The 72,089-nt window shown below is 32.0% G+C and overlaps 3 protein-coding genes and 1 long non-coding RNA gene across 7 annotated transcripts; 3 read left to right on the top strand and 1 right to left on the bottom strand.

Annotated features, from left to right (window-relative positions):
* The first annotated feature begins 26,040 nt into the window (after window positions 1-26,040).
* On the top strand, window positions 26,041-27,788 carry LOC112534690. Its single transcript, XR_003078967.2, has 2 exons — window positions 26,041-26,502; window positions 27,408-27,788. It is a non-coding gene; the product is annotated as an uncharacterized LOC112534690 (long non-coding RNA).
* A 4,810-nt stretch (window positions 27,789-32,598) lies between these two features.
* Window positions 32,599-38,328, top strand: LOC8258038 (probable 6-phosphogluconolactonase 4, chloroplastic). 4 transcript variants are annotated; one of them, XM_025157179.2, is made up of 4 exons: window positions 32,599-33,090; window positions 33,185-33,320; window positions 37,645-37,801; window positions 37,979-38,328. In XM_025157179.2, exons 1-4 carry the CDS (start codon window positions 32,714-32,716, stop codon window positions 38,104-38,106), a joined length of 798 nt encoding a protein of 265 aa, XP_025012947.1. In that variant the 5' UTR covers window positions 32,599-32,713; the 3' UTR covers window positions 38,107-38,328. The 4 variants fall into 4 exon arrangements, with proteins under 4 accessions (XP_025012947.1, XP_015574133.2, XP_015574132.2 ...); XM_015718647.3 differs by having other exon boundaries at window positions 32,600-33,090; window positions 37,645-38,125; window positions 38,187-38,328; XM_015718646.3 differs by having other exon boundaries at window positions 32,601-33,090; window positions 37,645-38,125; window positions 38,246-38,328.
* Window positions 38,329-38,817: 489 nt separating this feature from the next.
* LOC8258036 (probable 6-phosphogluconolactonase 4, chloroplastic) lies at window positions 38,818-48,594 on the top strand. Its single transcript, XM_015718645.3, is given in 4 exon segments — window positions 38,818-40,194; window positions 44,683-44,875; window positions 44,978-45,113; window positions 47,924-48,594. Coding segments are annotated over 3 exon segments (759 nt in total). The 5' UTR covers window positions 38,818-40,194; window positions 44,683-44,714; the 3' UTR covers window positions 48,386-48,594.
* A 5,510-nt stretch (window positions 48,595-54,104) lies between these two features.
* On the bottom strand, window positions 54,105-54,530 carry LOC107261184 (uncharacterized mitochondrial protein AtMg00810-like). Its single transcript, XM_015718641.2, has one exon. It carries the CDS (start codon window positions 54,528-54,530, stop codon window positions 54,105-54,107), a length of 426 nt encoding a protein of 141 aa, XP_015574127.2.
* Window positions 54,531-72,089: the final 17,559 nt, after the last annotated feature.

Genomic DNA, 72,089 nt, shown 5'->3' with positions numbered 1-72,089 from the left:
AGGAAAATAAACCACTAAGGAACAATACTTAAACCGGATAAACAAGCTAGAGAGTTCTCGCATATATCCTTAACAAGCACAAGTCAAACAAAAAGAAACGAAGCAATCAATTCAAGTATCACAACCAAGATGCCAATAATTCACAAAATACTGTCTCAAGGAAATTTTTCAGAACCATCTCCTCACCAGATTCACTCTAAATCACTCAAAGTGTTTAAAGGGTAGTGTTTAATCGCTCAATGCATCAACTACTGCCTTACTTACTATATGCTTGCTCTTAAATCCTACTCCTACCACTTATGGAGAGTCAACAACCATGTCAAGAGGTCTTTATAAGGGTTGTATTGGGGATTAGGTAGGGGTAGGTAAATTTGGTAAGAGTTGAACCTATGGTGTTCTGCAATGAAATACATGACATGCACACAAGTCACAATGATCACAAGGGGTAAACAATGGATAGTAGTCCAAGGTGGGAAATAGGAATCAAGTCAAAATGTTTAGCTCACTTACTTTCTTTCTTTCATCACCTTTCCCTCTTATTCTTTTTTTTTCTTTCTTTTTTTCATAAGAGAAGAACATTCACATAATAGAGTGAATTTCTTTTAGATCAAGTAAGTCGCTACAAGATTCTAAAGCTATTCCCAAGATAAAAGTTCCCAATAAAAACAACTCATGTGCAAAATCATAACCCAAAGCGAATAAACCAAGTGGTAATAGAATATGATAAAAAAATGGTGAAAAAAGGGTTATCTACGGAATCAATAAACGAATGAAGGCTATTTGGCTAGAATGAAAACCTAAGTGCCTCTATCATACCAAAGTGTTAAACTCTCCTCAGGCCCTCATAAGCATTACCGAGCAAGTTCTAAAAGTAAAAACAGTAATTGGCACTCTCAACAAGAAATAAATAAAAGCATATAACGTGTATGCTTACAATTTAGGCTCAATTTCTCACAAGTGTGCTTTTTGAGTAGGTTCCAAATAAAAATCATCAAAACATAATTAAATAGACCAAAGCAACTTAGTGCAAAACTCAAACTAATTATCTTACATTCTTCCGCAAGACTCAACACTATCGGTTTTACCCGATCACATGGACATAAACAGGATTTCAAAATCAAGTCGACAGTAAGAGCATCGAAACAAAGTGAAAAAATTTCAAAATTTTACAAAAAATTGCACAAAGAATAAACAAATAACTAAGATGGGATAAATATCACCCACCCCACACTTGAAGGACACACTGTCCTCAGTGTACAAAATATATGAAATAAAAAAGGAAAAAGAAACTAATACTGAGCTGATTATGGCTCCGGAGTGAAAAGAGGTGCATCAACAGTATACTGTGTATACCGGCTAGTCCAGGTGGAGGAGTGGCCGCCTGAGGATCTAAAGGTCATGCAAGAGTCAGGATCGCAGGAGGCTGGCCAGGGAGGCCCGCAGTCAGGTTGAAAGGTGCTCACGGAGAGGAGGGCTACCAGATCATCCGCTAGAGGGATGTCAAAATGGCTCGCTCGGAACCCGTACTGCGGGATGCGTACAAAGTCTGTGAGCAAAAATATCATCGAACATGTCATTGGCCATAGAGGCCTCTAACCTACCTCCCTGCTTCAATCGGGGCTTGAAGCATAGCCCTCGCCTCTCAAACCGAGCCATCATCCGGCTCTCAAACTCACCGACTGTAAAAAGGTCCCGTTGAAAAGCCTCTTATCGAATGAAATGTCACCGCTCTCCCGCCAACCTCTGCACTCTAAGTTGCAGCTCTCTAAACTCAATTGGGGAGACTCCTAAAACAGCTGAAGAAGACCCAAAAGGAGCTGAAGTAGACGGTATGGAGGAAGACTCTGGAATATCAGAAGAAGGTGGGACATCCTGTGTACCATGGGCTCACAAGGTGTCGCCTCTCCGAAAGTCGCCAAGAGAGCATTCCTGCCTATACTCTGGTCCTAGCGGACCCTGCCTATGAGTCATCATCCCCATACTAACCATCTGGGGAAGTCCCAACGTTTCCATCACCCCCAGCTCTATCAAATGTGGTATCGCTTCCTCCAAAACTCCTAAGCTCCTAGCCAGTCGAGTAATGTAAGTCCCAAAACAGAAAAATACCTTCTTTAAGTTATTTAAGGCACCGATCCGTCGCCAATAAGTACCCCATGTCGATGCAGTCGTGAGTGCATGCTATAAAGTATAAACAGTCACGGGTAACTACACCACCACTATCTCCCCGCTGCTGATGGTCCTAGCCGAATGCATGCAAGTACCGCACCTCGTGCAAGTTAGACGCCTTGACCGGCCGGTAATCAGAATCCCCGGTCACAAATCTCGACCACATCATGGATACATGACCACACAAAGCGGTGTATACAGCTATAAACCTCTCCAACCGCATCCTCCTCACAAGCCTAAGTGTACCCTAAATCATTGTGACACTCATCGTGAAAGTCTACCTTGCTAGTCCAAACTGATCGCATCCGGTTGTTGAAGTCCCGCAGAATCAAGCTGCAGAAAGAAAGTCGGCAAACTCCACAGTCAACTCCCTATATGTTGGTTCAACAATGTCAAAGAAATGTTAAAATGGGGTGTCTCAAGATATCGGCCGAACCATGTACCGCAGTCCGACGGTCTCCAGGTCTGCCGCCGCCTATCCTACGCCCTTTCCCAAATCTTTGTGCCTCATCCATTGATATCTCCGCTCAAAGGTGGGTTGCCCTTGGAAAAGTAGGAATCGATGGCGCTGCGGTGGTCTAATTTGGCTCGAACTAGTCGGGTGCGGTGCACGACGATCGAGAGGAAGAGGAACCATCGGTCCGCCTCCTCTTGTAAACTCCCTCGATCCTCGTGTGATGGTACCTGAAAGGAAACTTTAGTACTAAGGATCAACAAAATTCGGCGTATAACGGCATAAAATGAACAAACCAAACAATTTAACTCGATAAAATTAAACTGCTCAATGTCCTGCAAAGAAAATTTAATCCACAACACTGCCAACTAATGCTAACCAATTAAATTTGCAATTCATTCATATGGAGTTTACTTCGCCATAATCCATCACAAGGCAAACCAACATGCTAATATAAAATAGATACAAACAGAGTCGACTATCTATGACAGAGCCTATTGTTTAGCAACCGACAATAATGATAAAGAGAAAAATAAGGAATTAATCACAATCATAAATAATGGTAGAAAAGAAAAATGAAAAATATGAGCAAGTTAAGTATATAAACTATATTAAAGAAAATAAAAGAAAATTAAGCACAAACACGAATGTAAATGCATGCACCAAATAATAAAATAAGGGAATAAACAAAAAATAAATAAATAAAAAATAAATAAAATAAATAAATAAATAAATAAAAAATAAAAAAAATTGAAACACAAAGAAAATATAAATTCGAACTAATATCAAAATAAAATAATGAAAAATGAAGTTGGAGGGTACTTACTTGACAAACGCAATATCCAAAGCCTTCGAAATGAGAAATAAGATGTGAGAGAGTAAGAGATGGGGGAGAGCAAAATTTTTTTGGAATGAAGTGGTATATATAGGTAAGTGTGCGGAACACGCCTGTTCGACACGGGCCGTGTTCATGAACACGGTATGGATATCGGGCCGTGTTAAGCTGAATAAAATGTACGACTTACCACTTCCGTAACACGCCTGTGCCACATTACACGGCCTTGACACGGAACGTGTTGTGGACACGGCAGGGCATAAATTCTCGTGTTAGCTTCCCGTGAACGTGTTCATCTTAGTTTGATTTTCTTCAATCGGAACACGGGCCGTGTTAATGAACACGGTCTTGAACACGCCCCGTGTTTATCTCCGGATAATGCAAAAGTTACGATTCTCGTGACTTTCTCACTCTTTCTCACCCGCAAAACCAATAAATCCTCAACTCATACACTCAACATAAATAAAACTTAACAAAAACCAATTATAAAACCTAATCAACTAAGTTCACAATGCAAGGGTAAAGTATTCAAATTGAAAATAGAATTTGGGGTGCCTCCCAAAAGCGCTTCTTTTGATGTGATGAGTCTTCTTACCGGACTCATGGTGAAAAGCAAATGGGATTGGCGACCATCCATCCTTCTTCAAGCAAATGGCTTCAAATATCCGCTTAGAGGGATAATCGTCAACTTCCTCTTCCCGCATACCAAGCAAGTCGCCAGATGATGGGCAAAACTCACTCCTCATATATTTGCACGTAGTCATGATGTTTCAGGGCTCTTCCAATTTGAAAGCTAGAGTTTCAACAATTGGAAGGATCGACGGTTGGGCAATTTCTTCAGGAGTGTTGATGGTTTTCTTCAGTCCTTGGCTTGGTTCACTTACTAGGAGAAACTCGAGCTCCTCCAAGACTTCTTCATTGGACAACTCGTGCTCATCTTCCATCATCGAAGGGACTTGTGGAAAATCCACCAAAAATTCCTCTAACTGCAACTCAGCATCATCAACTGTGTATTCTTGTTGGTAGTCTTTCAAAGGGATCATGTTTGCCTCTTCCTTTTCTGGTTCTATTTCCATGTTCAAAGAGTCGTCCTGCACATAAGCATCATCGTCAAACATAATAGATAAACCAGAAAATTCTCACCGAACGCAAAGTGACGGCTACCAAATGTTCCTCGGATTGATGGCGTTTGATAGAGTTCTCAATTGCTCTTGACTAGTAACTTGAAGATTAAGCCTACTTGATGCTCTATGTTATTAATCGAGGCTTGTTGATCTTCAAGTATCCTCCCGTTTGTTGGAATCTATCATCAAGACTTGTAATGAACCTCATCATCACCTCCGACACTAACTCTTCATCTTAAGTTGAAGGTGCAAGAGTAGGTCTTGATGTGGTTGCCGAGACTCGTGGTTCGGGCCATCTAAGCTCCATCCATAGGGTGAATGAGTACTCCACTCTTGATTATAGGTGCTTCCATACGAGTCACTTGGCCAATTGCCCGTATAATTCAATTCGCTCACGGTTGTAAGAATAAGGAGTAAAATCAACGCACAATGGACAATCATTACTCAAATGTAAACCACAACAAAATTCATAAAAACTTGAGATGAAAGGATAGGAGTGGAGAGTTGATCGGTAGCCCTCATAAACGATTCCACTCGAGCTTCTAAAGATGCACAGGTATCCCAATTTTTAGCACTCTCTTGGTTCCTAATCCCATTTTCCAATGCGTCACACAAAGAGTTTGAGTTTATCATTGAACCTCCTTATCATTCACTATCTGAATCATAAACTTAAACTAAATAAATATGTATAAATAAAATAAAATAAATAAACAAAAAAATCATTAAATAATAAGAAAAAAAAGAAAAAAATGGCTAAATTAACAAATAGCAAATTTCACTCTAGTTTTCATATAATTCCCGGGCAACGGCGCCAAAAACTTGATGGGTGCTACTCGTGTTAGCTACAATCTAAGGCAGTGTACCTATCGATGTAGTCTAGCACTAATGGCGAGTATCAAGGTCATATTCCTCGGGAAAGCGAAAGCCTAGAGTTACTCCTTTGTTCTTTGTTATATTAACCTAAAATGGATGATGAATAAATTCTAAACTAACTATTAACTACGAGCTAAGTTCTAAGGGAGATGCAGGAGTAATTGATAAGTGAAATAATCAAGACAAGAAGACAAACCCAAAGGGAATCTAAACTAGTTGGCAACCAAACAAAAGATAAAGGATCAGTGAGTCTAATTATGCTACCCGTGGATGAATTCTTAACCGAATTCAGTTTCTCTCTCGAGATAACCGAATTCCTAAACCTAATAACCTAAAGTTGGAATCTCTTCCTAACGATTGATTCTTAAATTAGCATTAAGCTTTAATCCGCCTCTATTAAGCTTTGTTAATTCTTAATCCGGCTAGTTAATTATCCTTATCTCTAAGCGATTATTAACCAGTTCTTGCTATTCAAAATTCCAATTGCCAAACAGATTTCTCAATCTCATAAAGCAATCTAAACATCACAATTCACAACGTCTCATGAATAATGCATAATCTTATTTATACTGAAAATAAGAAGAATACAAAACCAACTCAAACAATCCAACAATATAATATCAAGCCAACATAGTAAAGAAATCCCAATAGATTTAATCAATCTAGCTAATCATGTTCATTCTCAAAATATACAAGAATTCAATTACAACAATAAGCAAAGGTAGAGAAAACCTGATTACACCCTTGGATGAGAGTAAACAGCCCCAAATCCTTTTGCTCCAATTGAATCGATTCTTGTTCCTCTTGCTCAATTTGAAAATCAATCAACGAACCTTGCCCAATCTTCGATCCTTCAAGGAAATATGATTGAAACCTTGATCCAAGTCTCCTTTTCCCTTGGTCTCAGCTCAGAAAACCCTTAGGGAGAGAAAAATTAGGGTTTTGGGACGTTCTAACCCTAGCCTCCTCTTTTTCTCTTCTTTTCGTTCTTTTAATTAATACCCCCTGTCGCCTCCAACACGGCCGTGTTCCTTGCCGTGTTCTCAACACGGGATTGTGTTCCTGGCCGTGTTACTCTCTGTGGCTGTGCTCCCTAAAATCTACTTCTTCTTTGATGTCTAACACGGCCGTGTTTGTCCCCGTGTTGGTAACACGGCCCATGTTTGTGACCGTGTTGAGAACACGGCCAGTGTTGAGATCAACACGGCCATGTTCAGCTTCCTCATGCTCGTTCTTAGCTCGTTTCGGCAGCTTTGACGTCCAATTATGCTCCAATTCTTTCCTTTTTCATCCTTTGACCTCTTTTGGACCTAATGCACACAAATATATGTATAAGGTGAGTGTTGAGACCAATTCACATCCAAATGTCCACAAAATCAATCTTAAAAACCCCATTTAGATGTGTGTATTTTACGCACATTAGGGCATAAACTGTAAGGGATTGCTAACTGCAGTTTTATGAGGTGAGTTGTTAATTGCTTGAGGACAAGCAATAGCTTAAGTGTGGGGTAATTTGATGTGCATAGTTTTACACATATTTGCTTGCATATTATTGCGTATGTTCTTAGCAATTATTGTGTTTTTATTCCCAGATCACCCGTGTTTTGTCTTCTTTTGCATTTCAGGAGCATTTATAGGACTGTCATCGGTGTTTAAGCAATTATAGATCAATACGTGTGGAAATGGATGAGAATTCATCAAGATCAGACAAGAGCTCGCGTTGCACACATTGAGCACGGCCTAAGTCAAGGTCGTGCTGACCATCACGGCATGGACTCTGGCTGTGACCAACCATCGAAACTTGGTCTTCAAAATAATGGTTTGGGCACGATTTCTGAGGCCACCACGGCCTCCACCACGGGCCGTGGTGGCCAGCACTGGCGGGGGCACGGCCATGGTGAAAACCTACTTGGTGAGATCCACGGTTCGGCCTAGATTCGGTAGTCTTGACCAAAGACCTAGATTCCAGCCGTCTTGACCAAGACCTGACTTTAACTACTATTGTCTGAAATAAAATATATAAGGAAAATGAATTTTTTAGGGTTGGAAAGAGGGGGAAGGAGTGACATAGAGCCCTGGCAGCTGGTTCGGTTTCTGCATAGTATTGAGTGCGAGAGAGAAAAGGGTGTACATGTTTCATTTTCATTATTCTTTCATTATACTTGATTTCCTATATTGTTTTAATATGAACATGTTTAGCTAGACTGATTAAATCCATTGGGATTTCTTTACTATGTTGGCTTAATATTATATTGTTAAATTGTTTGAGTTGGTTTTGTATTCTTCTTGCTTTCAGTATTAATAAGATAGCATTATTCATGAGACGTTATGAATTGTGGTGTTTAGATTGCTTTGTGTGATTGAGAAGTCCATTTGGCAATTGGAATTTTGAATAGCAAGAACTGGTTAATGATCACTTAGAGATAAGGATAATTAACTAGCCGGATTAAGAATTAACAAAGCTTAATAGAGGCGGAGGCTAATTTAAGAATCAATCGTTAGGAAGAGATTCCAACTTTAGGTTATTAGGTTTAGGAATTCGATTATCTCGAGAGAGAAATCGAATTCAGTTAAGAATTCGTCCACGAGTAGCATAATTGGATTCATCAATCCTTTATCTTTTGTTTGATTACCAACTAGTTTAGGTCCCCTTTGGGTTTGCTTTCTTGTCTTGGTTATTTCATTTATCCATTCATTCCTGCATCTCCCTTAGAACTTAGCTTGTAGCTATTAGTTAGTTTAGAAATTATTCATCATTCATTTTAGGTTAATATAACAAAGAAAAAAGAAGTAACTCTAGGCTTTCACTTTCCCGAGGAATACGACCTTAATACTCGCCATTAGTGCTAGACTGCATCGATAGGTACACTGTCTTAGATTGTAGCTAACACAAGTAGCACACATCAAGCACGGCCTGGACTCTGGCCGTGTTGAACCATTGTCATTTGACCCTCAAAAGTGACCTTTTCGGCACGGTTTCTGAGGCCACCATGGCCTCCATCACGGCCTGTGGTAGCTCAGCACCGGCGAGGGCACGGTCAGGGAGAAAAGGCTGATTTTTCGGGACTCGGAAGCCCAAAGACAAGCTTGAGCACTACCGTGCTAACCAAAGACAGCTTAAACACTCGTCTTGGACCAAACAAGCTTAGCATCCATGCTGACCAACACAGGCTTGGGCACAGCCGTATTGAAACATTTATATAGGCAAAATTGGGTTCTTTTGTAGCGGGTTCGATTTTCTAACTTGATTTCACATATACATGCATAAGCCATCTTTTCCTAGACTTCAATACTCGACTTTAGGAGACCATTTCATCTATTGAAGGAAGGATTACATTGGTTTTAACATCCAATTGAAGATCAAGAGGAGAATTGGAGGCATTCAAGAGGCAATTTAGGGTTCATCAATCAGATTTGGGGATTTTGAGTTGTTTATCCAATTCGAAGGAAAAGGGTGTATCTATTTCATTTCTTTATTCTTTCATTGTTATTGAATTCCTAATTGTTTTAGACATGAACATGTGTAGCTAGATCGATTAAACCTATTGGGATTTCCTTACTATGTTGGCTTAGTACTAAATTGTCGGATTGTTTGAGTTCCTTTTTGTATTCTTCTTGCTTTCAATATTAATAAGATATCGCATTATTCATAAGAAGTTGTGAATTGTGTTCCTTAGATTGCTTTATGTAATTGAGAAATTCATTAAGTAATTAGAATTTTGAATAGCAAGAACTGGTTAATGATCACTTAGAGATAAGGGTAATTGGCTAGCCGGATTAAGAATTAACAAAGCTTAATAGAGGCGGATTAGAGCTTAATGCTAACTTAATAATCGATCGTTAGGAAGAGATTCCAACTTTAGGTTCTTAGGTTTAGGAATCCGGTTATCTCGAGGGGGAGATCGAATCAGTTAAGAATTCTTCCACGGGTAGCATAATTGGATTCATCAATCTGTTATCTTTTGTTTGATTGCCAACTAGTTTAGGTTCCCTTTGGGTTTGCATTTCTTGGCTTGATTGTTTCATTCATTTATTCATTCTTGCATCTCATTTAGAACTCAGTTTCTAATTATTAGCAAATTTAGAATTCATCCATCATATATTTTAGGTTAGATAACAAAGAACAAAGTAGTAACTCTGGGTTTTCACTTTCCTGAGAATACGACCTTGATACTTGCCATTAGTGCTAGACTACATTGATAGGTTCACTGCCTTAGATTGTAGCCACATAAATAGCCTATCACCATCGTTTCAGGCCGCTACACCCGATTCTTAGGAGTAGAGCAAGGAGGTCATGAAAACTGTGAGTTAAAGTCATATCTGCTATACATGTACCATGCTAAAACTTTATATAGCAATTTTGATTAATAATTACTACGTGTATTATTATCATCGTATACTTTGTTATGGTAGATTTTGCTGAAATTTTTTATTAGTTCTTATTCTATATTTAATTAATTAAATTGTTTATTATTTATTATTTATCTAAGTTCCTTGCTATTTATATATCATTTTCCACATCATCTATATTATGATTGTATATTGACTCGGGATGAGACGATAGTAGAACATGCCACCTGATGGGTTGCATCAGGACCGCATGCGCACCGGTATAAATCTGAGACAGGTAATAAAAGAGTATTTTAAGACTTGACCTCGTCAAGTTCAACTCTCTAGGCTGTGAAAATTTTTGATTGTCGGACCAAAGGTCCCTGGTCGAGCGTTGCTCTCTAGGCGGCGGCTCTATTGGAGTGAGAGAGCTAAAAGGCTATTAGTGTTGGGGTTAGGGTTCTATTGAGATACTCGTTCCATAACGTTTAAATTATATTTTACTGAATCATGGCATGACACGAGTTTTAATGTGATATAATAATTTATTCTGATTAAAAAAATATTTTATTGAGATGGTTGTATATATTTTTGAATTATATGATTTTAACTTACTCTCGAAACTGACAGTCTCAAATTTAATTATTTTTCAGGTGTTTGTTTGTTTTCCCGCAGTTCTTCTCCTTTCGCAGCCCGACTTTCTTTATCTTCAGGTTTAATGTAACTAATTTTATTTGTATGTTTGATTTTTTAGAATTCTAGATTCTCCGCAATAGTGATTTCAAAACTTATTATTTTGTTTTGGCATGTTAAACCAAGTATTGCTAATTGTGCTAACAGACTGATTTTAATATGTAATATGTGGGGGGTTGAAAGTTAGTTATGAAATAGTGTTATAATAGATAGAGTTATACTTTGATTGAGTTAGTGAATGGTCAGACTTGCTACGGGTTTCGATGGCCTTATGCCTACCCATTCCCTAGCTCCAGTCACGGGCCCACAGTTCGGGTCGTGAGAAAGTTGGTATCAGAGCCTAAGTTTACATTTGCATCGACCTAGGTTAGCATTTTTAGTACTGTGGAGCTAGGATCAAGTCTGTCTTTTTTTGTTTGTATTAACTCTAGTTTCAGCGTTTACTGTTAGAAAGTCTATTATTTCTTTTTTCTTGTGAGCTTATCTTTGATATTGTATTGAGGATAAGTGCAGTTGCGATAGCAATGTCAGATATTTATGGTGAGTTCTCTACTCAATGGTGGTGCACTTTCTTTTGCGAGATGTTAGAAGGCACGATAGACTCATTGCCGTTTCTATAAGTGATTAGCACAGACCAACCTTAGATGTTTCGACTATTGTTTCGGCGGTGGGCAATACAATTTAGGGATTGGTGTAGAGTGTAGTTGCGATCATGCCATAAATTGTCTCGTCATTACATCAGGTATCGTCTTAATGAGTAAAGCCGACCTCAATACTTAGAATGTCGAGCAGAGGTCAGAGCATTTAAGGTTGAGCTTTGTGGTTGTAAGAAGAATAAGAATAATGGTTGGTATGTATCTTTCGGGTGCTCTGAATCTAGAGAAGCTTAAAATAACACTACTTATTTTTATAAGTAGAACAAAAGTGTTTTAAAATACAATATTGCGCCCAGTCCCACAAAAAAACTCATTATGGCATTTCATTATTAGGCAAGTCTAGTATATTGTAAGCACCATAACTTATTTTCAAGATCTGCATCATATATTATACATTTTGTGTTAGCGCATTTTGCCTCAGATCATGCATTGCAACCCTTTGGTGATAAGGGATATCATCATCCTAGTGTGCAATATTGTGAAATTTTATAAAAAGAAAATAACTAGAGATTTTACGATTTTATAAAGGTGTTTTTTAAGACTTTTTATTAATAATGATTATAAGTGAATAAATAAGTAATTCTTTCAAAGTAAATTGTGTGAGCTTGAGGTTGTTTGGATGACAAGCTTAGTTGCTATGAGAATGGATCGGATATGTGGCTCAACATGCTCCATTTTGGACTGTAGAGAAACAGAAGAGACTTTCTGGATTCTAGTCGAGGTGGAGTTCTGTTTCGGGATGACATGATTTCAATACCCATGATCTTGTATCAGTCATTGCAGCCAAATGGATGATATGATGTGGAAGCTAGGGATATTCAATACATGTGAAAGACAAGTCATTAGGGAAGAAATTAGCAAACGGAAGTTAGTAGGACCAGAGTTAGTTCAGATCATTTCAGAAAAGATTCCTATTATCTGCGAGCGGCTGAAGACAGCTTTTAGTAGGCAGAAGAATTATGCGAACCCGAAGCGGAAGCACGTGGAGGTTAGTATTAGAAAGTATGTATTCCTAAAGGTGTCTCCTATGCAAGGTGTGATGCGGTTTGATAAGTTAGCCTCTTGTTATGTGGGACCCTTAAGATTATCGACAAAAGGTGGCATACAAGTTGGGTTTGCTGCCGAATTTCTCACATGTCCATCCGGTATTTCATATATTCGTGTTAAGAAAGTATATTTTTGATCCTTCGCATGTGTTGCAACCTCAGCATGTGGATCTGAACAAAGACTTGACTTATGAGGAGCAGCCAGTCATGATCATAGATACTCAAGTTTTCCAAGTTTGCTCTAGGGTTATACCGATGGTTAAGCTGTTGTGCTGAACTATTTTATTGAGGAATGTACTTGGAAAGACGAGCAAGAGATGAGAGATTCCTACCCACGTTTGTTTTAGTCTTAATGTAAGCTTTATTCTTTTAAAATTCGAGGATGAATTTTCTTAAGGGAGGAAGAATGTAATACCCGAAATTTTTCTTTTTCTTTTTTAAAATAAAATTTTAATGATTTACCAAGGGCGTTTTAGTAAATAATACGCTGATGTTGAGCCTTTTATAAAATATTTTCAATAAATAAATATTTATCTAAATGGTACTGGATTTAATTAAAAATAGTTAATAAATTGATTAATTGAATTAATTAAGTGCTAGGATTAAGTTAATATTTATTTATAAAAAGGTGGCAAAAATCAAAATTTGATTTAAAATGGGTTTAAGTGGAAAAATATCATTCTTGGTATGTTTATAATTAACTATGTTAGTAGGGGTATTATAGTAATTCTACCATTAAAGATAAGGCTAAATAAATAATTATATATCTTGATAATTCTAACTTGGCCCAAAACAAGTAAAAATTAGGGGCTTAAATTAGATAGTAACTATAGGCTTGAGGGTTTAGTGAAAATTTTCTAGGGGTAAAGGTTATCAAAACTAAAAAGGAGGGACTAAGAGTGGATAAGAGAAAATAAGAAGAAAAAAAAAAGAAAGAAGAAGGAGAAAAGAACGAGAAAAAAAAAGTGAAAGAAGGGAGAGAAGAAGGAGACCAAAGAGAGGGAAGAGGAGCTTGGAAGCAGCCTTCAATAGCAGTTGAGGAAGGAGTCTCGTCTGAGGTGCGATGGTTGTGGTCGGTGATAGAGCAGATGCCGGCGAGTGTAGCAGAAGTGATGGCAGCAGCTCCAGCGGCATCAGGTGGTAGAGAACAACGAGTGCAGCAGTAGCGACGGCAACAGCTTCTCGCTGCCGTGCAGGGCGATTCCGACTTAAATTTTTGTGCTTATGGTCTCAAAATGACCAACAGCTCGTGCGCTTTCATTTTTCAGTCATCGTCATGGCTTAAGGCTGTCGGAGTATTGAAATCTGGTGAGATAAGCTCATGGGGACAATTTGGGTTTTTCTTGATTTTCGGCAACTTCAGGCAAGGTCTACCCATTCCCTAGTGCCGGTCACGGGCCTATAGATTGGGTCGTGACACCGGTAAAAGAGGAAGCCAAAATGTGCCTCCCATGCTTCCTATATGAAGAAGCATGCCCCTATAGCTAAATAGGAAGCTAAAGTGGTGTTTCCCTTGTTTCCTCTTCAAGTACTAGGCTCTCCTCCTTGTGCACACATATTCAGCCCATACTTGGTTTCTTTAAGCCCATCATTTTGAATTAAATTAATAAGGCTAGGAGCGTTAATTAAATCTGACTCTCCATGGGTTAATATATCCTTGACCCAGATCTCTTGAATGAGTCCATTAAGAGCTTCCTTTATGCGTTTGGCCTTAGATCTTGTAATTGGCCTACATTGAATGTGTAAAAGATCCCTTAAGCTTGGTGTACGCTTCTGCCCTATGCTTGTGCTTTGATCGTGAGTTGGGTCTTGAAGCTTGGTGCTTTATTATTAATATGGCATCTAGTATGAAAAATATTATCATATTATACCTTATTTACTTTGGCATGTGCACTCAAGGCTCTTCGTGCCACCAATATCTCTCCATTTATGGGCATCTCAATATCACTTCAATCCTCAAGTGGCAGCATGTCATCCTCTTCCTTAGTCTCAGTCTGCACTCCACCATCATTCATAAAAATCAAAGCTCTTTTATTAGGACATTGAAAAGCAATATATCCTATCCCTAAGCACCGAAAACATTTGATATCCCTTGTTCTTGTGTTAGGTGTTTCGATCTTAGTTGGAGCTTTACCATTGGACTCCCTTGAGTCTTTTGGCTTCTCATACCTCGTACCTCTCCTCGACTTCTTCCTTCTTTCAATTCGGTTTCCATGTGGATGTAGAAATGAATTGAATATGCTCGAGTTGCTTTGATTCTTGAGTTGCCTCTCCACTTTAGTGGCCATGTGTACCATATCCTCAAGTTCACCATAATGGTGCAATTCAATCACATCAGCAATATGTCGGTTTAAGCCATGACAAAACTGAGCCATAGTAGCATCTCTATCCTCTTTCACATTAGCCCTTATCATGGCTATTTCTATCTCTTTGTAGTAGTCCTCCATACTCTTAGATCCCTGCACAGACTTTGTAATTTTTATACAATTCTCTATAATAGTGAGAAGGAATAAACCTATTTTTCGTGACTGCCTTCATCTCCTCCCATGTCAAAATTGGCCCTTACCATTCCTTCGCCTTGAAAGCACAAGTTGGTCCCACCAAACCATGGCATAATCAGTGAACTCAACCGTAGCTAGCTTCACCTTCTTCTGTTCAAAATAATCATGGCAATCAAATAGTAGCTCAAACTTCTTCTTCTATTCAAAATAAAGCTCTGGGTTGTTCCTGCCTTGAAACAAAGGGATTTTCATTTCAATATTCCCCAAGTTTCCATCTTGCCTTTTATGTCCTCTTTCATCTCGTCCTCCATAATCTCTCCCAAATCTATCCCAAACCAAGTTAGAACCTCGCTCCTCTTCTTCGTAGTCATCCTCATAGTAATCATCATGATCCATATGCCTTGGCTTCCTTTGATTGTTTGTTGAAGCACCTAGGCTACTGATAGGCTAAATCGTGTTAGCTACAATCTAAGGCAGTGTACCTATCGATGCAGTCTAGCACTAATGGCGAGTATCAAGGTCGTATTCCTCGGGAAAGTGAAAGCTCGGAGTTACTCCTTTGTTCTTTGTTATATTAACCTAAAATTAGCGATAAATAATTTCTAAACTAACTAATAGCTACAAGCTAAGTCCTAAGGGAGATGCAATAGTGATTGATAAACGAAATAACTAAGGCTAGAAGACAAACCCAAAGGGAATCTAAACTAGTTGGCAATCAAACAAAAGATAAAGGATTGGTGAGTCTAATTATGCTACCCGTGGATGAATTCTTAATCGTGTTCGGTTTCTCTCTCGAGATAACCGAATTCCTAAATCTAATAACCTAAAGTTGGAATCTCTTCCTAACGATTGATTCTTAAATTAGCATTAAGCTTTAATCTGCCTCTATTAAGCTTTGTTAATTCTTAATCCTCTAAGCGATTATTAACCAGTTTTTGCTATTCAAAATTCCAATTGCCAAATGGATTTCTCAATCTCATAAAGCAATCTAAACATCACAATTCACAACGTCTCATGAATAATGCATTATCTTATTAATACTGAAAACAAGAAGAATACAAAACCAACTCAAACAATCCAACAATATAATATCAAGCCAACATAGTAAAGAAATCCCAATGGATTTAATCAATCTAGCTAATCATGTTCATTCTCAAAATACACAAGAATTCAATTACAACAATAGGCAAAGGTAGAGAAAACCCGATTACACCCTTAGATAAGAGTAAACAACTTCAAATCCTTTTGCTCCAATTGAATCGATTCTTGTTCCTCTTGCTCGATTTGAAAATTAATTAATGAACCTTGCCCAATCTTCGATCCTTCAAGGAAATCTGATTGAAACCTTGATCCAAGTCTCCTTTTCCCTTGGTTTCAGCTCAGAAAACCCTTAGGGAGAGAAAAATTAGGGTTTGGGACATTCTAACCCTAGCCTCCTCTTTTCTTTCCTCTCTTCGTTCTTTTAATTAATTCCCCATGTCGCCTCCAACACGGCCGTGTTCTTGGCCGTGTTGGGGACACGGGCTTGTGTTCCTGGCCGTGTTCCTCTCTGTGGTCGTGCTCCCTAAGAACTTCTTTTTCGTTGATGTGTGGTGTACCCAACACGGCCCGTGTTTGTTACCGTGTTGGGAACACGGTCTGTGTTGGTTCCCGTGTTGAGAACACGGCCAGTGTTGAAACCAACGTGGCCATGTTCAGCTTCCTCATGCTCGTACTTAGCTCGTTTCGGCAGCTTTGACGTCCAATTATGCTCCAATTCTTCCCTTTTTCATTCTTTGACTTCTTTTGGACCTAATGCACACAAACATACGCATAGGGTGAGTGTTGGTACCAATTCACATCCAAATATCCATAAAATCGATTTTAAAAAACCCTATTTAGATGTGTGTATTTTACGCACATCAGCTACCCTCTTTGAAAATTGGACTCCACTCGCTTAAGTCTTTCATCCATGTTGTTAAACCTTAGATTTAGGAATTTTAAGGTCGCTTGAATGGGTTTCATATAGATTTTGAGATCGAACTCTCGCAGCTCATCATTTGAGATCCATTTGTCCTTACTTTGAGACATGATTCAAATCTGCAAAATATAGATCAAAACAAAATCTCACCCATTCCCTTGTGAGTACACACTCAAAAATTGTTTAAAAACTCGTATTTCATAAAATTTGGCTCTTTTCCTCTTTTGTGCTCACCTCTTAATGTAAACCTTCTTTGGAAGAGAAGATTACACACCAAGATCAATACTTATAAGGTTTGCAAAAAGTTATTTGCGGAACTATCACCCTTATTTATAAAAAAATAAGATCAATAGTTATAATGAGATGAACTTAATTAATCCTAGAAACTAACAAGTTAATAGAATTAAATTAAAGTAGAAGTGAAATCAAAACCTAAACAATAAGCTTTAATCTCAAGAACACTTAAAGAAAATCTTTAAGCAAAAACAAGGTTTTCTATTCAATCAAAGATATATGCTTTTGCTGAATTACATAGCTCTATTTATAGAGTTTAAAACAAAATAATCCTAATCCTAGAATGACTAGGATATGCGACCAAGACTCTTAAATAAACAAAACTCGAAGTAAAAGAAAAGAAAACTCCTATTTTGACTTGGACTTGTTAAAAGAAAACTCCTATTTTAACTTGGACTTTGACTTTGAATTTTCAGCCTTGGACTTGGGCTTTACGTTTGGGCTTGAATTCAACATAAATCAAATCTGATCTTCATGCCTTCACATTGGGCTTTAATCCATCAATGAAGTTTAATTAATCACAGTTGAATCTCGGTAGGACTCCTAATTGGATTAGGATTCCTAGTGGAAATAGGATTCCTTTTGCCGCTTGAACTCTTGATGTCATTAGGACTCCTTGCTGGATTAGGATCTTTAGTGGAATTAGGATTCTTTGTTGAAGTAGGATTCATTGTGCTACATGGGTTCTCATCATTCCCCCTTTCTTTGAAAAGATTCATCCTCGAATCTTGCTCGAATATTATGAAAGAAGCAAACATATAATCTCAAAGAACAATACTAACTCATTATCAATATGCAGATCTTTCACAAAAGTTGTTAAAGGAACTTTAGAATAAATAATACTTTCAATCCCAATAAAATCAACATGTTCAATTGGCTCAACAGCATCAAGTAAAACATTTTCATCCTTCACCAGCTCAGCTTTTGCTTCATCTTCAATAATGATCTTTTCACCTTGGATTTCGCTCAATAGTTGCAAATTATTATCTTTTTCACCATCTTCATTCACTATGCTTTTCGATGGTTTTCTCTAGTCCTTGGCTTGGTTCACTTGCTAGAAGAAACTCGAGCTCCTCCAAGACTTCTCCATTGGATAACTCGTGCTCATCTTCCATCATCGAAGGGACTTGTGGAAAATCCACCAAAAATTCCTCTAACTACAACTCAGCATCATCAACTGTACGTTCTTGATGATAGTCTTTCAAAGGAATCATGTTCACCTCTTCCTTTTCTGGTTCCATCTCCATGTTCAAGAAATCGTCCTGCACAGAAGCATCATCGTCAAACATAGTAGATAAACCAGAAAAATTCTCACCTGAACGCAAAGTGACGGTGCTCAAGTGTTCCTCAGATTCAGTAGCGTTTGATGGAGTTCCCAATTGCTCTTTAGCTAGTAACTTGAAGATCAAGCCTACTTGATGCTCTATGTTCTTAATGGAGGCTTGTTGACTTTCAAGTACCCTCTCTGTTTGTTAGAATCTATCATCAAGACTTGTAATGAACCTCATCATCAGCTCCTCCAATACTAACTCTTCATCTTGAGTTGAAGGTGCAAGATTAGGGTGCTAATGTGGTTATTGAGATTCTGGTGGTTCTGGGCCATCTAAGCTCTATCCAAAGGGTGAATGAGTGCTCCACTCTTGATTATAGGTGCTTCTATATGAGTCATTTGGCCTACTTCCCGTATAATTCACATGTTCATAGTTATAAGAACAATGAGCAACATCACTATACAATGGACAATGATTACTCAAATGTAAACCACAACAAAATTCACAAAAAACTTGAGATGAAAGGATAGGAGTAGAGAGTTGATCGGTAGCCCTGCAAAACGATTCCACTCGAGCTTCTAAAGATGCATGGGTATCCCAATTTTTAGCACTCTTTTGGTTCCTAATCCCATTTTCCAACGCATCATACAAAGAGTTTGAGTTTAACATTGAACCTCTTTATCATTCACTACCTGAATCATAAACTTAACTAAATAAATATATACAAACAAAACAGAAATAAAAAAATGGCTAAATTAACAAATAGCAAATTTCACTCTAGTTTTCAAACATTCCCCGGCAAAGGTGCCAAAAACTTGATGTGTGCTACTTGTGTTAGCTACAATCTAAGGCAGTGTACCTATCGATGCAGTCTAGCACTAATGGCGAGTATCAAGGTCGTATTCCTCGGGAAAGTGAAAGCCAAGAGTTACTTCTTTGTTCTTTGTTATATTAACCTAAGATGAATGATGAATAATTTCTAAACTAACTAATAGCTACAAGCTAAGTTCTAAGGGAGATGCAGGAATGAATGGATAAATGAAATAACCAAGACAAGAAAGCAAACCCAAGGGAACCTAAACTAGTTGGTGATCAAACAAAAGATAAAGGATTGATGAATCCAATTATGCTACCCGTGGATGAATTCTTAACTGAATTCAATTTCTCTCTTGAGATAACTGAATTGCTAAACCTAATAACCTAAAGTTGGAATCTCTTCCTAACGATTGATTCTTAAATTAGCATTAAGCTTTAATCCGCCTCTATTAAGCTTTGTTAATTCTTAATCCGGCTAGTTAATTATCCTTATCTCTAAGTGATTATTAACTAGTTCTTGCTATTCAAAATTCCAATTGCCAAATGGACTTCTCAATCACACAAAGCAATCTAAACACCACAATTCACAACGTCTCATGAATAATGCTATCTTATTAATACTGAAAGCAAGAAGAATACAAAACCAACTCAAACAATCCAATAATATAATATTAAGCCAACATAGTAAAGAAATCCTAATGGATTTAATCAGTCTAGCTAAACATGTTCATGTTTAAAACAATCTAGGAAATCAATTACAATGAAAGAATAATGAAAATAAAACATGTACACCCTTTTCTCTCGAATTGGATGAACAGCTCCAAATCTGGATCTACACTTCGATTAATCTCCCAAATTACCTCTTGAATTGCTCCACTACTGTTTTGCACTCGGAACCCTGCGATTCCAGGATTCTTCCTCCCTGCAACTCTCTCTCGCACTCAATACTGTGCATAAACCCGAACTAGCCGCCGGGGCTCTATATCACTCCTTCCCCCTCTTTCTTTTCTTCCTAAAAAAAATACATTTTCCTTATATATTTAATTCATCATGGTCAAGACTACGAGTCTAGGCCGGCCGAGATCAACAAACCGTGAATCTCACATAACTAGGGGTTCACCATGGCCATGCCTCCACGGCCGGCCACCACTACCACGGTGGAGGCCATAGTGGCCTCAGAAACCGTGCCCAAACCATTATTTTGAAGACCAAGTTTCGATGGTTGGTCACGGCCAGAGTCCAGGCCGTGATGGTCAACACGGCCTTGACTCAGGCCGTGCTCAATGTGTGCAACGCGAGCTCTTATCCGATCTTGATGAATTCTCATCCATTTCCACACGTATTGATCCATAATTGCTTAAACACCGATGACAATCCTATAAATGCTCCTGAAATGCAAAAGAAGACAAAACACGGGTGATCTGGGAATAAAAGCACAATAATTGCTAAGAACATACACAATAATATGCAAACAAATGTGTGTAAAACTATGCACATCACTTCACATTGGGCTTTAATCCATGAATGAAATATAATTAATCAAAGTTAAATCTCGGTAGGACTCCTAATTGGATTAGGATTCCTAGTGGAAATAGGATTCCTTTTGTCGCTTGAACTCTTGATATCATCAGGACTCCTTGCTGGATTAGGATCTTTAGTGGAATTAGGATTCTTTGTTGAAGTAGGATTCTTTGTGCTACATGGGTTCTCATCATTCCCCCTTTCTTTGAAAAGATTCGTCCTTGAATCTTGCTCGAATATTATGAAAGAAGCAAACATATAATCTCAAAGAACAATACTAACTCATTATCAATATGTAGATCTTTCACAAAAGTTGTTAGAGGAACTTTAGAACAAATAATACTTTCAATCCCAATAAAATCAACATGTTCAATTGGCTCAATGGCATCAAGTAAAACATTTTCATCCTTCACCAGCTCAACTTTTGCTTCATCTTCAATAATGATCTCTTCACCTTGGATTTCGCTCAATAGTTGCAAATTATTATCTTTTTCACCATCTTCATTCATTATGCTTTTCGTATCTTCATTGACTTCAGTAGAGCAATTTACCTTTTCTATATCATCAATATTAGTTTTCAAAGATGGCTTAGACTCAGCTTTATCTTCAAGATGCTCCAATCCCTTTAAATCTTTAAAACTATTTTTAAGGCTACTCCTTAAAGATTTTATATCCTTTGAAAGTTCATCAATAAAATCTTGACGTGATTGTCTTTCTATCTTCTTTGGCTTAGGTTTAGGATTATAAAAATTTTGCAAACACTTTTCATAATAATCATCATTCTTTCGTCCCCACAATCTATCATAAGATTGATAAAGAAGATCTCGACGTCCTCTAGCAAACTCCTTCTGAAAAAACATATCTTACACACAATTGCACGTGTTTAACACTCAAAGTAAAGACATTTTCTCTCGTGTTTCACTTAATTAAGCTTTTACCCTCTAATGAGCTCACCATTTGCCTTGTACCACTCAATCTCTACTCTTTGGCACTTATAGAGGCTAAAATAATCAAATACCTAACAACCAAAGTTGTAACGACTTAATAACCAACGAATCAAATTTAGAACATACAAGAACACAAACTAGGTAAATGAAACTAGACTTAATGACCAAGATTAACTCTAAACACAATAAAACACACAAGAATAAGATGAATTAATGACGAACTAATTTTGATAAACAAATTAAATGAAAAGGACAGATTTGATTTACGTAGAATAAAAAGTGTATTTAACACTTAAGAAGCAAAAGGAACGAATGAATTGGACTCTAAGAATAACAAAGAAGATGAATTGAATAAAACAAAATACTCTAGACAAGAAAACGAATCACAAAGAAGAAGAAACTAATGGATTGATTTTTTTTATAACAAAACAAGAACAAAAAACATAGAGTTTTAATTTGATTGAAATGTTGATTACACGCCAAGATCAATACTTATAAGGTTTGCCAAAAGTTATTTGCGAAACTATCACCCTTATTTATAAAGAAATAAGATCAATAGCTATAATGAGATGAACTTAATTAATCCTAGAAACTAACAAGTTAATAGAATTAAATTAAGGTAGAAGTGAAATCAAAACCTAAACAATAAGCTTTAATCTCAAGAACACTTAAAGAAACTCTTTAAGCAAAAATAAAGTTTTCTATTCAATCAAAGATATATGCTTTTGCTGAATTACATAGCTCTATTTATAGAGTTTAAAAGAAAATAATCCTAATCCTAGAATGACTAGGATATGCGGCCAAGACTCCTAAATAAACAAAACTTGAAGTAAAAGAAAAGAAAACTCATATTTTGACTTGGACTTGTTAATAGAAAACTCCTATTTTGACTTGGACTTTGACTTTGAATTTTCAGCCTTGGACTTGGGCTTTACGTTTGGGCTTGAATTCAACATAAATCAAATCTGATCTTCATGTCTTCACGTTGGGCTTTAATCCATGAATGAAATATAATTAATCAAAGTTGAAACTCGGTAGGACTCCTAATTGGATTAGGATTCCTAGTGGAAATAGGATTCCTTTTGTCGCTTAAACTCTTGATGTCATCAGGACTCCTTGCTGGATTAGGATCTTTAGTGGAATTAGAATTCTTTGTTGAAGTAGGATTCCTTGTGCTACATGGGTTCTCATCACCTCTCTTGCCTTTTACCACTCTTAATCCTCACTTTTAGTTCTTTAGTTAAACTCGTAAACTCAAATCGCACAAGTCGTGTAGTATCCAAAAGGACAAATCCACTCTTATAGCAATTCTAAAGTATGGTGTTTGGATTATCACAGTAAATACGGTAGTAAGATCATATCATGGAGTAGTAGATGGTGTCAAACTACATGCAGATTTGATTATTATTAATCTTAGAGAGTTTGATGTTATTTTGGGGATGGATTGGTTGTCAAGAAATCATGCTATTGTTGATTGTAAAACGAAAGAAGTGGCTATGAAAATACAAGGAGAAATGAAAATAGTAATTGTGGATGAAAGGAAGACAATTCCTAATTGTTTGATTTTAGTAGTGACTGCATGTCAGTTAGTTAAAGATGGATGTGAAGCATATCGAAAACGACCCCGTAAAAGTGGTATATTTATCAATATAAGAAAATAACCCCGTAAAATCCGTATTTTTATGAATTTGAGAAATTATCCCGCAAAAGTAGTGTAATTGCGAGTATGAGAAAACAACCTCATAGAAAGGGTAAATTTTTAATATGAGAAAACAACCCCGTAATACGGGGATATTTAGCAATCGGAAAAAATAATCCCGTAAGTTTGGTATATTTGGGGGTATGAGAAAAAAATCCCGTAAAAGTAGAGTTAGTTTCAGAGGAGTTAATGATGAGGTTCTTTACAAGTCTTGAGGATAGATTCCAACAAACAGAGAGGGTACTTGAAAGTCAACAAGCCGTGATTGAGAACATAAAGCATCAAGTAGGTTTGATTTTCGAGTTACTAGCTGCAGAATAATTTGGAACTCCATCAAACACTACTGATCCGTGGAACATTTGAGTGCCTTCAATTTGCGTTCAGGTGAGAATTTTTCTGGTTTATCTACTATGTTTGACGATGATACTTATGTGCAGGAGGACTCCTTGAACATGGAGATAGAACCAAAAAAGGGAGAGTCAAACATGATACCTCTGAAAATCGACGGTTGAAACTGTTTGTGATGTATCAGAATTATTGGGAACTCGATCGGAGAATCAGATGCTAGAATTATCGCTCACGTTGTCTCGAGTCCCAGCGCTCAGTCATCGATCGGACTCTAGCTGATTTATCAAGTGTCTCGGTAAATCTTTAGCCTGTTGATTTTAGAAATTGTTAATAAAAAAATTATATTGGTTGTTTATCGGAGAAAAACAATTTAAGATATATATTTAAGTATCTTTGAAAATTAAAAAGATGTGCTATCGAAATTGAGCAAAAATTGAGCAATATGATAATTTTATATAATACCTTTTATTTAGTTGCGTTAGAACTATTAATAATATGAAGCTAAATAATTAGAATAAATAAATTAGTGGACCTTAAATCGATAGCTATAAGTTCTAGTAATTTATTTAGATATTTGCAATTAAGATTTTGACTAAGTGATTAGCTTATAATTAAAATTAATTTTGTTATTAATGAATATTAGAAGGGTTTCTGGCAGGTTTTTGACCGGTTACCCGAGGGGTAAATGTCTGTATTTTAGGGAAGGTTCTGCTGAATTTTCAAGTCGAAATTTTTAGACAGTCAATTATAGGAGCCTAGCCCTAGGGTTATTTATTAAGTGGCTTATCTTTATTAATTGAATTGTTTCCGTGAATAGATAATCCATCGTTTCAGCCTGCTATACCCAAGGCTTAGGAGCAGAGCAAGGAGGTCATGAGAACTGTGAGTTAAAGTCATATATCTGCTATACATGTCTCATGCCAAAATTTTATATAGCAATATCGATTAATAATTACTACGTGTATTATTATCATCGTATATTTTGTTATGGTAGATTTTGATCAAAAATTTTATTAATTCTTATTCTATATTTAATTAATTGATTTATAGATTTAAATTGTTTATTATTTATTATTTATCTAAGTTTCTTGCTATTTATATATCATTTTTCACATCATCGATATTATGATTATATATTGACTCGGGATGAGACAGCAGTAGAACACCTGCTGAGTTGCATCAGGACTGCATGCACACCGGTATAAATCTGAAATATGTAGTAAAAGAATATTTCAAGACTTGCCCTGGTCGAGTTCAACTCTCTGGGCTGTGAAGATTTTTGATTGTCGGACCAAAGGTCCCTGGTCGAGCTCCGCTCTCTAGGCGCTAGTCCTATTGGAGTGAGAGAGCCGAAAGGCTGTTAGTGTTGGGGTTAGGGTTCTGCTGAGATACTCGTCCCATAACGTTTAAATTGTATTTTACTGAATTATGGAATGACACGCGTTTTAATGTGATATAATAATTTATTAATGATTAAATAAATATTTTATTAAGATGGTTGTATATATTTTTAAATTATATGATTTTAACTCACTCTCGAGACTAACAATCTCAAATTTAATTATTTTTCAATTGTTTGTTAGGTTTTCCGCAGTTTTTCTCCTCTCGTAGCCCGACTTCCTTCATGTTCGGGTTTAATGTAACAAATTTTATTTATATATTTAATTTTTTAGAATTCTAGATTCTCCGCAGTAGTGATTTCAAAATTATTATTTTATTTTGACATGTTAACCCAGGTATTGCATAATTGTGCTGATAGACTGATTTTAATATGTAATATGTGGGGGGTTGAAAGTTAGTTATAAAATAGTGTTATAATGGATAGAATTATACTTTGATTGAGTTAGTGAATGGTCAGGCTTGCTACGGGTTTCGATGGCCTTACGCCTACCCATTCTCTAGCACCGGTCACAAGCCCACAGCTCGGATCGTGACAATTTATTTGTATTTGATTCTTTAATTTTCTCTTTTTCTGATACAAATGTTTAATTTTTCTTTTTTTTTTTTCTTCTCACTTTTCTTTGATAATGCTAAAGAAAGAGAAATTTAGGAAGAAAAAAATGAGGTGTCAATATAAATGTAATACCCCGTAATTTTTGAATTTTAATTTTATTATTTTTCAAAGGTATTTTGGTAAATAAATAATCTCGGTATCAATTTCAAGTATTAAATAATTTTAATTAATTAATCAAATACCGAAATACATCACTTGAGTTTTTTTATTATTTAATTTTATAAATAAAAATATTTTCTTGATTTGGGACATTTTAAAATTTACTTTACTTAAAAGCTTATTTTTTTCAATTAAGCTTGGATTTAATTTACACTATTATTATTTATTTATTGTATAGAATTATTATTATTATTATTATTATAAGTCTAAAGTTAGTTAAATTATTGAAGTAATAATATATATATATATATATATATATATATATATATATAATTATAAAAAGGAAAAATTGAGCAAATAATTAGTTTGGGGGGCTTTTTCTATAGCTAGACCTTTTTGAGAGATCAAAGTGCATTTTTTTCTAAGAAAATAAACCAAATCAGCAGCCCCCTCTCTTTTCTTCTTCTTCTTCCCGCAAATGAGCCTCCCCACCCCCATTTCTCACCCATTTTCTTCCATAACCGTCGCCCCTTTCTACCATCCAGCCACTTGTTGACCTTATTTTGCGAATCTGACATCGGAAATGGACTCCCCACCACCGAAAACATTTATAGCAGCCCTCTCCTCTATTTTTCCGTCGCTGTAAGCTGTGTCCAAGTCTCACCGGAGCTGAAGCTTTCTGGCCTCGGTCCGGTGGCTTCCGGTGAGATTCCGGCAAAGATATTTGCATATCTGGACTCCACGGATCTCAAGCTTCGCATAAATGCCCCCGGATCCAAATTCTGACACCATTTACTGTACCAATTTTTGAACTCCAGTGTTTTTCTGACGCCGAGAATTTTAAATTTTTAGCTCGGTAAGAATTTATTTGAACTCAATAAATTAATTAAAATTTTTAAGAAATATTATCACTATTAGTTATATAATTATAATTAATTATTTGATTTAATTTAATTAATTGCTAGATTAATTATAAATGTTATGGATTAATTAATGGAATAAAAAAAATATTTGTTTTTGCAATAATTGTGGCTATGAATAATTAAATTAAATTCCGAGAAATTACTTGTGAGTTGGATTGTGAAATAAACATTAATGCTATACTGTTATTTATTAGTTATGAATTATGTTATGTTGCGGAATCGGGTAAATGATACAGATATAGGTGACTCGACTCCTGCTAAATATTTGATGAATATTAGAAGCGTTTTTAGCAAGTTTTGGACATGTTATACGGGAGATAAACATTCGTATTTTATGAGAGGTTTTGTCAAATTTTCAATAGAATTTTCAAGTCGAAATTCTTAGACAATCAAATTCTAGAAATCTAGACCTAGGGTTATTTATAAAATATAATTTTTATTGATTGAATTATTTCTGTAAATAGATAACTGACGGTTCAGCCAGCTCCGTCAGAGGCATAGGAGCAGCTAAAGGAAATTCAGTAAAACTGTGAATTAAAGTCATATAATCAATGGTGCATGTTTCATATTACTATTTAATGTAATGTTATTTAATTTTTATTATCACTATTTTCTTTTATTATTATCATCATCATTATATTAATATTATTATTATCTTAATTGCCACTATTTTTATCACTATTATTATATATACTATGAATATTGCGTATAATTATAATTTCATTTAAATCAATACTATTCAACTTTAGCATTTAATATTAAATTGAGTAATTTTATAATTTTCTATGATTTATGTTATTTTAATATTACTGATGCTAAGATTGTACTGTAACTCCAGATGAGACGGCAGTAGAACATGTCATTTCATGGATTGCATTAGGACCACATGTGTACCGATATAAATCAGAGACACGTAACAAGGGAATATTTATGTGATGCCCTGGTCGAGCATAGCTCTCTGGGCTTACGAAAATTATGATTTGCCGGAGGAAAAGACCCTAGTCGAGCATCACTCTGTAAGCGCCAGCTATATTAGTAATTAAATGGCCAGACTGGAATTAAGGACCCTGATCGAGTTTTACTCTATTGCGCCAGTCTTATTAGAAATAAGAGAGTCGATTGGCTAATAGAATTGGAGTATAGGATTCTGCTAATGTTCTCGTCCTGTATTTATTAAATTGAACTTTCTGAAAATATGACATGATATGCATTTTAATTATTTCATGATAGTTTATATTTATTTCAATAATTATTTTATAATGATGGTTGTATTTGTTTTGGATTATATGATATTAACTTATTTTCGAGACTGATAATCTCGAATTAAATTTTTCAGATGACAATTAGATTTTCTGCAGTTCTTCTTATCTCGGCAGCCCGACTCTTTCCTTCCTAGGGCTTAACGTAACTATTTTTCTTGTATTTCTAATTGCTTAAATTTCTAGATACTCCGCGGTATTTGCATTCAGATTTATTATTTCTATTCGATTTGATGAAAAACCTATTGATGTATTAATTTTATTATTGTTAATGAAACAGTATAAATTATATTATAATTGTATGGATGAATATTAGTAAATGAAATATTGGTATATTGAATAAAATTATATTTTAATTAAATTTTGATTAGTCAGACTTGCTACGGATTTCAATGACCTTACGTTTATTTATTCTCTAGCACCGGTTACGAGCCCATAGATCAAATCGTGAAAATAAAAAACTTTATTTTTTACCATATCAATTAAATTAAATGAATATAATACTCTATTTGTTTTCCAACTATAATAAAGGCATATATATTAGCTTTTAAATAACTTTTTAATAAATTTTGTGTTTAATTATATCTAAAAATAATTTAGTCATATTTAATATGAGGGGTAAAACATTTTTCCTAAAAATTAAAAAGGCTAAAGGATCAATTTTGCTAGTATCATTTTTCACATGATAATTTATCTCAAATTTAATTTTTGGATAAATTAAATCAAAAATTTGACAAAAGAATGGTTAATTTCTTTTGCCAGATGTGTGTCTAAAACATGAATGCTCTGCATTATAAGAAATAACTATTGTTATAATTTTGATTATAAAATTAAGTTTATAAGTAAAATTTAATAAAAAATTTACATTTAATATTATTTATAATATTTTAAAAAATAATAGCAAATTACATATTTTTAAATTTTTTCTTAGTTTTTCTAATATTTTAATATTTTATTAATATAATAATATAAAATTATTTTAGAAATATTTATTAGTTAATTTTAGTATTATATAAATGAATATTATCAATATAATTGACATTATTATTTTTAAGATTAAAAATTTATTATATAATTAAAAATTAAATTTATTAGTGAATATAATATTAAAAATATAATTTAAAATGTTCTTTAGGAAACTAATTTTTACTTAATATAATAGTAAATATAATTATTATGCTATTTTTTAGGATTAGAATCGGTATCTAATTAGGAATGCAACTGATTAATCAATATATTAATAGAAAAAACTATAAAATTATAGATGAGTTTAAATCATATGTGTCAAGAATTAGTATATATTTTTATGTGTCAAAAATTAATTACACGTGTCAAAAAATTAGACCTTAAAAATTACTATATATATATATATATATATATATATATATATATATATATATATATATATATATATATATATCAATAGAAAAAATATTAAATTACACATAACCTTAAATCACGTGTGACAAAAATAAGTATACATGTCAAAATAAAAATTTTATATGTTAAAAATTAGAACAAATATTAAAAAAATTTAAATCTTAGAAATATATATATAAAATTTTATAAAAATTAAAAATTAAAATAGAAAACCTCCCTAAGTCCTCTTATCCCCTAAGCTTCTTCATAAACCTAAACTACAAATCTCATTCTCTCACCATCTTCTTTCCACCGTAAGATTTCTTCAGCATACTCTCACACATCAAAGAGCAAAGAGTTGGAGTAATTAACGTGAGCAGTTGAGGTGGTGCCACCTTGTCTTTGTTCAAGGTGGGGATAATTATATCAATAGTCTCTTAATTATGTGGTTAATTTCAATTTAGTCACTTATTTTTAATTTATTTTGTGAAAATCACTTAACTTTAATTTGGATTATATAGTAATCATTTAATTTCAATTTATTTCATGAAAGTCGTTTAACTTTAATTTGGATTGCATAATAGTCATTTTAGTTTGAGTTTCAATTTGTTTTATATCTTCATCAACATCAAATTTAGAGTATCTGATTTTTTTTCTTCCTACTCACATAATTTTTTTCATCTTTATTATATTCATCACTTTACTCAGCACCCTCATTTAAAATTAATTTTTCTTTACTATTATTACCTATAATATCTCTCTCAACTCAAAAAATAAATTACCCTTATTTGACACATCGTGGTCACTATCAATTAGTTCCTTATGGGAGTGATTTACTTTCTAAGAAGTCTATTGACATGGGTATTGAGAGAGATATTCTAGATAGCAGCAATAAAAACAAAACAGTTTTAAATAGGGATGCTAAGTAAAGTGAGAAACATAATAAAAATGAAGAAAATGGTATGAGTAGAAAAGTAAAGATCAAATGCCTTGAATTTGATGCTGATGGGGACATAAAACAAATTGAAATACAAACTACAATGGCCATTATGTAATTTAAATTAAAACTAAATGAATTTCATAAAATAAATTAAAATTTAAGTGATTACTATGTAAATCATATTAAAATTAAGTAAATTTTATAAAACAAATTAAGATTTAGTAACCAAATTGAAACTAAATATATAGTTAGATGACCATTAGTATAATTATGATATAATAATAGAGGTTGTTTGTTTGGTTAGATTTGGAGAAAGAAAGTATTGGGTTTTGATGGTTATGGGTTTTGTTGCCAAATGATGAAATAATAGCTTTAAATTTGATGTTGGCGTTTCTTGGTGCTACTTTAACTTCTGAGATTGCATCAAATATGATGTTAATCTAAAATTCAATAGGAATAATTGTGAAAAAAGATTATTGAGTTGTTGAGGGAGTGGTTGGACTTTGCCGTAGACAGCAGGAACAACTTCTCCAGCGCCAAGGAGAAATTCAGCAAGTCCATGACCAATCGATCGAAAATTCGAAGTTGATATTGGGTGCTCAGGCTTGTGCTTCCATTGAGTCGTTACATTTTGAGTAAGCCTTTTCTAATAAATGCAAATTACGTTACATGGATTTCTTTTCCCTTTTTTCTTTTGGCATTTTACAGGAAGCTTTTGAAATAAAGCAAGCAGGTTTTGGAATCTAAACTATGGTTTGTTTACAGCTCTTTGTACAACATTCTACGTTTTGATTTTCCATATGAAATCCACTCGTTATACAAATCTCATTCTGTAATTAGTCACATAATTTTGTGTCTTTAAGTTGTTTTAAAATGCAATCATATACATTTTTTTTGAAGAAATATAATGATTGTGACTGTAAAGTATAATACAAAATTGTATACGAAATATCAAATTTCTGTTATTAATATCGTCTATAAGTATCATCTCCTTCATTGCATATAATATTACTGTTGAATTTTAAGTTTTTCCCTCTTATATATTAATAAAAATTAGTCTTGATTATTAGGAATAAAGATTTTATTAGTATGTTAATAAATACAGTAAATTTTTTCTAGAATGATACTTTATATATAAATAATTTTTCTATAGTGATAAAATATTACGATGTCAATTTAGATCAGTTATAAATAGAGTTGTTCATGGGCCTAGGTACCCGCCCAGACCCGTATTCCTCGAGCCAGACTTGGGATTTATATAGAAATCCAAGCCTGGCCCGGCCCGATTTCTAATTTAGTTAGACAAAAAATATGTTATACTCAGCTAAAAGAAAGAAGCCTAAAGAGTGTGAGGAATGTATGACAACCAGATAGACCCAGGCCCGTACTCCTCCAACCGGGCTTGGGATTTATATAGAAACCCAAGCCTGGCCCTGCCCGATGTCTAATTTAGTTAGACAAAAAATATGTTATACTCAGCACTTGAACTTGTAACCTTATGCTATCTTCTGCTTATAATTAAATGTCTTATACCATTTAGGTAGTTATTATTTATGTTTATAATTTTATTGTTATTAGTAATATATTGATTTTTAGATAAGTTTATTATTTATATATTAATTTAGCTTACTAGTTATTTTTATTTATATAAAATACTTATTAATTTAAATATTTTTTGTTTTGTAGGAAATGTAAATTTCCCTTGAATGAGTTTTCATCTATATTGTTGTTCTTTTATTTCAGTTGTTGGAGTTTTATTTAGATGGTTAAAAATATTAATTGATATTTGTATCTTTATTATCATGATTATTATGTTTAAATTTTGAATATTTGTGTTGAATTATCGGCCCGGCCTGAGCCCGCCCAGACTCAGCCAATGAACAGAGGTTTAATAGTTGGCCGGGCCGAGCCGGGCTTTTTAAAAAATTTCAGGCTCGAGCTTGGGTAGAGAGATATTGAAAAATTTTCGGCCTTCGGCGGGCTCAGGCTTTTTCAAAAAAAAAAAGTCAGGCCCGGGCCCATGAACAAGTCTAGTTATAAATAGAAATAAATTCTCTATTGTAATAAGTTATAATTCTTTTAATTACTGTACTAAAAAAAAATTATTTTATATAGTAATATTTTTATTTATAATCTTAAAAAATATATATTATGTTATATTTTATCTTATTATAATATTATTTTACCTCAATAATTTTATTTGTATAATATGAGAAGATATTTATCTATTTTGTCTCTGATTTTTATTATTTTACTAATAAAGTTAAATATTAAGTTGAAAAAATAAAAAAAATCAAATAGAGATTTTAATTATTTTTTAATACATCTCACTTGCCAAAAAAAAAAAAACTAATTGTGGAGTAAATTGTCCTGCAAAAAATGCAAGGGGCAAACTGACCCTTTAGCCGTTAAAAAATTTGACCATTTTTGTTTTTGTTTTCAGAAACGTGTCTGTTATTTGCTGTCTCTGCATCGTCGATCACGCCAGCTCATCCGATCAAAGAAAACCCAAACCCGCATCATCATCACCTACTCTCTCTTCTCTATATAAAAAATCACCGCTTTTAATCAAAGGGGTATTTGTATATGGCATCTTCTTCCCTCTCTTTCTCCACTTCGCTGCGAACTCTTTCGTCTTCTGCGCAAAGATTGTGTAGGCCTTACTCACAATTGGTCAAAACCCAGGTAGCATTTGACCTCAATCACTCCATTGGTAGATTGAAACGGGAGTCCCAAATCATTCAACCACTGATATACAAGAGGAGATTTGATTGCACAGCCAAAGCCGGGATGACGACCGCGGGGACCACTGAGAAAAAGAAGGTAGTTGAGGTATTTGACACAGAGGAAGATCTTGCTGTTTCTCTGGCCAAGTATACAGCTGATTTATCTGAAAAATTTGCTAAAGAAAGAGGCTCTTTTGCTGTTGTTTTATCTGGTGGGTCTCTCATCAAGTCTCTCAGGTAATATCCTATACTTCAAAAGTTATCTCTCTTTTTTATATGCTAAGAAGTTGTAGTTATTAAATTGGCATTTTGTTTAATGTTGGAGTTGCAGGAAACTAGTGGAACCTCCTTATGTTGATACTATAGAGTGGTCGAAATGGCATGTTTTATGGGTCGATGAGAGAGTGGTCCCTAAAGATCATGTTGACAGTAATTACAAACTGGCATATGATGGTTTTCTCTCTCGGGTACATTTCTTTCTTTCTTTCATTTTTTTCCTTTTCAGTCTGAACTTGATGCATTATCATATGATTATGACTCTTGCTGCGATTGAGATGTCAAGCAATATATACAATTATTTGTGGGTTTCGAGTATTTTACATGCTCTGTAACCATTGAGTTTTGTTAGTTGGTCCATGAGTATGATACTTGTCTTTATAAATCTGTCTAGTTCTTACACTCTAATTTATCATAATGGAGTTTGCTGCCACTCTCTTAATTACTTTTTTCTCTATCCTCGAAAATGGACTAGGAAGCTATGGATATATACTTCTTCGCATGATGAAAACACATGAGGGTTATTAAAAAGAAAATATAAGTTTTTTCTTTTTTGGTGACCTGTGATTTACCTTTCATGCTTGATTTTATAATTTATATGATTGTTTTAGATTTAGTCCAACTTTATTTGTTAAAATTGCTACAGAAGCTTGAAGTCATTGGATCAAGTAATTGATGATAATCTTGATGCTTGATAATAATTAAAAAAAATTGTTGCTTTGTTGCATATAGGCATAGCATTTTATATTTATGCTCAATGCTTGTTAGATTGGTTCTTTGTGAATTAATAACATGATACTTCAGATATGGAATCTATTCATGATAAGGTCTTAATTGTGGATGTTCTAGCAGCTTGAATAGAAACTCATGCATCCAATTATCTTTGGTATTTTCTTGTGGTCCTCTTGATTTCTAAGCTGGAACTTGGTAGGCATAGTGTGCTAGATTATGGCACTTATATAGTTTAACTTATCTATCTTCCACATGCACAAACATGGGTTATGGTTTTGCTGCTTATTTCCTATTTAAAGTAACTTCTATGGAAGTCCATTGTATTCCTTTTCCGTCCTGTAACACACTTAGAGACATTTATATGGTGGTCAAGTTGTCTAACTTTTGAACTCCTAAGTTGTTGCTTCTAGCCTCTTTGATGCTCCTTTTTTCATTAACTATTACATTTTTCATGTTGAGTTGCTTTTTTGTTCCTCTTGACTTCTTTGCAAAGATTGGCCACATTTGGCCTATGGGAAATACGGACCTATTGGTCTTGCCTTTATTGTACATTAACAACTTTAAGTAGTTCTAGAAAGTGAAACAGAATTCACTGAGCAACCATATATGGTAACAGCATATGAAATGCCTAAGACTTTTATTCATAACTGTACTTAAATAATATTTGCTTTTAGATGGGAAATGGAAAATAAGTATAAACATAGATAAAATAAGTTCTGATGATCTCAAGTAGGATATGTGTGTTCCACTTTTGATGCAATGAGCTGTTTTGAATTTTCTTCTCTAATGGCATAGATGTTTCACCAAATCAGAAATTAGCAAAATGAACTTTACTTGCAAAAACATGTTCAGACCAAAATACTGTTTTTTTGAACCATCAGAGTAAATTTTTCTTTTTGAGAAAAGAAGGATGAAATGTTTTATGCTAACCCAATATAGAATATCTATTCAGAAACTGAAGCTTCCACAACAATTAATGTGTAAATTTAGGCATCTACAAATAGAACTAAACAGAAATGCAGTTCATGCATCTGGACAAGGCATAATTAACCAATGAATTTGTATATTTTACTACTCTTGTAATAAGACATAGTTAAAGTGACTTGATCTGCTGGAACTGGTTGGTGGACTTCTTGTGACACCAGTGCTTACTCTTTATGTTCTTTAACGAGGATGTCTTCCCTCTGCTTTTCTTCTTTTTCCTTGAGGGTATGAAAGGAAATGTCTGTAAATCAATAGCGATCTCTTGTAAGGATAGAAGTCATGTGCCTTGGAGGGGAAAGTGTTGTCCTATGGGAAAGAAGAAACTTGCTTTGATCTCAATCTAGAATTTGTTGGCCACTTTGGTGGGGATGCAAAAGTAGGGCCTTCAAGGGTTGAAATGCCTCTCTAAACTGATTGTTGGCTTAGGACTCTTAAACTTAGAGTGAACAATTTTCTTTTTGGTAACTCAACCGAGAAAAAGAGCTTTATTAAGTTCAATCTGTACAAATACAACCCAAAATTGCCAATATACAAAATACAAGACATACAAAAGAATAGACATGATCAAAATCGTCAGAACTGTTATGCTTGCTGCTCCAAAACCTAAGGAATAAAACTTCTCCCACCTGATTAAAAACATGACTAGAACTTCTGGTATTAGAAAAAGCAACTTGGTTGCAAGCTCTGCAGACGTAATAAACAGAACTAGTAAATGCTACTCTCTGATTTTGCTCAATAAGTTTATTTGACCTATAACTCTGACAAAACCAACCGAATTTTTCTTTCCTAGGCAATCTGGACCTGCTGGTGTTACAAGCACGCAGCACCTGGTTTCATGCTTGAGTAGAAAATTGGCACTCAGAGAACAAGGACTTTACACACTCATTATCAGCTCCACATAGAACACATTTACTGTCTTGAACAACATTCCTTTCATTAAACAATGGCTAGTAAGTAACTATGTTCCTTATTATCAGCTGGCATATGAAGCCAGCTTTGTTAACATTACTAGAGTAAGAGTTCCATAACAACCTGTGCTAGTACATCCTAGCACCTTCTTTCTTCGTATTTTTCCGTGCATTTTTAGCAGTAAAACTTCTTATTAAGGTTCCTATAAACTTTATGACAACTGCCATACTGACTTTAGAACTCTTCCTGATATATTCCTAACTTCTTCACTCTTCAGTTCTAAGGGATCAGGCAAAATCCCAGGTACCATCCCTCCATACATCACACTTTTGCTCCTTTAGGCACATCAATGTCTTTATTGTCAAGTTTGTCGGGGAATGATTTTGATGTTGTAGATTTATTTTATCCGACTGCTGTGATGCTTGGGTTGTATTCTATCGTACCCTTAGTGATTAGCCCAGTTACATGACCACTCTCATTTGCACTGTATTTTATGTATGAAAATTTGATATATCTAAATTAAAGCTGAAACAAAGAGAATGCTTGCTACAATCACTAAAACATGACATTTTTCACTTTTTTATAAATATTAATTTATAAAAATCATTCTTTTATTATTGTAACAACAAGAAGTTTTTAAATTTTAATTTTTATATATACTTCTTTTGTTATTATTTTGATTTATTTGTTTATTTATTTTTCTTATATGGTATTTCTTGCTCTCTCTCTCTCTCTCTCTCTATATATATATATATATATATATTATATTTGATATTTTTTAAAATTTTAATTTTTCTTTATTTACTAATTTGATTTACATTAGTGAATCTTGTGTTCTCTTTTCTTTTTTATAGTTTAATTATTTTTTTGTTCATTTTTGCTTTTACTCAATTTAATCTATTTATACTTTTTCTTTTTTTTTTTTCAATGATTTTTTTATTTATTAATTGTAGAAGAAGTCTAATTGTTATATAATTTTATAAAATTTTATAATTTCTACCTAAAAACAACCTTAAAGAGTAAAATGAAAATTTTTATTTTAATAAGAAGGTATTGAAACCATTTAAGTTTTCTTAAACCGATTCAACTTCTTTTTCCTCACTATGCTTCTATACTTCAATTTTATTTTTTAATTAGCAATGAATTTAGAATTTAAGTATGATTTTTTATTTCTTTTACAGTTCATAGATTCTAACATTATTTATATTAGTTTTCAACATTCATCAAGAATTTACAAATTAGATAAATAGAATTAGACTGGTCAAAAGAAACTGGAACCAACTCAGAACTGAGATTGTTTCAAGATCGGTTTCTCTTCAGTTGGAATCGGAACTATCTAATCTAATTTCAACTGGTAAAAAGTAATTTATTTTTATTAATTTTTTATTTTTCAAAAATTGATTACTGGTTGGAATTAGAATTTTGAATCGAAACCGGCCGGCTCTATTACAATGACGTTTATTTTTATATGTATTAGGATAGTTATTATATTTATATTTGATATACAAATTAACATCAATAGAAGATATTTAACATATATGCTCTATTAACTACTTAGTTTATATTAGAAATTATAATAATTTGAATAAAAATGACTAATATTACTATTATATAATTTTTCTAATTTGAATAAAAATGACTAATATAACTATTATATAAGGTATACTGAGTTTAATATAGGATATAAATATAAAATTAATTCATAAATATAATATAATAATTTATTAATAAAATATTTAATTAAGTGTGCCGGTATTAAACTAGTTGCCATTTATGATTCAATCTAAGATGTGCACACAGCATTTTCTTTTTGTCCATGTGAGTAACTCATTTCTCAGGTCTTATATTTGCATTATCTAATAAAAATTTTTGTTTACCAAATTTTGGCAGGTACCAATTCCTCCTGGTAATGTTTATGCCATTAATGAGGCCTTGTCAGCTGAGGGTGCAGCTGATGATTATGAAACCTGTCTAAAACATTTGGTTAATATGAAGGTGGTAGAGGCATCATCGAGTGGGCTTCCGAAGTTTGATCTCGTGCTTTTGGGTATGGGCCCAGATGGACATATAGCTTCTCTATTCCCTGGACATTCCCTTGTCAATGAAAATCACAAATGGGTGACCTTTATCAAGGACTCGCCAAAACCACCTCCAGAGAGAATCACCTTTACCTTCCCTGTGATAAACTCATCCTCATATGTTGCAGTTGTGATATGTGGTGCAGGTAAAGCTGATGTAGTGCAAAAGGCACTGGGAAAGAATGAAAATTCTGATGTCCTACCTGTTCAAATGGTTTCACCTGAAGGGGAGTTGAAGTGGTTTTTGGACAAAGATGCAGCTTCAAAGCTGTAGAAATGGATGCGTGAGCACTGTGAGTTTGTCTAACATTAATACTAGTAGTAGTAATAATAATAATGTCAGTGTTATTTTAGGTGCGTGGATGCTCAAGGCTTTCCTGGTCATGACCATCAAGGCTTTCCTCTTTGTGCAGATTCCAGTGCCCGTAACAAAAATGATGCCAGTGAAATGTAGTATTCTGGTTGAAGCAATTTTAGTTATCCTTTCTCCTTTCAATATTTACGACTTTGAATTCAAGTTTACTGCAGGTTACTGTGTTTTTGTGTTGGTTTTATTTTAGGTCAAAGGGTCAATTATACATTTAATTTAAACTTTTCATTGAATAGTTTTTTCTTAAATTTAAATTTTAAGGATCATATACATCCGTAAAATACATTCAATTTTAACTTTTTTAGAAAAGATTTAAGTTCTAATTAAATTATAAAAACTAAAAATAATATTTATTTCTTTGAAAAATTTAAAACTTTGATAAAATATTAAATAAATTAAATTTTAATTTTTAAAAAATTAAATATTAACTTTTTAGAAATTAAATAAATTAAATTTTAATTGTACAAATTAGCTCATGATTTATTATTTTTAGGTTAATTACATTTGAATTTTAAAATTATTAAATACAGGATGATTATATATTATATTAGTAAATTAATAAAATAAATATTATTTTATTTTCTAAAATTTAATTAAAATTTAAAATTTATGTTATTTTTTTTAAAATAAATTATATGTATTTAACTCTTGAAAGGCTATTTATTGGAAAATTTATACTAGATATATTTTATTCTTGAGCACCGTTTGCCTTTTATTTTATTTCATTTTTTTAGTTTTCCCCACTGCATTAACCTTTGAGTCAGACTGTCATACATCTCATGGATGAGCACCTGTATTTGGGCTGAAGATTTGGATATGTTGGATGGCATAATGAGACATGATGTCTTCAGTAATGAAACTGAGTATCTGAGTAGGAAGTACAGATTTTTAAAGATTGGATGATCAGTTGGATCGATTGAGTTGCTTGTCTAACCGATTTAATTGAATATAATTAAATTTTATTTATAATATTATCAAATGATAAATATAATGGACTAACAGTAATTATAAAAAAATTTAACATATTTAACAAAGTTTAAATTTCATATTAAAATTTAAGTAGCCATAACTAAATTACAAGTTTAAGGATAAAGTCAACAATAACAAAGTTTAAAAATTTAGACACATTAAACAATAACAAAGTTTAAAAAGTTTAAGTAACCAAACCCAAATGTTAGTTTGGTTAATCTTTTCATAATCAATAGGAGTATAACCTTTTTTGTTCTCGTTTACAAGTAAATAATAAAATTAAAATTATATAAGTTGCATGAAAATAAATTATAAGCATACAATTTAAATTTAAAAATAATTATTAGATTTCTTTTAAACTCAAGTTGTAATAAAGAAAAAAACACAAAGCTCATTCAATCTTTGATGTTATAAACACGCTCCGATTCTTTCTTTCAGAAGAAGTTTGGCTCAAAATCATTATGGCTAAATTTTGTATGTTTGGAGCATTATACCCAGACACTCCCACCATTTATCTATAAGAGAATACAAAAAAAATAAAAAAAAGGGTTAAAAATATCTCCTTCATGATTAGTTATTAGAGCAAATTATCGTTCAAAACTTCTCAACCTATCTTGATAGGTGCTCACTTCTTCATCTATGCATTTTCGTTGAATTTTTTTTCACTAATTAAGGTGGTCACCATCTCAACAGCACCATCCTTTTTTCACATATATTCTCCTTGTCAGATGCAAAAGCAAGGTTCAGAAGATAAGTTGCTGCATTAATGTCTCATCAAAGTTGCTTGTCCCACCTTGTCTTAGTGAAAGTCTTATTCAATCTCTTTTTATTTTTAAAGATATTCTTTATTGCTTTCCTTCCCCTGTGCATTCTATCAGACAACCAATGAAAGGCTCGATCTGCATCCATTTTATGCAATAAACAACATATAAGTGGAGCAACAACCGCCAACTACCACTGTAATAAACATATAAGTCACACAGGATATGTGCCTTCCAAATTTTTTGAGCACCATGTTTTCAGGTCAGTCCTTTCTTCTATTATATTTTGATACTTATGATGGTAGATATTCGTAAAGATTTAGAGTTATGATAAGGTCTCACATTAGATGATCCTCTCTATTGTGTGAATTTGCCCCTTCTGATAGGAGATCTTCTTGTTCTTTGATGCCCTTCTAGTAGGAAACATACCCATTTTCCTGGATTTTTCTTATTGTTGATTGACTGTGCTAGGCTAGTCACAGATCTCGATACTCTCAAAACGTATTGAATAATTAAAATAAAAAAAATCTCTAAAGATGATGAATTTTATTAACAATTTGAATTTTCTAGAATTCGATTTACACATTATATATATAAGTTAGGAGACATAAAATATTTAATATGTTATTATTTTAATATATAGAATTTTTTTTGTAATATATGTGCTTATTTCGGCACATTTAGCTTAAGTTCACGTATAATTTTTAACGTTAATTTACTAATTAATTAATCACTTTTTAATTAAATAATAATTTAAATTCTAGAGAATAGCATTTTAATTATATTTTTAATATTATATTAATCAATATATTAGTTTTCTTATTACATAATAATTTTAATCCTAAAAATAGTATTTTTATAATATATTAACTAATAAGTTAGTTTTCTAATCATATGAAGAATTTTAATTAAAAAAATACTAAAATCAATTTTATAGTATTAATTTTATTTTTCTAATTAATAAATAATTTGAAATAATATTTATATTATTGGATTGACAAAATTATAAAAAATTAAAATTTAATTAAAAAAGATATCTAAAAAATATTTTAAGTAATTATAAAATTCTATTAAATTTTATCTATAATAATATACGGATAAATTATTAGTTTGATATAATTTAAATTAATTTAAATTTCAAGAGTTATATGACCGAAATGCATATTGAAGCATCTATACTATATTGAACTATCAATACTAAAGCCTATTTGGGAATTTTCTTTTATGTAATATGATAATCATATTATTTGCATATCATTTAAACGATATTACAATAAGATCGTTGATTATTTATATTGTTTGTATTCTTAATACTTTTTTATCATTAAATAAATAATGTTTAATGACATATTATTTGCGTTATATTATAATAAGATCAATAAGTATCTATATTATTCTTATTTTTAATACTTATTTATCATTAAATTAATAATGTAATATATATCCTACCAAATATAATATCTTATATTTTTGCCTTTTTTAGAAAAACATTATTAGTTAATATTTTAATTACATTTATAAATTAATAATAAAAATATAATTAAGATGCTCTTTTAGGATTAGGATTATTATTAATTAAAAATATTATAAACATACTATTTAAAAAAAATATTCATAGTATAAAGTAGAACTGTTATCAAACTCAGCTGAGCCCAACATCAACAAGTTTAAGCTTGGTTTATTTGATTTTGATAGAGGCTCGAGCTCGACTCATTTGAAAATAATTAGACTCGTAAATAGCCGAGCTCGGTTCGATGAATAGTTCGATTTTAATTTAAATTTGATTCGTTAAGTGATTGCATAATAAGAAAAGCTCATATTCGAATTCATTAAACACAATTTGAGTTCAAATTCGAGCTCGTTAATACAATTCGAGCTTGAGTTCAGACTCATTAAGTATTTTTTAATAATTAAATTAATCAATAGCAATATCATATTTTTCCGTGAAGTTTAAGGCATGCTCCAATGGGACAGTTTGCTTTAGTTCCTTGACTAGCTGGTCATTTTAGTACAACTGATGTTATTGCTACTGATGATGACTAAGATGACTCCTTAACGTTCGATTAAGCATTATTTGTATTTCTTAACTTCCTTTAGATATTTTATATTTTAGTATATTTTTCATGTATATATTTGATACATTAATAACATCAAGTTTAATTCCTATTTAATAATTTTAATTAATTTCTCATTCAACCTAAAAACATTCCAAATGTAATAATAATAGTAGTGATATTTTATAAAAATAAAATGTGCTACTTTTTATCGATGGATTGCGATAAAAATATTTATTATCTTCAAAAGTAAAGTTTAATTATAGTATTTAGGGATGAAAAAACTAAATATTTTAATAGTATTTCTATTGTTAATGATAAATTAGCAACGAGATAACTAATAAACAAAATTAAAAAACTGATGTTGATGTCATTAAGGATAATCTAACCGTCGGTAAATCATATCCATTTTAACAACTGCTTTAGTGATGGAAAGTTGTCACCAAATTTTATGGCAAATGACAAAAAGACTATATTTTTAGCGACAGGAGTATTCTCTTTTAATGTCATTGGCTCTTGCTTCTAAATTTAATAAAGGGCAATATACCATATTAAAAATATACTAATAATGCTACACTTGATGCCTACTTCATCTGGCAATATAGAGGTTTTGAGTTTAAGCTTCCATTTCTATACTAGATGAGATTTTATTTTTTATAGCGAATATAAAAAAATGTCTATCTCTTATCATGTAGTCCATGGCCGGTTGAACCTCCTATGGATAAAAGAATTATACTAACAATACTTTTGACCTTTTTAGCCAATTTAACAGCCAACTTATTGACTTATTTAGTCTAGGTTTAATGATCAAAACAACCTAGACCATTTTTTTGGTTTTACCTTAATCTCTTAACTTTGATAATCTTACTTTGATTTGGAAATTTAATTTTAGTTATATCTAATTTAGTGAAATCAAGAAATTAGCATGGCCTATGAATGACGTAATTGCCACACATTTATATAAGATTTTTTTGATAAAGAATTTATTTGCAATTATATATGATATAGTTCTTAAACAATAACAAATTTTTATTACACCTTTAATATTAACTTATATAAAAATAATCAATATATTAATAAGAGTTAGATATCTTGCTTAACAATTATTTTAATCCTAAAATATACCATATTAATATATGTTAATATTAATTTGAATTATTTTAATTATTAAGTTATATTCTAATTAAATAATAATTTTAATTCTAAATAAATATACTAATTGTATTTTTACTATTAATCATAAATATTTAGTATATGTTGAAAAATATTGCCAATTATTATATGATAAGTATTTTATTATTACTTAAATTTTATATATATGAATTATCCAATAAAAACATAATTTCAATTTTTTAAGTTGAATATATAATTACAATCATAGCAACCGTTAGCATAAGTGTATTAGAAATAAAGGTAAGTTCAAAAGAATTATAATGTAGTTTGATGCTTTTACATTTAGGGGACAAGTTTTTTTTTATCAAATAAGTAACATGTGTGTTTTTTTAATATTTCTTAAATATATTTAATATTTTTCTCATTATTTAGATTGTAAGTATTAGTAAAAATATAAAATTTTAATTACATAAGTACTTTTACATATTTAGCATCTGACTAAATATCTTGTAATCATAATAAATGGTTAAAATTATTTTAACTGAATTTAAGAAATAAATTTTAAATAAAATTTTAATATATTTATAAATTTTATGATACATTGTTAGATGCCACATTGCTTATAAAACCATAATTTAGTATTGGTTCATGTCAAATATAAGCAAACTATATAGAAAATGATAAAACATAAATATGTATGTAAAAAATTCTAAAAAAATAAAATACTGCTCTTTTAATATGGAAATATATTTATTCCTCAAATGAAAAAGCACCAAATCACGTGATCTTTTTCTAATTGTACCCTTAGAAATATACTCCAAGGCTAACAATATTTATCGTTAAAAGGAAAAAAAAAAAGTTTAACATATTCTCCAACTAAATCGATATTTATTATAATTAGTTATTTATCCGTGCATTGTACAACTGTTATTATTATTTTGATTATAAAATCTTGATAGATACAATTTAATAAAATTTTTAATATTTCATATTAATCTAATTTTTTTTTAAAAAATAACAACAAACGAAATATTTTTAAAATTTTAAAATATTATTAATGTAATAATATAAAAATTATTTATTAATTAATTTTAATATTAAATAAATTGATATATCAATATAATTCTTTTTTAGAATAAAAAATTATTATATAATTAAAAATTAATCTATTATTGCAATATAACATAAAAATATAATTTAAAATATTATTTTTAGAATTAAAATATTATCTAATTATAAAACTAATTTATTAGTTAATATAATATTAAATTATAATTAATAAATTATTTTTTAAAATTAGAGTCGGTGTAACTTATGAATTAATAAATTAAAAAAATTAAAATTATACATAAATTTAAATTTTATATATTAAAATAAAAATTTTAAATATCAAAAATTAAATACATATGTCAAAAGAATTTAAATTTCAAAATATATATATATATATATATATTTGGTGTTTAAATTGTATTGAAAAGTCAATTATATTCTCTAGCCAATCATATGACGCAACTTGCTGTCTTAACTCTTTTTCCATATTTTCCAAACTGCACACGCATTTCGCTCGTTTTTCCTTCCGTCAGAGAGGCCAATCTATCAAAGCAAATAGGCAGGGATGACGACTGAGAATAAAAAGGTGGTGGAGGTGTCGAACACGGAGGAGGCTGTTGCTGTTTCTCTTGCCAAGTACACTGCTGATTTGTCTGAGAATTTTGCTAAAGAAAGAGGCTATTTCACTGTCGTTTTGTCTGGTGGGTATCTCATCAACTCCCTAAGGTAACTTCTCTTACAGTTACACTCAACTCACTTATCTTGAATTGGGGGTTTTGGGATTTTGATTGTATTTATTTATTGTTTAACATGTTTGTGTTTCTTCAGGAAACTACTAGAACCACCTCATGTTGATTCCATAGAATGGTCGAAATGGCATGTCTTTTGGGTGGATGAGAGAGTGGTCCCTAAAGATCATGTTGACAGTAACTACAAACTAGCATTGGATGGTTTTCTCAGTCGGGTATTTTCTTTTTTCAAATTTTCAGTCTACCATTTAATGCATTATCATCTGGTTATGATTATCATTAAAGCCCCGTTTATCACATCTTTTTGGAGTAGAGATTATAATTTTTCTTTTAATATTTTTTCTTGCGATTTCCAAAATGATTTTTGGTGTCATTTCTTAGAGCTGGTTTTGAAAAAGCAGATTCTGAAAGATTTTAAGAAAATACATAAAATGAAAAATCAAAAGTTGATTAGAAAAGCTATGCCGAACTCGGGCTAAAATTTTATTGTTAGGAGTTTTAAGTATTATACATGCTATGTAATCATTTAGTTGGTCCATGAATATGATACTAGTCCTTATTAACCTATCTAGATCTCTCTCTTATTTGTGATACCGGACCATATTGTTACTCTCTTGATCAATTTTTCTGTATGGTTATGATTATTCACATGGTGGAAAAGTATGAGATATGGAAATTAAAAATTTATTAAGGTTGCTTTGATCTTGAGGGTTATAACTTACAAAAAATCTAAAACTTGTTCTGACTTGTGATTCACTTTTCATGCTTCCTTTCTATAATTCATATGATTTTACTTGAGATTGAGTCCAACTTTATTTGTTAATATATGTTTTAAGAAGCTTGATTTGATTGGCTCAAATAATTGATGATCATGTTAATGCTTGTGATAAGATAATCATTTGTTGGTTTGTTAAGTATAAGCAAGGCATCTTGATATTTATGTTCAATGCTTGTTAGGTTGGTTCCACTTGAACTGATTAGTATCATGATATTGTTGGCATGGAATCTTTTCATGATAACATCTAGATTATAGATGTTCGAGCTTGAATTAGAAACTCATGCATCCAGCCTTGATCTCTGAGTTGGGACTTGCTTTCAAATGCCTAGCAGTCACAGTGTGCTAGAATGTGACACTTAATATTTTAGTTTGTCTATGTTCTAGAAGCATAGATGGGTAATGGCTTTGCATCTTATGAAAAATTCATTTCTTGTCCTTTTCAAGGTAAATAGATATATGCTAGCCATCTAGTTTAAGTTACAAACTATTTAATCTGTAACTTATGCCCCCTTTTGTCTTCCTGTTCTTTTTCCTATTAATTATTACATTTTTCTTCTTGGATGGCTTTCCTTCTCTTGATTTCTTTTTTAAGTTTGAACACATTTAACCTGTGGGAGATATGAACCTACTTGGCCTTGCTTTTATTCTACATTCATAACTTTAATAATATCCTAATACATTACTACACCACTCAACTAGAATACAAGTGCTTACAATTGGTTTGCTTTTCTCCACTCTCACCTGCACTTGTCATTTTTTAATATTGTTCTTCAAGTGTATGAAAATAGATTGGCCTTTAACTAGGTTCAAAATGTATATATGGAGGATTTTCATCGTTCAAATGTTTTACATATTACCTATATGTCAATGCATTCTATGAATGAAATGAGGGCTGTGCATTGATGGACTCATATGTGCTTGTGGACTGTTCTGCTCATACTCTGGGAATGCAATGTGCTATTTTGAAATCAATAAGGGAGAAAAAGAATGGGTTCTATGCTAATGGAGTTGCCATCTATGGTCTAACAGAGTGTACAGTTTGAGAGATTATGGATATAAAAACCTACTAAAGCATTTGAATTTATGGGATTTTATTCTAAAAAGGACACAGTGAAAATCTGTCATTTTTCCTTAAATAAAAAGATTGCCTTCCTTTATTGAGACAGCTTAAAAAATAGGTAACTGGTTACCCCTCAGGTGGGTTTAAGTTCCCTGATTTTCCCTCCTCTTATGTACTATGCTTAACCTGCACCCCCGGTGGACCACCTTGTTTATATTGTTACTCCAGGTGAAATGTAAGTTACTGCTTGACTCGTAAATCAACCAATTCTATAGTTTTAAGATTATTATTCCCGTAAAACAAGCATTACTATCACTCGCTTTTGCAAATACACCTTCAGATCAAAACACCTGGATTTTTCAAAACCATTGCACTAAATTTTTCTTTTTGGATAGAAAAGGATGATTGTGTTTAAACTAAACTATAATGAATGCAGTATAGAATTTCCTTTCGAGAATTGAAGCTACCACAATAATTAAAATACCATTATAGGCACATATACCAGAAGTTAGAGAAGAAATGTAGTTAGTGCTTCTGGAATAAAGCATCATTAAACAATAAATTTGTTAATCTTAGTACTCTTGTAATAAGACATAGTTAAAGTGACATATTCTGCTGAACTTCTTATGACACTGATTCTCACTCTTTATGTTGATTTAGAGAATGTCTTTCTTGTTCTTTTCTTCTTTCGTTGTGAGTATGAACAAAATTCTCTATATCATTAACAATCTCTTGTAGAGAGAGATATGTCACATGCTTGGGGAATATCTTTTCCTACAAAAAAGAAGAACTTATTTTGATCTCAATCTAATACAACTTTGTTGGAGATGCAACAATGGGGCCTTCAAGAGAGGAGAAGCCTTTCTATACTAATTGTGGGGTGTCGAACCCTTGAACTTATAATGGATGAATTTTTCTGTGAAGGCTTTTATTGTAGATTTACTGGATTCCCACTCATGTGCACAAATATCTTTCATGCTTGGCTTGCACCTCTTTTCTACCCGTTGCAATTCCTATCCCTCGGTTGCATGAGCATTTTTGTTTGCAATTTTATATGTTTAATTGGCATTTACCATTCAGTCTAACATCAGTATGCAACATTTTCTTTCATGACAATGGGTAATATATTTCTCAGTTGCTTGTAATTGCATATTCGGATAAATTATTTTGTTTCCAATTTTTTGCAGGTACCAATTCCTTCTGATAATGTTTATGCCATTAATGACACCCTGTCTGCTGAGGGTGCGGCTGATGATTATGAAACTCGTATTAAGCATTTGGTTGATACAAAGGTGATGGATGTTTCATCGACTGGGTTTGCAAAATTTGATCTCTAGCTCTTAGGTATGGGCCCAGATGGACATGTAGCTTCTCTGTTCCCTGGGCATCCCCTTCTCAACGAAAAGGAGAGATGGGTGACCTTTATTAAGGACTCGCCAAAACCACCTCCACAGAGAATTACCTTTACTTTCCCTGTGATAAACTCATCTGCATATGTTGCAATGGTGGTGTGCGGTACAGGTGAAGTTGATGCAGTGCAAAAGGCACTAGGAAAGAATGAAGATTCTGATCTGCTGCCTGTTCAAAGGGTTTCGCCTGAAGTGGAGATGAAGTGGTTTTTGGACAAAGATGCAGCTTCAAAGCTGTAGAAATTAGAAGTGTGAGCATTGCGAGTTTGTCTACTAATACTAATAATAATAAATTATGTCATGATATGTTTGGTATGGGTGCTCAATAAATGTACTAAATTATGTAGTATATCCTTCATAATCAAGAACTAGCAAGGCCTTTACTCCTTGCATAGATTTCAATGCCTAGAATAAAAAGGATTTAAATGAAATTTTGTTTTTTGGTTGAAGCAAATTAAGTTAGATTCTTTTCCTTTCATCTTTACCACCTTCAGTTTAAGATTACTGTGTGTTACTGTGTTAGTTCTGTTAGATTTTTTTTTTCTTAGTTTTTTTTACGTACCAGTAGACCTGTTCATGGGCCGGGCTTGAGCGGGCTCAGGCCGGGCCTGACCGGGCTTGACTTTATTTTGAACAAGCCCGAGCCCGCCCAAGCTCGGAAATTTTTTAATATCTCTCAGTCCAAGCCCGAGCCCGAATTTTTTTAAAAAAATCCGGCCCGGCCCGGCCCGACCAATTGTTAAACCTGTAAATACAGTTCGGGTCGGGCTTGAGTTTAGTTTTATTTAAATATATTATTAATAACAATAAAATTATAAACAAAAATAATAGGTAACTAAGTAGTAAGTAGCACTTAATTATAAGTTAAAAGGTCACAAGTTCAAATGCTAGGTATGACATTTTCTTTTTCTAATTAAACTAAACATCGGACCGGGCCGGGCCGGGTCAGGCTTGAATTTTTATGGAAATTTCAAGCCCGGCTCTAAAATTTCGGGCTTTTTATGGATTCGGGCCGAGCCGGGCTTGTACATAAAAATTATTATTCAAACCCGATCCGAAAAGTGCGGGCCTGGGCGGGTACCCAGGCCCATGAACAGGTCTATGTACCAGTATGTATGATTATACATATGGGACTGCATATACCTTTGTGTCAAACCAATTCCTTGTCTGAATCATTCATTTAATAGATGAGCACTTGTCTCTTCAGCTCAAGATTCGGATATGATTGATAAGAAGTTTTAGTCCTCTCTGCAGCAGGATATGCTTTCAAATCCTGAAGGTATTACCAAGTTTTCAGGTCAGGTGACATTTTTTATTTTATGAATTTCTCTTACAGCATCTCCAACAAATTCCAACAAACTCTTAAATCACAGTCCTCTCTGTTATATGAATATATGCTAAAATTAGGCTTTCAGTGGACTCTATACTTCATAATTTTCTAAAATGATTAAAAGTGGCATTCTCTTCTTAGATTGAAAGAGGAAAAAGTAGCTTTTTTAAATATATTTTATTTTTTTTCTTTATAATTGTTTTAATAATTGTATTATTAATAAAAAATATTAATTAGACAGTAAAATAAAAAATATTATTTAAATATATACGCATTTTAAGATAAATTAAAATAAAATCAATTATAAGTTAAAATAGAATTAATTATTTATAATTTAATAGAGAGATATATAAAAAAACAATGTTGGGGATGCTTTTACATTACAAATGAAAATTACAGAACAAGGCTTTCCTCACCAAGATGTGGGCAGCAAACTCTCAACAATTAGAAAGGCAATCAGCCAATATAAGGTTTTTGTTTTGCTTCTTTTCTGTTGGATAAACTTGTTTTAAGTACCAACACAACCAGAACCACCTCTTCTTTTTAAGCTAACTAGCCAGGTCTGGTAGTTAAATAAACAGACAATGTTCTCAGCCAGTAACAACTTTAATGCAATACCATAGCCCCAGAAAAAATATATTTATTCTATTCGTTTTGCATACAAAATTAAAAGAAGAAAGAAAAGAAAAGAAAAGAAAAGAAAAGCAATAAATATCATCCCAATGAATTAATTGATATCCCATTAATTTCTTTTTTCAATTATTCTTCCCTGCTCCGGTATCTTATACTCTACAATTAAATGATTTTTTTTAGGTGAACTGAACCCAATCTGCTAAATAGGATAATGAATTATATTGTCTGATATATTCTATTAAATATTGCATTTATATTTGTTAGTACATAATATCTTTTATGAACCATGATTGGAGATGGACCAATATAAATGTAAGATATTATAAAATATGTTAAATGGTATAATTATATTAAGAAGGGCATAATCCTCGCGACAAACTGAATTTATCTAAAAATCTTTAAACTAGATAAATAATAAATATATAACAGTTGTAAAGTTTAAATCAAATATAAATTTTTCAAATTATTTATCACCCAGTCAAAAATAACTAAAATGTAATATACAAAGAGTAGCCAACAACCTTTTTTTTATTAAAAAAAAAAAAAGCATCTTCAATCTTTGAGCTTTAAGCTCCTATCGGACTTTATCCTCCTTTCTCTCATTTTTGTTAGCCCTTTTGCAAAAGCTCTTAAAAGAAATGTAGCTGAATTGCATTTTCAAGATATGAAGAGATGATTATGTCCCAATATATGTGACAATTAGATTGAAAATGAAATAAATAACACAACCCTTTAGTGATTCAATTGGAAAAATAGAATCATATCATGATTCGATTGACTGGCAGAATCATGTGTATTCCTACTATATAATTCCTCACAAATGATTATTTATTTATAAAAGTATGGGCACAAAATTGCAATACCTCAATTGGGTCCCCGAGTTCTTACCAAATTATTTGGGGAAGATATGCATTTTTGCCCCTAACATTTAGTGCAAGGAGTGAATTAGTCCTTCAATTAATTTTTGGCGCAATTATACTCTTAATTTCTTAAAAAGCTGTAATTTAAGCTCTTGCTATTGATAGTTAAAGATAATTTAGCTAGTGGTGGTCCTTCAAATATATTTAAATATTAAAAATTTCTCTTTTTTTTATCCTTAAAGTATAGAACAACAATCTTTAGTTGTTAATTTACAGTACGTTCAAAACTTTCAAATGTATCTCAACGATCATTTACATTCTTTAAGTCAATTAATTTATGCAATTAAGTTCCTGAAGCTTTCCAATTACTATTTCAACGTCCATTTATTGTAATTAAATTCTTAACTCTTATTATACATTAACACTATTTAGCGTACAGTAATTTAGCTCTTAGTTTTATTTCCTAAGCTAATTTTATATTCTCATCTTATTAATTACATGTTCCTAGCTCATATTTGTACGCGCATAGATTAATTTTATATTCTTAGTTTATTATTAGCCTATTGAGACAAAGGGTTAAGAACTCCTCTAGAATTTGTAGCTCAAGACCAAATAAGTCTAATTTCAACTATTTTAACAAATAGATCCATAACTTCTATTTAAGGGCCAAATAGATCCAAATTTTGAAAAAATTATGAACATGTCTATTATACTCATTATTTACATTAATTAAATAAATATTAATTTTTAATATTCAAAATAAAATTTAACTTTAAATTTTATATATTAAAATATTTGTATTTTATCAAAAAATTAAAATTTATAATTATTGCTCCTATTTCACTATTATCATCGACTTTGCCAAATCATCATTAACACCGTTGCCATCAATTTCATTAGTTTTAGTCAAAATTTGGATCTATTTGGCCTTAAAATAGAAGTTATGGGTCTATTTATTAAAATAGTTGAAACTAGGCTTATTTGACCTTGAGTTACAAGTTTAGGGGGGTATTTGATCTTTTGTCCTTTAATTATGCTTGTTAATTTACTTCAGTTTAGTTAAGTACCTAAAGTAATTTAGGTTCATTTATTACCTGCACAGTCATTTAGATTAAAAGTTAAATAATCGTGCATTTCACATTTATTGTATTAATTGTAATTAGTTGAGATAACAAGTCTGACACACTAGCAATTAATCACATATGAAAGAACCGAAATAATGACCAACAATATTTAATATAAAAAGAGCATGCAATTCACTTTTTATAAAAATATTATAATAAATAAATAGTGATACACTATAACTTTTCTACAATTGTATTTTATTTAGAATTAATTTTTACATAGCTGTAAAAGAATTTTAATTTCAACTTGAGCTAATTAAAAATAAAAAAAACTTTATATTAATAATAAATAACTTTTCAAATTCTTATTTTAAGAAAATTTAGCTTTTGAATAATATGATACATTGTAAAAGTAAGTGTTATGTTATATGAAAAGTGTAAGATGAAATAAAATATTTTATGTAAAGTTGTTTGGCCCAATAATTTATTTTTCAAAGTTGTCATTGTATTTTAAATCTTGAAACAAACTTTGTATATTTCCTACACTACTTAGATAAAAAGTATTAGGATCTTAAAATTATGTCTATTTCCTTTTGTGATACATATATCATAGTTTTGACAAGCTGAAAATTAATTAATTATATTAGTTTTTTTTATGCCACTTGCAATAAAGATATTTAAGTTAAAATATTTTTTTTACCCATATCCTTATTAAGTCATAATCTCTTCATAATAACAAAATTAATTTAGTTTCAAAAGTATGACTTTAAAAATATTTTACTGTATATTATTCAAAAGGGAAAATATATATTTTCTAATAAGTATTACTATATAACTAAATGTCTATAACTAATATTAATCCATATTAGTTATAAATATTTACTTAAATAGTCTAATTGTTAGAAAATTTTAAAATAATATATTAAATTCAACTAAAATTTTAACTTTTTAATTGGAAAACCCTATAAATTGGTCATGACAAATTCTTTAGAGCCCATATAAATAAATTTAAATTAAGATATTGAAAGCTAAAATAATCTTAAAAACTATCTTCTTTATTTAATGTAGTAAGATCTTTCTATAAGAATATTCTACATAGGAATAACCTCTACATAATTATAAAAAAAAATTGATTTCCATTTCGGCCAGTTTTAAATAGAAATAGACTCTATATTATAATAAGTTATGAAATTTTTAAGTGTCATCTTAAGAAAATATTTCTCTATATAGTAATATTTATATTTATCGTCTTATTTTATTATTATTTTTGTCTCATTATTTGTATAATATAACAAGATATTAATATATCTTATCTCTAGTTACTATCATTTTACCAACAAAATTAAGTATATATCAAGTCAAAAATAAAAGTTTTAGTACTGAAACCTTCATTAAATTATAACATTTTTATATTCATAAATTTTATTTGATCTCAAGTATATAACTAATAAGAAGATTTTACAGTTGTTGTTGTAGCCATCTCCATAAATACGCCGCCTCTCATTTTTCCTTGTCAAATCTAGCCTATAATTTACAGTATTATAATCATAAGATATATAAAAGGCAAAAGGGGAAAGGATAGGTAAATATACTAAAACAAACTTTTACTGATTGTAATTTATCATTAATTAAATCAGAATAAATATCAAATTTAGAAAATAATTTAATGACAATTGAAAATCATATTTAAATATATACTAAAAAGAGTTTTATTGCAACTTGAACAAAACCCTAAAATTGGAATATTTTGATTAAGAGTAAAGTTGTTATAGAGAGAGAAAATAAAATATGGAAGAGAATTGAACTCGTTAACTCTAGTTAAAAGAATATAGCAAGGTTTTATACTAAGTCAACAATTGCTTAAAGGAAAAATACTAAACTACCCTTTGTAAATAACTAACATAAATACATATTTTAAAATCCCCCCTCAAGTTGGAGGCTGCTGAGGAACAAGAAGTCTCAACTTAGAATGTAAAAAAGAATGTTGCTGAGCACCAAGGGCCTTAGTGAAGATATGTGTTGATTGAAGAGCAGATTGCACATGGACGCCAGAGGCCAGATTGAATATGATCTCAATACGTTATATATTTGATGTGCTCGTGAAACACTAGATTAGCAGCAATGTGGAAGGCTGCTTGATTGTCGCAATGAAGGTCAACGGGAAGCTGCACAGGAACTTGAAAATCTCGAAGCAAGTATGTAAACCACTGGACCTCACAAGAAGTAATAGCCATACTGCGATACTCGGCTTCAAGGGAAGAGTGAGAAATAGTATTTTGTTTCTTCGTCTTCCATGAAATGAGAGAGGAACCTAAAAAAACACAGTAACCAATAATGGAGCGTCGGGTTGTGGGGCAGGATGCCCAGTCAGAATCACAAAAGGCTTTAAGAACAAGATCACAACCTGAAGAATAAAATAAGCCTTTGTGAAGAGTAGGCTTGAGATAGCGCAAAACATGAAGAGCTGCATCAAGATGGGGCTTGCGAGGTGAACTCATGAATTGGCTGAGGTGCTGCACTGAAAAACTAATGTTTGGTCGCGTAAGATCGACATATAAGAGTTTATCAATGAGTCATCTATAACGGTCTGGATCAAGCAGAGGATCACCAAGATCAGGTTGCAAATGTAAATCTTTAGACAAAGGAAAGGTTGCTGGCTTGGAATTAAGCATACCAACTGAATAAAAGATCTAGAATGTACTTTCGTTGATTAATGAAAGTACTAGTAGAAGAACAAGCAATCTCCAATCCTAGAAAATACTTGGCATAACCAAGATCCTTAATAGTAAACTTATCATGTAACAACTGTTTAACTTCATTCAAAAAGGATTCGTTGGTGCCAGTCAGTAGTAAGTCATCCACATAAAGCAAAGTAGCAGAAAAGAACTACCATAAACATGAGTAAACAGACAATGGTCATGAGTAGATTAAGCAAAACCAATAGAGATTAGAAAACCTGTAAGCTCCTTGTGCCACTAACGACTAGCCTGTTTTAAGCCATATAAAGACCTTTTAAGTCTAAAAACTTGATAGGAAGAGCTTTAGTATAACCATCAGGTTGTTTCATGTATAATCTAATTGCAACAAAGCTAGTTATGAGCAGCAGCAAGAGCAAGAAACAACCTATCTGTAACCAACTTCATAATAGGACTAAAACTGTCAGTATAATCTAAACCTTCAATTTGGCTATAGCCCTTGGCTACTAACCTAGCTTTTAGTCTATCTATAGTCCCATTAGGCTTGTATTTAACCTTAAAAATCCACTTAGATCCAACGGCCTTCTTGCCAGTAGGCAAAGAAGTAACTTTCCAAGTATCATTTGCTGCAAGAGCCTGTAATTCTTGTTCCATAGCAGAAATTCAATATGGATCTTTGCGTCCATGTGCGTATGTAGCAGGTTCAGAGATAGTTGATACATTAGCCAAAAAATACAAGTGTGCAGGTGAAAAAGAAAAAATAGATGATGAAGAAGGTACAACTTGAATTAAGTAAGGTGGAGATGACACAGAATAAGTAGGAGTATTAGAAAGCCGACATAGGAGTATTAGAAAGCCGACATAGGTTGCATCCATACAGGTTTAGACCTTTGTCTTTCACTTTTCCTAGTTGTGACAGGAGCAAAAATAGGAGAAGTAGAATGAGGAACAAAAGAAGAATTAGGCAGAGAGTGTGAAGGAGAAAGAGTAAGATGTGGAGAAATAGGTACAGATTCAACATCTTGTTGAAAATCAGTAGGAAACAGTAGAGATCAATAGGACGTAATGCATATGAAGCAGAAAAAGAAAAGACAGCCTCATGAAAAATAACATCCCTGCTAAAGAATAGTTACTTTGTATCAAGATCATAGACCTTGTAAGCCTTGTGATCATGCGCATAACCTAGAAATAAACATCTAAAGGCTCTCAGATCAAATTTATTTTTATGAGAAATGGTATTAGTAGCAAACCAAAAACATCCAAAAACCTTAAGAAAGGAGTAAACTGGTGGTTTTTTAAAAAGAGCTTCATAGGGTGTTTGCCAACCAAGAATAAGTGTAGATAATCTATTCAATATGTAAGTAGCTGTAAGGACACTCATCCCAGAATTGATTTGGCAAATTAGCTTGGAATTTCAAAATTCTAGCAATTTGAAGAATATGTTTATATTTTCGCTCAATTATCCCATTTTGTTGAGGTGTATAAGTGCAAGACTTCTAGTAGTGAATTCCAAGGGAAGAAAAAAGTTAGAGACAAGAATTATTTTAAAAATTATGTCCCATTTATCTGTATGAGTTGTTTGTACATAACAATTAAAGTGTGTTCGATGTATTTGAAGAATTTTTCAAGAATTAAGCAACACAGAGATTTAGTAGACATGAGAAATACCCAAGTAGATCGAGTATAATCTTCTATAGGTATAAGAAAGTAGAAAGCTCCTGTCAAGGAAGGAATTGAATAGGGCCCCCAGACATCTAAATGCAAGATTTCAAAAACTAAGGTTGACTGAATAGAATGAATAGAAAAAGGAAATCTATGTTGTTTAGCTAGAGGACAGATATTACAAGGAATTGTAAAAATGGGGCAGCCCTTTAGATAAGGTATATGATATAATTTATTGATAGATACATGACCCAATCTAACATGCTAAGTATATGTATTAACAGCAGCAGAATGAACAGAAAGTTCCATCTTAAAGAGGAAGAAGGGGGAGGAGGAGAGAGAGGTAAAGTCTATAGACTCTGAGTCTGTTTTGATTTCATATTTGATTGGTTGATGTCTGCTTACCGGAGATTCTTGCCTATTTATAAATTTTCCTGGATTAAGAGATGCTCTGATATATTCTTCGTTATTAATTTGGTTTTCAATTAACTCCCCACCTTAAAAGCATTTACTATTGTTTTCCACATTTTGCACACGTTGATAAGGATATTCTCAATTTCTACTCTTTTCAATTTTTTGTTATATTTTACTTTACTTTACTTTCTTTTTCTACTCAATTGTATTTTTTAGATATATTTTATTTTAACACCACTTCCTTCTTGATTTATACTTGTATTCATTCTTCCTCACTTCATAAAGACATGCTCTATGTGAAGAATGCTTTAAGTTCTTAGAAGTCTCTATCACTGATTTTCTACTTTCCTTATTTATTTTTCACATACCAGTAGACTAAGAAATAATCAATGGATTAAGAATTCTAATATAAGCTAAAATTTATGACTTTTAAAATTTAGATAAAATTAAATGAATTATTTCTATGAATTTGACTCAATTTACTGTACTTGAATCAATATAATATAAATAAATATATTTATTATTTTTATGATAAATATAAAAGTTGACATCTCATGTTAGATATATTATTTTTATAATCAATATAAGATCGCCACCGCCTTCTATCACTCCTCGATAAAAGACAACAAATCAATCTTTTATATTTAGCTGGACTTTGGGCCACATTGAACTTTGATTCTTTTCATCTTAAAAGTTATTTCTCTGAGCATGTCTAATTGATGTCCCACGATTAGGACAAAATTATTATCGTTGTCTGGGTCACTCAATTCTAATTATATTTGACTTGTCTTTTTAATAGACAAAAGTGTCTATGCGTCATCATATATATATTAAGCACCAATTTAATTAATTGACACTAAAAATTTGAAATAAAAGCATGCTGCTGTGTATGCTTTTTTCCTCTCTTTAGCACATCATTGCAGCTGTTTTTCTTCTCTTTCTCAATTTTGCACCGCCTACATGGGAAATTTACACCTCCTATCATTGGCTGTGGGGATGAGTTTAAGTTTTGCCTCACCCCACTCCGGTTTTTAAGAAATTTCTTTTCTAATAATTCTGAGTAGTGTATGCTTATTGATGCTTATTTTCTTCCAAGTGTATCTTAATTATTATCTTATGTATTTATTATTGTTGAATACTAATAAATAAATTTTCAGATTGAATGTAATTTAATAATTTTTTCAATAAATATAATTGTGATATTTATTTTTATTTTCTAATTTAAATTTTTTTGTTTATTATTTTCTATTGCGACTTCATCGTAATATAAGATAAAAATAATTTTTTTTATTGTTTTCAGGACTTTATTCTACTTTACAATTGAAAAAAATAAGAAATTAAAGCTTAAATTTGAACTAGAATTATTGAAAAAGAAAATTATAAATACTAGTCATCTTGTAATTTAACTTAAATGTCTACATATAATAATATGAATCAATTGATTGACTGTAATGATAATGTTACAAATTTAGTGAATGCTTACCATAGCATTCAAATGCTTGAGCTACATCATTAGCGATAAAAGTATTTTAATCTATTAGTAAAGAGTTTAGATATTAGTTTATATAGAACATTATATATTAAGAGTCTTTTGTAATGTACCTGGTCTATCTATAAACTTAGTGTTTTTAATCATTAGATCAACCACTTCTAATCTAGGTCTTTAAATATTATCAGTAAAACTATTAAATTGATTTATTATTTTATAAATTAACTTGTTACCTGATAAACACCTATATAAATTTACTTAGTTTTCCTTTGGAGCTAGATTCTTTATTTCTTCTTTCACTTTCTTTGGCTTTCTAGGCCACCAAGCAGCAAACACCATTCTAATTTTCATGGCTGGTAATTTTTTTCGTCACAAGATTACCAGTTCCACAGCCCTTGCATCCATGAGAAGTCTCCTTTAAAAGTGACGTTGAAAATCAAAAGTCGAACTAGAATTATACAAACAAGAGCATCCCAATACAAAAAGAAGCTAGAACTCCGTCTTCCTTTTCTCGCTCTAGATTTGTTTATATTGAGTGAAAAAGGCGCAACAATATTAAGGAACAAAGAATTGATTCTGAAAATTGAATCAGATTTCTGATAGGTATGTCTTGAAACCCTTATTTATTTTTGTTTGTTAGATTTATGGAATTTTTATTTTTGCCTTATTTATTTCTCACTATAAGTTTTCTTGTATTGGGTAGAAATATCGCCACAATATTTATGAACAAATAATGGGATTATGGAGATTGAATTAGATTTCTGAAAGGCATGTCTTGCAATCCTTATCTATTTTTTGTTATATATTTCTGTTATCAGTAGAATATAGTTCTAAAGAAGCTTAAGCTTAATGAAAATTTTCATAGACGACCATGGAATTGCTGATAAAAATTCATTTCTGCTTTAGTGATTAAGAACCCTAACTTCAAATTTGACGGATTAAATTTTCATCGAAGTTGTGTGGATTTTGGAGTAAATTCTATCGTAGTAAGGAGGCTAAAATTAGACCTAATTACAAGAATCTGTGACTAGATAGAAAATTCTAAAATCTTAATATATATTTAACTAGTCCAAAATCCTGAGAACTTTGGCAAGTCATGTGAAAATAGCTAATTGGCTAAAATACTTGTATCTTTAGACTCCTCTATTTTTTATTTGAGTTATGGTTCTTTAAAATTCTGTTCATATATTCATTACATATCTAATGGTTCATAGCAGTTGGTTGATACTTGAAAAATATTAGGACTATTTATTATAGCTCAATCTTCATAAAATATAAAATTCATCTTGAAATGGTTGTAGAGGATGCCAATGGAACTCAGGAGGACATATTGATAAAGAAACAAAACAAGAACTTGGAGCTCATTTATAATAGATACGAAGGCATATTGATGAGGAATCAAGCAAGTACTTGAAACAAAGCAAGTTCTTTGTCAATGTGAGAACATTCTATCTAAACGACAACAATATCTCCTGAATTGTTCCTTGAGGACAAGGAAACTTTCGAAGCTCGGGGTAATGTCAGGTACCTTGATAATGGCCTACAAATGGTTATATGTTCAAGAAGACAAAAAAAGTATATTAGGAGGCCCAACTAAGGAAATTCTTGTGATTAAGATAATTTGCTATTTTGTTAGTATTTTGTTTAACTCTATTGTTGGTTAGCTAAACTCAGCTATGACAACTATATGTTTTGTTAGTATTAACAAGTATTAGACTATAAAGAAGAGAATAATTTGTTGCTTTGTTTAATTGAAGAATTATGATCCTATCTAATCTATTTTTTACTTTGTAAAAAGTTTTATTGTGTTGCTTCATTCCTATTTTCTATTATTCTTATGAAACTCTCTTTTATTTCATTCTTATTTCTTATTCTAATTCTGATGCTCTACTGTAATATTTTGGTTAAAGCTCTAGGTCACTAAGTATACTTGCAGTTGTGTTTCAGATAAATATATTTTTTCTAGTAATATCAATTTGTCTAGGATGGTCTTTAGATTAGTTAGTGATTATTGTTCTTTAGACTATTTAAGTTATAAGACAACTATGCAATAAGTTATAAGTTATTTATTTATTGAAAGAAACATCATTGCATTAAGATGAAAGAGCAGCTACATTGGTAGCTACAACAAGAGCAACATCATAAGGAACACTATCAGCATTAGAAGTTTCTAGTCAAGTGAAAGAGCTAATTGTGCCAAGGAATGGGCAACCTTATTGCTAGTTCTATGAATAAAAGAAATGAAACATTAATAAACCGTAAACTAAGCTCTCTAAAATCATCAATAACTTGATGAAATAGATGGAGGCCACATGACTCTCGGTTCGATTGGTTGATAAGGGTCAAGGAGTCACTTTCCACGATTAAACTTGTCCATGAGCGAGTCAAGCAGGCCAACATGCTTTCATGCATTGCAATTGCTTCAACAATATCCGAGTTACAATGCATCTTAACTTTCTTCTCATAGAAAAATAGGATAGTGCCATGTGCATCTCTAAGAACTGCACCTACACCCACCGTACCTGAGGCTTTATGAATTATAACACTAGTATTCAACTTGTTATTCACTGATTGTTGTTCTTATGTATGTTTATTTCAGTTGTACCAATCACAAGATTATAAGTTATCCAATTCAAACAATATTACGAAACCTTTTATCTATATACATTTTTAGTGTAATAATATACAATATTATTAGCACTACTTTATATTCTCATTACTGGAGTTTAATTTGTTCAACTTTATAAGGACTATAGGTTTTTGGCAAAAAATATATTCCATTTCAACTCATTTCAAATAAAATAGTCTATCTTATCAAGCAAGTATTTGGTTGAAGCTTCATTGATTATAGTAATTGAATTAAATATTTAATAGAACAAAAACCTAATATCAAAATTAGGCAGTCATTCCATAATTGAGAACTTAGAAAATATTGTACATCTCTAAGAGCTACACCCACACACACTGTACTTGAGGCTTTGTGAATTGCATCATTAGTATTCAAACTTGTGATTTATTGATTATTATTCTTTATGGTTGTTTCAGCTGTACTAAGCACATGATTATAAAATTCAATTCAAGCAATATAGCAAAATCTTTTTTCTTTATGCATTTTTGGTGTAATAATATACAATATTATTAACATTACTTCATATTCTCATTACTGGAGTTTAATTTGTTCAACTCTATAAGGATTGTAGGTTTTTGGCAAAAATATATGTTCCATTTTAACACATTCCAAATAAAACAGCCTAGCTTATTAAGCATGTATTTGGTTGAAGCTTGATTGATTATAGTAACTGAATTAAACATTTAATAAAATAAAAACCTGATATCAAAATTAGCAATCCATTCGATAATTGAGAACTTAGAAAATATGAATCCCACCAGATGCATTAATAGAAAAAATAATAAAAGGATATATATTAGGTCCAATCCAAATTGAACAAATTACAATATGCAGTCTAATTGATGGCTTACATTTTTTTTTCTAGCATTTATCCCATTAAAAATAAAATTCTAGGATAGAAATAATGTACCGAGATAATATTTGGTGGGAAAAACATTGATAATGTAATGACTGCCACAAAATCATTACCAAAAAATCCATGTCCATTGAATATAACCTTAAAATAAAAGATTTTTATTCTTAATAGAAGGGACTGACTTTGAACCCCTTTCATTTTTTACTCCACTTTAATTCTTTAAAGGTTAGTATGGCTTCCTTCTACTAATTCTACTTGATTTGTCCTTCCATTGTACCATTCTAATGCTTCGTCTTTCATAGTCCACTTCACTATATTGTAATAATGTTTGAGAAGCTACAACAACACTTTCACTTTAAGTTCTTCATTCAACACCAATAAAAAAAGATAAGAGATTGAATTTCAACATACAATGCCTATTTGGTTATAATAGAATATGCTATGAATCCGTAAGAAACTATATGTTATGTTTAACCATCACTTCTACTTGTTCACTGGATATAGGATTGTGCAAAGACACTGAGCAAGTCAAGGCTCTTGCTGCACGTATATTTTGGTCCTTTGTTGGTTCAATTTGTCTTTTCTCATGATCAACTAATACATTTATTTACTAAGCCTTGTCCATAACTAAATTCAAGTCTTTTTGTGCACAACTCCTCTTAGTGATGATCATAGGCTTGCGGGGGGGGGGGGGTGTTAGGATATGATAAGATGTCTTTCTTCTCATTTTTATCCTTATCTCAATTATTGTAGATGATCACTCTTATAATTAGCTAGGGATATATCTTTATTACTTATCATTTACTCTTTGTAAGCCTATATATATGTAAGTTGTATTCATCATAAAAAACATCAAATACACCAAGTTTACACTAATGATATTAGGAGTTCAACCAGTAAAAGAGATCCTACTTCAAATAGGAGTTTTAGTGTGATTCAAATTACAAGTTAATGGGCTTATCCAAGACATTTGGGCTACGGACACATCAAGACTTATAGAATTGGATTTAAGTTTAAGGCTCATTAATATAATTCAGTTTATTAGGCTTGAATGAATCTAATTGAGCTTGAAAAGGCCAAAGGAGCTGAATTAAATTAATGAGCCTTAAACTTAAATCCAATTCTTCAAGCCTCGATGTATCCATAGCCCAGATGTCTTGGATAAGCCCATTAATTGTAATTTGAATCTGATTAGGACTCTTGTAATTTGAATCGAACTAGGACTCCTTGTTGAATTAGGATTTTTTTTCATCACTTGAACTCCTAATATCATTAGGATTTCTTATTGGATTAAGATTTCTAGTTCAGTTAGGACTCCTTGTTGGATTATGATTCCTTGAGCTAATAGAATTGCATCATCAAGACTCCTTGTTGGATTAGTATTCATTATTGGGTTAGGACTCTTTGTTGGATAAAAATTCCTAGTTGAGTCAGGACTCCTAGTTGAATTAGGATTGCAGATTGATAATAAATTAGTATTATTCTTGGAGATTATATGTTTACTTCTTTCACAATATTCGGGCTAGATTCGAGAAGGAGTATTTTCAAAAAAGGGGAGAATGATACGAACCAAGCTAGCACAATAAATCCTACTCCAACAAGGAGTCTTGATGATGCAAATCCTACTAGCTCAAGGACTCCTAATCCAACAAGAAGTCCTAACTCAACTAGGAATCCTAATCTAGTAAGGAGTCCTGATGATATTAGGAGTTCAAGTGAAGAAAGGAATCCTAATTCAACTAGAAATCCTAATTCAAGTAGGAGTCCTAGTACGATTCATATTACAAGTTAATGGGCTTATCGAAAATATTTGGGCTACAAATATATCAAGGCTTGAAGAATTGATTTAAGTTTAAGGCTTATTAATGTAATTTAGTTTTGGGCTTGAATGAATCTAATTGAGTTTAAGTAGGCCAAAAAAGCTGAATTGGAGCGTATGAAGACTTTAGGCCTAACTTGGCTTATGTTATGAGGCCCATCTATATGACTTATGTAAATTAGGATTTTATGGCTTATTTTGAGTAGCCACACATGTGTTTCACCTTAATTAGGATTTTGTTTTAGTTATCTCTTTTAGTTAGGAATATTATTTTTATCCTAGATGAGATATAAATCCTTAGTAGTTAAAATTTAAGTTTTCTAAAGCCTTTATAAGGCTACTATGAATTTAATTATAAATGTGGTTAATTTGATGAATGAAAATTGGTCATTAAACCTAATAGTTGTTTTCCTTTTGTCTTTATATTTTTGTGTAGAATGCATGTTAAGAAACATTCAAGTAGATTAACTATCTTCTTATGGATTGTTGCAAAATTGGGATTTAGGAATAAATTTTTTAAATTCTAATTCTTGATCATCTTTCTAAGTGATCTATTTTCTAACCTTTCTTAAGGGTTGAACCGAATTGGTTCTTAGGGTTTTTATGTTAATGTGTTGGCGTCTGTAATTCAAAAGGGGTTCTAAAGCTTATTCATGGAGGTTCCACATCATTTGGTATTAAAGCTTTGGCTCTAGATCAAGTTTTATCCTTTCATATTTTCATTAGTCAATTCTGATTTCTTATATTTTTTTCTTATTTCTTTTAATTCAGTTCTTATGGTTAATTCTTCGTTTTTGTCCAATTAGTCTTATTCTTGTTCTTTGATGAAGTCAATTGATAGTGTTCTAATTTTTTTTAAATCGCATTGGTGTTTTAATTCTGTCCTTTTTCGTTTATTCGTCCATTAAGATAGTAATTTTTCATTACATCTTGTTCTTTTGTGTTTTATTATGTTTAGACTTAATCTTGTTCATTAAGTCTAGTTTTGTCTTCTTGTTATCATGTTTGTTTTTAATTTTGATTTGTTTTTGAGTGATAAACACTTAAGTTGTGTGTTAAGAGATGTTTCATCAAGAGAAGTTTGCTAGACAATATCAAGATCTTCATTATCAATCTTATGATAGATGGTGGGGATAAAGGAGTGATAATTAATTTTGATTTGTTTTTGAGTGATAAACACTTAAGTTGTGTGTTAAGAAATGTTTCATCAAGAGAAGTTTGCTAGACAATATCAAGATCTTCATTATCAATCTTATGATAGATGGTGGGGATAAAGGAGTGATAATTATCATCAAAAGTTTCTATAAAATTTTATAATCTTAAACCTAAGCTAAAGAAATTAGTGAGACAATTGCGTCAAGTTAAGGAAGATAAATATTCAACTCCAACTAAAATCTATAAGAAGTGCTTGTGAAATAATTTGACAAAGTTTAGAAGAAATGAAGAGGTTGGTTGAAAGTCAATATAGCAGCTTAAAGATTAAGCCATCTTTGGAAACTAAAATTGATGATGTAGATGAGGTAAAATGCTCTATATAAGTCAATAAACATTTTGAAGACTTAATGATTGAACTTGAGGCAAAAGTTAAGCTGGTGAAGAATGAAGATATTTTTTTGCTTGATGTTATTGAGCCAATTGTAATAAATTAGGATCTTATGGCTTATTTTGGGTGGCCAAACATGTGTTTTACCCTAATTAGGACTTTGTTTAAGTTATCTCTTTTAGTTAGGAAGATTATCTTTATTCTAGAGAGATGTAAATCCTTATTAGTTAAAATTTAGGATGTTCTAAAGCCTTTATAAGGTTAGTATGAATTTGATTGTAAAGGTGGTTAATTTTTAAATGAGAATTGGTTATTAAATGTAAAGCTGCTTTGCTTTGTCTTTGTGTTCTTGTGTAAAATGCATGTCCAAGAAACATTCAAGTAGATTGATCATCTTCTTGTAGAGTGTTTCAAAATTGGGATTTAGGAACAAGTTTTCTAAATTCTAATTCTTGATCAGCTTTCTAACTATTTTGTTTTCTAACCTTTCTTAAGGGTTGAACCAAATTGGTCTTTGGGGTTTTTATGTTAATGTATTGGGGGTCTACAATTCAAAAGGGGTGCTCAAGCTTATTCATGGAGGTTCTATATCACAACCGATTAGGCAATGAAGATTAAAACCATTAAAGGGGTTGGAATAAAGACTTGCTAAATAATGGACTACATGGTCTATTCTTCAAGAATATTTGATAATTTCAGTTTCATAGTGAAAGATCTTTATAATCTTATAAGTTTTCATGCAAGGACAACAAAACTAGATAGTGATACTGAATCCACAATAATATATTTTATAGCGCTAGTTGAAAAATGATCCGGGCTGTATGTTAGATATGTAGTGGACGAGGAAAATAGACTTTGTAGGATTTTCTGGGCTGACACTCATTCATTATTAGATTACAGTCATATTTAAGATGTGGTTGTTATTGATTCAACATACAAGACTAACACAAAAAAGATGCCTCTAGTCTAATTCACCATCAAATAAGTATTATTTTTGGAAGTACACTAATAACATAAGCGACTATTGATGCATATAATTGGACTTTCCATACATTCATTCATGCTATGGGAGGTAAGCAAACATATTCGGTTCTCACAGATGGAAATAAGGCTATACTTAGTGCAATAGCCATTGTTATGCCTAGTGCCATGCGTAGGCTATGTTCCTAGAACTTGATGTGAAATGTAAGTGTAGTTTCTATAGATGAGGAATTATTATCCAAACTAAAAATATGCATGCTAAATAAGTACTTAAAGTAAGATTTCAAAGATTACTAGATCTTCTTAATCAAGGAATACAATATCTAAGATAATGAATGGATGCTGGAAATGTATCAAAGGAGAGAAAAATGGACTGGGCCTTTTTTCTATGGCGTGTTTTTTACTGGGAATGATGATAAGCCAAAGATGTGAAAGCATGAATGCCTACATGAACCGCTTCTTGAATACTCAATTGAGTTTGTACGCGTTTGTCAAATAGTACTATAGGGCTTTGAATCAAATTAGACATACTGAGCTTCATTAAGATTTTATTAACAATCAAACTAAAGCACCTTTGCAGACACATATAAAAGCTCTAGAAAAGTCAGTTGCGCAGTATTACACAAGATTTGCATTCATGAAGGTTGTTTTTTTATTTAATTTTTAAATATCACTTTGTATCACTTCATGTATGAGGTTTTTTTAATAGGAAATAAATATTTTTAAATATCAGGTGAGATAGCAAAGGATTACATGTATACTCCGGTCATTAAGTATGGAGACAATGTTATACGCGAGTTTATTGTTAAAATCCGCCAACAGGATCAAGCCATTACAGGTAGTTGTGGAAGGTTTGAAAATCATTGGTGGCCATGTACGCATATGTTTTATGCAATGAAAATAGTTAATATAAAAAAAATACTCGAAGTGATATGAAGAGACGATAGGCAAAGAACGTCCTACTTTGTAAGCACAACAATAAAGAACAGATTCCAATCTCAATGGAACATGTCAAGGAATTAAGGTTTGGATCACTTGATGGTCAAAGTCATCAGTATGCCACATTGCATCTGCAATAGAAGATCTATACCAGATTGCCATGTCTAAAATTGAATATCTAATGCATCAACTACTGATCGAGTCAAATCTAAAAACATTATTAGAAGATAGCCAACCATCAAAATGACCACGTATAGTGACAAACAACCAAAATATTATCAGCAACCTACATTTTGTGCGATCCAAGGGTGCTCCATTAGAGACTAAGGGAAAAGTAGTGGAAAAACATCATTTTTGGATCTATAAGAAAACTGGGCACAATAGGGCCAACTGTAGTCAGTCAAAGTTGGCACGTAAAAGTCAAAAAATTTCTAAAGGCAAATAAATAGAAATTGGGTCTTCTATGGTAAACAAAGATGAAATTTTTATTAGATTTGCAATGTATTTTGTATTAGGTTTCATGTTACCATATAATATCTTAAACAACATTTTTATTATACTTTTGAAAAATGTCTTTTTTTGGAGTCCTTATGGAGTTAGTAATTTTTAATTAGGGTTTTCATTACAGAAAAAATTATGGCCTCGTGTTAGCAATAATTAAGGTATTGATTACACAAACTACTAGTAATAATACTACTATAGAATACCATACTTAATTTTTATAAGACAAACTTACACCAAACTTATAAATATCGAACAATAATAAGAAGAAAGACAACTAAAATAACAACCATAATATACTGCAACATATCTTATCGATTTGTTAGTTTCCTGCAGTTCCTTCTCATCTCAGTAATATCCTTCAACTGTGCCTTCAGTTCTTTTTATCTCTTCCTCCATTCCAATGTAACTGGTACTACTCATTCTATCACAAATTCATTTCAATCAGGAATTCTCTAGACTCAATATTTTCTCTTGCTTCTTCAAATGCAAGAGCATATGATTGATGTGGTTGCTAAATCGTTTATCATGCTAGAAGAAGAACTCACATTGGCCATTAGCACACTTGAAATACCTTTTACCTAAATTTCTCTCACTCCATGAAACAAGCAATCGAGCTTTAACTCCAAAATGAGAATCCATATATTGCTCTAAGATATATCTCTATGAGCATCTTATTTTTTGGATTTAGATATCGAGGGAATCACAGAAAATCTGATGATGAAAGTTACTGTCAGGACCCATTTTCTGGATCCAGATATCGAGAGAATTATGGAAAATAAAATGATAAAAGTTATAACCTTTTTCGAGCCTTTGGAGGATGAGGATGGGCGAATCTCAGATAGGTTTAAGAATAATTGGACTAAAATTTCTTTATTAGAATCAATTTGGACTCAATTTTTAGGAAAAATTAAGTTTGACTAGTGAGACGACAGTTTTTACAAGTTCAGTAACTAAAATATCGACTTTTTTAGAACTTTTTTGCCCCCTAAGCCAATCGGCTGTGCACAGGGCGGATTGGCTCTACATAGTGCCGATTAGCGTATTTCCCAAATTCAATTCCGTTTTACGTATATTTTGACTTAAAAACCCCAACATTAATAAAAGAATGCTCTAGAAAGAATATTTAATGATTATTATTGGACTTTATTGATAATTATCTGATTTTCATTAAATTTTAAATGGATATTCATTAACTGAATATCTGATAAAATCAAACGGATTTCAAAAATCACGACCGCAATTCAATATGCATGGTTGCGAAAACAGGCAAGAATTGAAGCTTTGCTTCTATTAGAATTCTGCTTATTTTTGCGGTCGTGAAGCTAGTCAAATTAGCCATTCTGATAGAAATTTGAAATTTACAGTCACACTCTAGGATCACGGTCGAGAGAAGCCCGAATTCTGCAAAAAATCTACCATTATTTTTAAGCAATTTATGAGGAGTTACACCTCTTTAAGGATTTTTTACCATTTTTTGACTAGTTTTTGGGTATAAACATCCCTCCTATTTGCTCTTAGATGCATTTTAACACATTCTTACTCTCTCAAGTTAAGAATTTCTCTCTTTCAAGACATTCTTTCTAAATTCTATTATTTGCATCATATCATCCTCTTCCTTCTCTCTTCAAGTGGCTCCAAAGAAGACCACTTCGCAAGGAAACAAGGGCAAGGGTAAGGCCCAAGATAAAGAAACTCTTGCCTCCTCTCTTGACATTTGTACTAGAATGAAGGGAACTAATCAAGAAGTCAGGAACAAGTACAATGTGCTTGCCAAGAAAAGTTTGAGGCTTTAAGGGCTCCATTCAATGTCGACTTTAGGAAGCTTGGAGTCTAAGAAGATGTTTTAAAACATCTTAACAACATCCAAATGGAGAGACTTGCCTATCCTAATGTTGATGGTTACAAAGAACTCACCTTGGTATTCTTAAGTTCTTTAAGGTAAGCAAAAGACAAATAGGAGATCTTAGCTACTTTGGAATAACCTTCAACCTCTTTGGACGAAAGTACTCCCTCATAAGAAATGAACTTGGCACCATCTTCAATTTTCAAGATCAAGGAATCACCCGCTAGGAGATCTCCAAGTTTGGTCACTTTTTGAAAAACCATTTCTATTGAAACTAAATAGATAAAATTCCAATGCTAAACACATCAAATCCCTTCTCCATTGGAACCTCCATAGGATCATCACTCTTACCATTCATGGAAGGTGTGATAGTAATGAGAAAATAACTCAAAAAGATTTATGCATACTCTATTGCATGATCCATAATAAACCCATCCAATTGATATATTTTCTCATTAATCACTTTGTCCATCTTCCTAAGTCTTCTTGTGGATGCACACTTGTTTCGTCCTATGTATCCATGATTGCCAATTAATTTAAACTTCTTATCCCCACCAACCTAGCCTTCTTAAAGCACCCCTTACGCATGAGCACAAATTAAATCACCCTTTAATACTTTTTACATTCAAAAATGATAAAAAAGAAAGATAATGATTCCTTTGAAGTGATTTTGGATACTAGTGCTTTCTCCACCATGGAGCAAACAAGGGAGAAGAAAAGAGCAAGGACGAACATTGAAGAAGGGAAAGAAGAAGAAGAAGAAGATGTTGAGGAGACTAGAAGTGAGAAAGAAAGGACTGAGCAAGAAACAAATATCCCATAAGGAAGGATCACCTTAAGTGATAGAATGATAATCTTCACGACCAAGCAAGCAAAAAATATTAAAAAGTTTTATAGGCTTCTCAAGCATATTTATTAGGATTTCATTGAGATGCAAAAGTACTATGGAATTCCCCTTGTTATGTGGATTTTTGGTGGTTTATGGATGATGAGTCTAGTAAGGAGGAGGAAGAGAATGAAGAGGAATAAAGTGGTTCTCAAGGTCTTTAAAGCCATTCTTTTCTCATATCATTTGCATTTCATATTTTTTATTTTGTTTGTGTCTTTGTTTTTTCCTTAATTTCTTTCTTGTCTATTAGTTTCTTCCCATGTGCACTTGTAATTCTACATGTTTAATTAATTAAATTACTGTTCCTTATCTCTTTGCTCTAATCTTTTCACTCACTCCTTATTTATCTTGTCCTTTTAATCTTTTTAATATTGACAAATGGGAATAGAAAGATATATGTGAAAGTTAAGGATAAAAAGATAACATATATCCAATACTTGAGGGAGAGCAACACCTTTAAGGGAAATTTATTATTTTTGAATATAAACTAAAGCCTTAGCCTTATTATTTCATATTTCTTTTTAAAACTCAATTTTTTTGTCAAAATAAAAAAGAGGGAGATTGTTAGCCTAGATGCTTTGTCAAGGAGTGAGTGAATATAAAATAAAGCCTTAACCCTAATTTTGATCTTGACACACAAATTGAGGTCTTGACCTAATGTCTCATGAGTTATGTTGTTGTAGCTTGATCAAAGTAAAGAATTCAAGTATGCCTCAAAATCACGACCGCACCCTATATAGGCGCAACCACGAAAATAGGAAGTTTGAGGACAAAATGACTTGGATAGTTAAGTCACAAATTGTGACCATAGCATAAGAGGTGTGACCGTAAAATCAGTCTTTTTAAGTCAGAAAGAAAAGGGTTACAGGAAATAAAACTGCACCCAAGAAAGGCATGACAATGAATTTCATGAAGTGTTGTGATCATTACAACTCGCTAACAGTTATATTTTGAAGTGCCAATGACTAAGTGCTCCACCTACTAGTCATTGGAGTACTTTCAAGAATCGCGACTGCGATTTGCACTTTGACAGTGCATTTAATGCACTATCCTAAAACAAAATTTGGTGAGATTTTGGAGATATATATGTAACGGCTGCTTGAGGTTTTTAGGGTATAGAAACCACCTTAAATGGCCTTTAATGGTTTATCAACAAGCTCCAATAGCTTATATTATTATGCATTCAGTTTTCTCTCTTTTGTAATTAATTCTAATAACCTTGGTTGTTGTAATAGCTTGAATGTTCTAGTGAGGTTTGAGTGTTAGCCAAAATACTTGGGTTTGGGTTTGAGAGTTAGCCTAGGTAAAAGTCTTGTGAAGATTGTGTGTGATCCATAAAACACAAGTTGTGTGTGAGCACAAAAACACTAAGTTAGGGGTAAGCTTATGAAACTCAATTTGTAAAGCTTAATATATAGTGAATATCCAATTGAAGATTGGGGAGTGGACGTAGGATTTGTTAACACCCGAACCACTATAAATTCTTGTGTTCTTTCCTCTCTACTCATTCTCTATCTTTTTAGCAAGATTTTTTATTTCCTATCTTTCTTTTAATTCACCAATTCAACCCCCTCGGTTCATAAGGGCAAATAGGTATAAAGTCCCATTTGAGCATACGCTTCATTTATTGGAAGAGTCTATTTTCATTAGCATAGTAAATCCATATAATTAGAATACTGATTATCGATTATCTTATAACAAAAAGGAAGAAACACAGTATAATTTTTTTATCAACTTACCAATCGTGTCCTGTATTCCGAACTGGTACAAAAATAGTAAAACTAATATAGTCA

This window comes from Ricinus communis, chromosome 1, assembly GCF_019578655.1.
Source record: "Ricinus communis isolate WT05 ecotype wild-type chromosome 1, ASM1957865v1, whole genome shotgun sequence".
In the NCBI taxonomy this organism is placed as follows: Eukaryota; Viridiplantae; Streptophyta; class Magnoliopsida; order Malpighiales; family Euphorbiaceae; genus Ricinus; species Ricinus communis.
This window is presented reverse-complemented; position numbering and strand designations above follow the sequence as displayed.

What these genes read in the sequence shown, in the direction of transcription:
- LOC8258038 (XM_015718647.3), top strand. Translation starts at nt 32,714, where the DNA reads ATGGCATCTTCTTCCCTCTCTTTCTCCACTTCGCTGCGAACTCTTTCG. An exon ending in TCTCTCATCAAGTCTCTCAG is followed by an intron (nt 33,091 to 33,184) that starts GTAATATCCTAT and finishes TTGGAGTTGCAG; the next exon opens with GAAACTAGTGGAACCTCCTT. An exon ending in ATGATGGTTTTCTCTCTCGG is followed by an intron (nt 33,321 to 37,644) that starts GTACATTTCTTT and finishes AAATTTTGGCAG; the next exon opens with GTACCAATTCCTCCTGGTAA.
- LOC107261184 (XM_015718641.2), bottom strand. Translation starts at nt 54,530, where the DNA reads ATGAGTTCACCTCGCAAGCCCCATCTTGATGCAGCTCTTCATGTTTTG.